The sequence below is a fragment of the Symphalangus syndactylus genome, chromosome X (genome assembly GCF_028878055.3).
Source record: "Symphalangus syndactylus isolate Jambi chromosome X, NHGRI_mSymSyn1-v2.1_pri, whole genome shotgun sequence".
Taxonomy (NCBI): Eukaryota; Metazoa; Chordata; class Mammalia; order Primates; family Hylobatidae; genus Symphalangus; species Symphalangus syndactylus.
Genome location: NC_072447.2, coordinates 113,546,529 through 113,618,617, shown reverse-complemented (window position 1 = coordinate 113,618,617; position 72,089 = coordinate 113,546,529). Strand labels below are relative to the sequence as shown.

At 42.6% G+C, this 72,089-nt stretch overlaps 1 pseudogene; it reads right to left on the bottom strand.

Annotated features, from left to right (window-relative positions):
- Positions 1–18,464: 18,464 nt before the first annotated feature.
- LOC129475373 (small ribosomal subunit protein uS7-like) lies at positions 18,465–36,986 on the bottom strand (annotated as a pseudogene).
- Positions 36,987–72,089: the final 35,103 nt, after the last annotated feature.

Genomic DNA, 72,089 nt, shown 5'->3' with positions numbered 1-72,089 from the left:
CAGTTTGGCTTTGGAACTGAAGGACAGCAAGATAATTTGAATATAACTTTGCATTGTTTCTGTCAAATTTTCATGTTCCAACCAGTTAGGGAGTCAGCTTGCCCTCTTCTTTCTCACCTTTAGTCAGTGATTTTTCAACTGCTACCAAAAATCTAAGAACCTAAGCATTGCCCAAATCTTGGCCAGGTGTGGTGGCTCATGCCTGTAATCTCAGCACTTTGGGAGGCCGAGATGGGCAGATCACGAGGTCAGGAGATCAAGACCGTCTTGGCCAACATGGTGAAACCCCGTCTCTACTAAAAATACTAAAATTAGCTAGGCATGGTGGCACGTGCATGTAATCCCAGCTACTTGGGAGGTTGAGGCAGGAGAATCGCTTGAACCAGGAGTCGGAGGTTGCAGTGAGCCAAGATCACACCACTGCACTCCAGCCTGGCGACAGAGTGAGACTACGTCTCAAAAAAAGAGAAAAAGCATTGCCCAAATCTCACCTTTCATCACCCCAAGCTGGCTGGAGCCCACCCCATAGCCTGTCCAGGTGGGCAGATCTGCTTTTTGAGCAGTTGGCCCAAGGTTTATTTCAGGCCAATATAACAGCTGCATTTCTTTTAGGTTAAATGTGTTATACCACAATGAAGCAAAAAGCTGAAATCTTACAAACAGTTCATGGAGATATTCTTCCAATGAAAAGATACTGAACTCTGAGGTTTGTTTGTTTGTTTATTTATTTATTTATTTTTGAGACAGGATCTCACTCTGTCACTCAGACTGGAGTGCTGTGGTGCAGTCATGCCTCACTGCAGCCTTGACCTCTCAACCTCAATTGATCTGCCCACCTCCAGGCTTGTGCTATTGAGAGGAGACAACGTGCTGGCAGCCCTTGCAGCCCTCACTCGCTCTCGGCGCCTCCTCGGCCTTGGCACCCACTCTGGCCACACTTGAGGAGCCCTCCAGCCTGCCGCTGCACTGTGGGAGCCCCTTTCTGGGCTGCCCAAGGCCGGAGCCAGCTCCCTCAGCTTGCAGGGAGATATGGAGGGAGAGGCGCAGGCGGGAACCCAGGCAGCACGCGGGGCTTGCGGGCCAGCGCGAGTTCCTGGTGGGCTTGGGCTCAGCGGCCCTGCACTCGGAGCGGCCGGCCGCCTGCAAGCCCCAGGCAGTGAGGGGCTTAGCACCTGGGCCAGCAGCTGCTGTGCTCAATTTCTCACCAGACCTTAGCTGCCTCCTGACGGGGCAGGGCTCGCAACCTGCAGCCCACCATGCCTGAGCCTCCCCGCCCTCCATGGGCTCCTGGGTGGCCCGAGCCTCCCTGATGAGAGCCGCCCCCTGCTCCACAGCGCCCAATCCCATCGACCACCCAAGGGCTGAGGAGTGCTGGCACAGGGCGCAGGACTGGCAGGCAGCTCCACCTGCAGCCCTGGTGTGGGATCCACTAGGTGAAGCCAGCTGGGCTGCTGAGTCTGGTGGGGACTTGGAGAACCTTTATGTCTAGCTAAGGGATTGTAAATACACCAGTCGGCACTCTGTATCTAGCTCAAGGTTTGTAAACACACCAATCAGCATCCTGTGTCTAGCTCAGGGTTTGTGAATGCACCAATCAACACTCTGTATCTAGCTACTCTGGTGGGGACTTGGAGAACCTTTGTGTGGACACTCTGTATCTAGCTAATCTAGTGGGGATGTGGAGAACTATTGTGTCTAGCTCAGGGATCGTAAATGCACCAATTAGCACCCTGCCAAAATGGACCAATCAGCTCTCTGTAAAACAGACCAATCGGCTCTCTGTAAAATGGACCAATCAGCAGGATGTGGGTGGGGCCAGATAAGAGAACAAAAGCAGGCTGCCGGAGTCAGCAGCAGTAACCTGCTCAGGTCCACTTCCACAGTGTGGAAGCATTGTTCTTTTGCTCTTTGCAATAAATCTTTCTGCTGCTCACTCTTTGGGTCCACACTGCCTTTATAAGCTGTAACACTCACCGGGAAGGTCTGCGGTTTCACTCCTGATCCAGCGAGACCACGAACCCACCAGAAGGAAGAAACTCTGAACACATCTGAACATCAGAAGGAACAAATTCTGGACACGCGACCTTTAAGAACTGTAACACTCACTGCAAGGGTCTGCGGCTTCATTCTTGAAGTCAGTGAGACCAAGAACCCACGAATTCCAGACACACTACCATGATCATATATTTATATTTATATTTGTATTTATATATTTTTAAGATGGAGTCTCACTATTTTGCCCAGACTGGCCTAGGGTTTAATAGGACTTTCATTTACATTTCTAACTATTTTATCACAAGTTGGCCTGGTGGTTTGTTGATTTGCTTGTTTGTTTGTTTGGAGTTCGTGTAAAAATACAAATTCCTCTGCTAAACACATCTGGCACTCCACAATCTGCCCTCTCTTAATCTCATGGCCTTACCCAGCATGGATCCTTGGCTCTAGTTATACTGATCTTTCCATAGATTTCCTGCAGGATATGTTCAGCCCTGCTTTTCCTGAACCATTCTGCTGGTCCTTAGGGCCCACTCACTCATCGTCTAGCAATCCCTAATCTACAGCTGCTTTTAAGAGTTTTAGTTGTAAGAAAGAACAAGATAATGTCTTTTGTGGGAACATGGATGGAGCTGGAGGCGATTATCCTTAGCAAACTAACGCAGGAACAGAAAACCAAATTCCACGTTTTCACTTATAAGTGGGAGCTAAATGATGAGAACTCATGGACACATAGAGGGGAACAATACACACTGGGGCCTACTTGAGGGTGGAGGGTGGGAGGAAGGAGAAGATCAGAAAAAGTAACTATTGGGTACTAGGCTTAGTACCTGGGTGTCGAAATGATTTGTATACCAAACCCCCGTGACACGAGTTTACCTATGTAACAAACCTTCATGTGTATCCCTGAACCTAAAAGTTTTTTGAAAAAGAGTTTTAGTTGTTAATTCTCTTTGTACTTCTATGAAGCACTTGACTTGCTCCCTACAATGTTGTTCTCGTTTGCATATGCCAGGGTGTGCCACTGATTCAAGAAATGCTGGAATCTTGGGCAAGTATTTGCAAAGTTCCCAAGTATCCAAATGCCGAAGCAGTGCGGCCAGAAGAGCAAACACGTACAGACAGAGACACGGGAATGCCATTAGCTTTAATATATGAACAGGAGGTTGCTAAAGTCATCTAAGCCAGGTAGCAATCAGCCCTGGCATTGATTTGCTGCCAAATCTTCCATTGAGAACATATAGAGCAGCAATGACTTTTAACATTATGATCCTATTTTTTATTTATTTTTTCACCCTAAAATGGAAACTGGTAACTGTTTTATCAGATGGAAAGGAAAAAAAGCTAGGAAAGACAACCAGAGACTGTAAATGGGGAGTAGAAAGCAAAAACAAAAACAAAAAAAGTAGAGAAGGTAAAAAGAACTACTGGATGACTCTTTCACTGACTGGCTCTGTGATCTTGGGCAAGGCATGTCACATTTTTCAGCCTCTAGTTCCTCATTTCAAAAGTCTCTTCTGGGTCAGAACTTGTCAATCAGGAAAAATTGAAATTGGACTAAGTATTAACTAACTTTAGAAAATTGTTGCTGATTTTGTTAGAATGGTATTGTGATTCTGTTTTAAAAAGCAATCTGTTAGAGATACATACAGATCTATTTATGAGTGAAATGACATAATGTCTGGGATTTGCTTTAAAATGCTCATTCCCTCCAAAAGACTTTCTTTTAACTAGGGAGAGAGATGGATAGATGAAACAAGAATGGCAAAATATTGGTGACTGTTAAAACTAGGCAATGAATGCATGGGAGTTCATTACATAAGTCTCTCTAACTTTGTATATGTTTGAAATAATTGTCACTAATGAAATGTTAAATTAAAAAAATAGGTTGTTTATTTCAAAGGAAGAAGAGACAGAACATCAAAATTGTATGAAAGGCCAGGGGAATAAAGTTAGTTGACCTAAGAACTAGGTTCTAGAACATGAACATGAACCTACCTAGAACATGTATTCTATCTATGTTCATTTTTAGCCATCAAATTACCATTATAAATAATATATGACAACGACTATTGCATGGAATATATACACACACACACAAAGATATATATATATATATATATACACACACACACACACACACACACACATACATATTCAGGTGAAGTCTCACTCTGTCACCCAGGCTGGAGTGCAGTGGTGGGACCTTGGCTCACTGCAGCTTCTGCTTCCTGAGTTCAAGCGATTCTTGTGCTTCAGCCTCCTGAGTAGCTGGGATTATAGGCATGCCTGGCTTTTATATATAAATATATATATTTTAGTAGAGATGTGGCTCTCTCTCTCTATATATATATATATATATATATATTTATTTATTTTTTATATTTATATTTATTTTAGTAGAGATGCGGCTTCTCCATGTTGGCCAGGCTCAAACTCCTGACTTCAGACCATCCGCCCACCTCTGCCTCCCGAAGCGCTGGGATTACAGGCATGAGCCACCATGCCCGGCCAATATAGATATATATATATTTTTGCATGCTATTTTATTTAGAGACCTAGGCGTAACTTCCCTTTACCAGATACTAGCACTACTTTATCTCCTGGCCAGGCCTGAGCCTGGAAACAGCTGTTTTCCCCTTATTGAATGACAGTATCCATTTTGGCAGTGTGAGCCCATTGGAATGAAAACTGCCAAACCCCAAAGTTGACTGAAAGTCACCACAGAGATCAAAATATGGGGCCATTATTGACTCAAGGATAGAAATTAAGCAATGAAAGGATAAGATCTGTCCATGAAATTATTGATTACAAAATAAACTCATGACTCAATCTCCCACTCAGGTTTATTCAAAATGTTGCAAGCTTGAAAGATCAATCCCTGCAATGTAAACTTGCAGACTTTGTGGTGAGCAAATATTACATCTTTCTATGCGCGCATCTGGGAATTGCCTTTGCCAGAGAGAGTTGTGTTGTTTTCTTGGCCCTGCACTCACTCTGGCTAAAGGTTAGTTGTTACCACCTGCTGCCTCTGGCCAGGCTTACTTGAGACTGGGCTTCACTAAAGTTGAGGGTTGGGGGTGTGGGGGAGGAGGAGGCAGGGGAAAATGGGCCAACGAGCTGACTCAGTCACACGTTATTTTTCTTGCCATCATGTCCTGCAGCTATTCTAGTAAACCTCTTAATGGTTGCCATTTGTAAGGACATGGAACCCTTTAGCTTTATCTGGCATCCTAATTCTCGTAATCACTGTTGCCTCTTTTGGCTTATGGCACATAAATGTCCCAAATTGTGGAATTTCCTATGGCTTAGCACAAGACGAGAAGGATAGAGCTCTTACATTTGTGAAAGAATGAGGGGAAACACTCATAATTAATAACATTTATAAACTACTGACTGCCAAGAATTGATTCATATTATCCTCACGACAACCCTATGAAGTAGAAACTGTTATTATCCCCATTCTGCAGATGAGCAAATCAAGGCTAATGTAACACAGTCCATAAGCTATAGAGGTGGGATTTGAATCCAGGTATATGTTATGCCTGAGCCCATGCTTTTAATCACCCAGCTATGTACTGCCTTCTGAAAGAGTGTCCATTGAACTCTCATTTGTTGAACTATGCTAGAGTTGCTCCAGGTAAAGAAGTCCTACCAGCATGAATGCACATGAATGCAAACATCAGAAACTCTAGCTTTTTTTTTTTGTATGCTGCCACCATAATATATTGCATAGTTTCTTGTGCATACATGTGTTAGTTCATTAGAAGGAGTTGAGAGGAACAGATTTTCCTCTAAGAAACAGTTGGTTAACTCCTCTTTTCACAGGAACTAAACATTTCTGTGTTTAGGAGCAATGTAGAAGCAAAAGATTTACTTCACTGTGTGGGATCTCAAGTCATGAATCAGGATTAGAAGCTACTCCTGATTTGGGGGGAAATGTTTATAAACCGGAAAAACCAATGTTGGTGAAAGCTGAAATAGACTAGAGATGGAATTCCTCTCCTAAAGACTCACCATTTGCATGGGAGGGGGGTTTCGGAATGGAATACTTTCCAAGGGCGCTGGTAGACAGAACTATTTTACTGGGTACTGTTGTAGAAGCTACAACTACATGGTTGCTGAGGGGAACTTAAGCTGAAAGAGCAAAATTGGGTGATACTCACCGGGAAAGCCTTCCTTGAAGAGGTGACTTGAGATGGATATTGAAGAAAGCAAACAAAAATAAAGGAAATAAATGGGAAATCAGGATAAGGGGAATGGTATATGTGAAGACTTAGAGCTGTGTGTTTGAGATTAGTTTGGCATATTTGACTGGATTGTAGAACAAGAAGGGATTAAACAACAAACATTTATCAAGCACCTACTGTATATCAAGCATTGCACTGAACTCTGAGAATGCAAAGGAGAACCCAACATGGTCCCAGGCAACCTTTGGGGTCCTCCCCATGCAGTAGGAGGGACCGAGGCACACATAAGCCCTCATGGTCCAATGGGTGCTGTGGTAGAGGAACGTATCTGGAGAAGTTGGAGAAGGCTTCATGGATGAAGGAGGCTTGAGGGGCATCTTGGGTGATGACGGGTTTCGTCACAAGGAATAGTGGAGGGAGGGGAAGGATATTCCAGGCAGAGGGAGCAATATTTGTGTGACAGGGCCTACTGCATGTTCCAGAGGGTGGGACAATCATGGCTGGGCGCACCACAGGCAGCAGCAGAAGGCAAGTGGCCGAGTGTTTGGAGTCAGCTATTCACAGCCCTATTGGCCAAGCTGAGAGTTTTGTTCTGTGAGCAAGAGGGAGCCACTGGAGCTTTTTATTAAGGCAGACGAGGGACAGACCAGGAAGACAGTACTTACCGCACCAGGGTGTGGAAGGATTGGAGGGAAGAGAGGCCAGCTGCATGCGGACCAATTGGGAGACCATCTCCAGGGTCTGGGCAAGAAGTGGAACAGGCTCTGAACCACGACTGTGGCAGTGAGAGCCGAGAGGAGGGGATGACTCAGGGCACATGTCAATGGATAGAAACCTCAGGGCTGGCTCTCATGGGGTCAAGGAGAGGGAAAAGGTGACAAGGACCCTGAGGTTCCAGCTTGAGTCCTTGGTGATACTGTCAACTGAGGCAGGGAACACAAGACTGTTAGTAGAGAGGGGGAGTGAGGGGAGACAGGTGACAAGGTCTGTTTGGACTTGTTGGGTTTGGGGTGCTGGATAGCGGACATGTCCAGCAAGAAACTGGGAATCTTGGCTTTGAGCCCAGGCGAGACTTGGGGGCTGGGTCAAGGGGTATTAATTGACCTCATGGGACTGGATGGGGTTTCTCTTGTCCCGTTTTACTCCTCCAGGGCAAAGGCTGGGGACAGAGTCAGGCGAGCCCCAGTATTTGAAGAGTGAGGTGGTAGCAGATGCCAGCCTGGAGTGAGAAGACACCCTTCTTCTGGCCCTTCCCAGAAACGTCATCCCCTTCCCCTCAGGATCATGGTCCTTGTTCCAGGGCTGCACTCAGGCCCGTGACAGAAGGAAGGGAGGGAGGGAGGAAGGAAGGAAGGCAGGAAGGAGGGAGGGAGGGGAGGGAGGGAGAGAGGGAGGGAGAGAAGGAGGAAGGAGCTCTGTGCGCAGAACTCATTCCCACACAGGGGCCATGAAGCAAGGCAAGAACAGTTACTTCAGTTCTTGAGTTCTTTAGTGTGGGAATGTCTTCTAACAAAACCCAATAAATTAATGGTTGGGGATTTGGGGCAGCAAGGACAAAGACCACAGCTCTGCATTGACACCTGGAGCACTCAGTTCCAGCAACTGCGTCTCCACTGCTGCAGAGCTGGGAACACATTCACGGCAGTATTTTTTCAAGCTCCTGTCTGTGCAAACCACAGCTGGTCTCCTAGGAGTCCTAACACTTTAATTAGACCTAGCAGGTCCCAGAACAAAATCCCATAATCCCATAAATCTAATGCAACAAGTTAGGCATGATAGTTTTAGTTACATTCTGAATGCAAGCAGCATTTATCCAGGATGGTAGGAAATGGCTTATATCCATAATCATAGGTGTTACTTTAACTGAGATTTGTTATAAACAGTCACCATTATCTGAGTTAGAGACATAGAAACTAAGAAAGTCTACACACACACACCCAACCTAGGCCATTTTAATGTCTTCTAAATTTTGCTATATTTTCTTTGGACTGAGAGTGAGTGCTGGCACTGGACTACCTAGGGTTTAGCACAGGATACAGCTACCCTGAGGCCTCTTCCTTACCACCTCTTTTTTTGTCCCTTTAGGAGTAAGTCACTTGGCACCCTCTTCTTAGATGCAATCTGAAGACAGCCCAGAAATTCTGGCAATGCTTGGGAAAACTGCCCTGGGAGCAGTAGCTGTTTAACCTCCAGGGACCCAGTTATTCCCCAAGTTCCCACAGACACAAACCTAGGTTGTTTCTTCAGAAATGCTGCCCCTGAGGCATTTCTGTCTTACTTTAGGCCATGAATAACTAGGCAACAAGTGTGAGGAGTGGGAGGAAACCCAGGAGCAGCTACTAAAATTTTGCTCTCAGGCCCAAGAGTGCTAAAAGTTGGCCTTTCTTGCTGCTTAAGTTAATCATCAGAAAGTGAGCTGTATCTTCTCTGAGGTTCCCAAAAGCTCACAAGGAACCTCCAGGAAACTCTAGCTTAGCCTTAGCCCTTGATGTTTAACACTGACGTGTGAACCTTGACCTAACTTTGTTTTCAGAACACTAACCAAGATGGCTTTGGTCTCCCAGTGATTTATTTGTTAAGTCCTTGGAGTTCCAAAGCCAATTGCTTAGAACTTCTTCAGGGAAGTCGGACAGATCCCAGTTAACTCCAAGTTTCAAGAGCCTCTTGCCTTGCATGGGCTTTTATGATATAGTCAGCCAGTCTCCCTGACCCATAGGATTTATTTCTGTTTTCTCTTCTGAATCCACCAAGTGAGTGGTTATGAGTAGGTGCAGTCTCAGCTAATCCCCAGGTCGGGCAAATCTGACCCATTGGATCACGTAAGTCTGAGGAGCCTCTCTTCCAGTCCCTGCTAAAATGATCTTCAATGCCCCCTAGTTGCCAGAGGCTAGGAAATGAGTTATTGTGGACACTCTTGCTCCACAATTACTGGGACCTGAGAACTCCTAGAATCTTCTCTTATGGGCTCTTGGTTCTTCTGGTTCACAGAGGCAGCTATTCCAAGAGGCCCTTGAGTGCTGGCTCAGAAGGGGAGGGTTCTCTCAGCTAGGGAGCACAGCACCAGTTTTGGGGCTCTCACCAGCAGAGAAGGCCCCTTGGGCCAGGTCAGAGCCAAGGTAGGATCCCCAAGCCCAGTGGAGTGATTCCTACTCCAGCTATACATAAGGACACCCAGGACAGGGACACCAGAGTCAGGGTCTTTCCCTGAGAGAGATGAGTTACTTGCCCACTGACACTGTTGAGTAAATTTCTCCTCCTTGCCTTTTATGTCTCCTATGCAATGGCCAGCCATAGCCCCTAGGTTGCTTTCAAAGCTAATTATGAGTGTCAGTTTGACACCAGAACAAAGAGTTAACAAGACAATTAGTTTCTGATTATACTAGAGGCAGCGGCCACTCTACCTGAATGGCCTGGGGTCTCAAGAATGCCAGTGTCTCAGGGAACAGGTCTGGTGATGGATACCCTTGCAACTCCCTAGGAGAGCTTAAAGGATTACTCTGGAGCCTTTCATCCTGTCCCCATAACTAGTCCAGGAGCCAGAATTTATAAGAACAGTTCTTATCTGGAGGATCTTCAGAGCTTACAGCCAGGGCTGGCAACCAGCTGAGATCAACTTGACACCCAACCTGGGAAGCCCTGAAGCTAAAATAAAAGAAACAGTTCCAGTTGTGGCCATTGTTAGGCTAAGTGGTGAACAAACTAGCCAAAGGAAACAAGTGGTATCATCTTACAAATAAAAGAATTTATGCTTATGGTCCCAGCCTCTGGAGTCAAATAGACTTGGGTTTGAGTTCAAGCTCTTCCACTTTCTAGCTTTGTAACTGATGGCAAGCCACACAACCTCTCTGAGCCTTAGTTTCCTCATGAATAAAATGGAGACTACTGATGTACTTCCTTCACAGGGTTAATGTGAGTATTAAATGAGTCCTTGCGTGGACCCATTTAACACAGAACTTGACTGTAACAAGACTCCTAAAATAAGGCATAGTGTTGTTATCACGAATCTCGTTAGCCTGCTCACTGGGATATAGTGGAAAAAGAAAAGGCCAGGGGCCAACTACTAAACAGGTCAAACTGCTTGACGGTCATGCCTCATCAGGCCACCGTGGAGATTTCCAGATACTGTTAGTGATGGAGTCCTTGTTTTCTCTTATAGTCCATGTGACCTGAGTTGCAGGTGCCTCCAGAATTGTAGACTATGTAGAATACTCATTTATGTGCTTTATTCCTACCGTGATATCACTGAATGTTGTCACTTGTAGTCCAAAGGCCTTTCCCCCAAACCCAGGCTCCTGTTTTCTCTCTCAGCCCATGTGACCTGAGGTGTGGGTGGCTGCCTCTAGGACTGATAACATATAAGATAGTATAAGCACTATTTTGCAAGTGAAAGGACAGAATAGGTGGGTGGCACAAGCCAAGAATGATTCAGTGACATTTCCTGACCAGGCCTGGCTTGTCATTAAGGAATTTCTTCAGAAGTAACTAGGCAGCCTTAAAAATACAGATTCCTTGGCTTATCCTCAAAGATTCTGCTTCAACGAGTCTGGAGTAGAATTCAGGATTGAATAAACTCCCAAGAGGAATCTGATGCACAGCCATGCTTGAGAACAGTTAAATTGTATAAATGCCTCTCTGAAAAAAAATAAGTCTCACACTTCAATGAGCATTGGATTTGCTTGGTGGGGTGGGATTTGTTAAGATACAGATTTCTGGACTCATCCACTAGGTCTTCTGATCTGGTAGTTCCAGGTTAGGCCTCAGACATCTGAATTTTTAACCAGTGCCTTCAGGTAACTCAGGTCTAGGGGAAATAATTGCTTCCTTTGTGATCATTCCTGGCTAGTACAACCCAAAGATTTTCCAGAGATTTTTCTCATTCTTGCCATAATAAAAAAAAATGGTAAACAAATGTATTTTATTTTAGATCATTATATTATTGAAGATTGCATTAGCTATCTATTGCTTCAAAGCAAATTACCCCAAAATCAGTAGCTTAAGACAACATTTATTATCTCATGGTATCTGTGGGTCAGCAACTTGAGCATGGTGTAGTTGGATGTCTCTGGCTTAGGGTCTCTCAGAAGGCTGCAATTAAGGTGCAGTGCATGGTCTGTGGTCTCATCTGAAGGCTCAGCTTGGGGAAGTACCTGCTTCCAAACTCACTTCTGTGGTAGCTAGAAGGATTCAGTCCTCTCTGGCTGTTGGCCAGAGACATCAGTTCCTTGCCATGTGGACCTCCCCATAGGGCAGCTCACAGCTCATAAAATGGCAGTTGACTTCCTTCAGAGTGAGCAAAGGAGAGAGAAAAAGAAAGCAAGGGAGAGATCACAACTTAGTCTCAAAAGTGTAGTCCTATTACTTTTGCCATATTCTGTTAGTTAGGAGCAAGTAACTAGATTCAGCCCACACGCATGGGGTTGGGATTACACACGTGCCTAAGTACCAGGAGGTGGGAATCACTGGAGGCAATCTCAGAGGCTTCCTACCACAATGCTAACATTTTAAAAATATATTTTAATGCAATTTTTAATATTATTTAAAATATAGGAAAAATTGATTTATCTTATTTGAGTGATGCACACTGTTTAAAGTATGCAAAATGAACATAATTTTTGACAACTATAGACATAATATTACAGTATGTTTTATTTGGAGACTGAATGTATATTAAAATGTCAAAAGCAGTTATGTATTATGGCATCAAAACTAGACAAAAACTGCTTTCGTGTCATGCTGTTTGAAATTGTTGCATTTTGTATTGTAAAAATAAGTTCACATATTTACATAATTTTAGTATTTTGTTTCTAAATGAAGACATTAGAAGAAAATACTATTTCTCCAGACTTTCTTCACCAATAACATAGCAAATGTGTTAATTCTTTTTTCCCCAAGAAATGTAGAGCCAAATTAGATATAATTGTTACTATACCTTTAGTTTTGCCATTGATGTTTAAAGTATGAGAGATAGCTTAATGTACTATATAATTTTTTAAATCAGATTGTTATCACTTAGGAATCTGATAAACAGCAGTTTCAGGCAATATATTGGTTTGCTAGGGCTTCTATAACAAAGTACCACAGACTGAGTGGCTTAAACAACAGACATTTATTTTCTCACTATTCTGGAGACTAGATGCCAAGGTCAAGGAGTTGGCAGGACTGATTTCTTCTGTGGCCTCTCTCCTTGGCTTGGAGATAGTTGTCTTCTCCCTGTCTCTTCATGGTCTTCTCTCTGTGTGTGTCTGTGTTCAAATTTCCTCCACTTATAAGGACACCAGTCATAGTGGATTAGGGCCTGCCCTAATGACCTCATTTTAACTCAATTATCTCTTAAAAGACCTTATCTCTAAACACAGACACATTCGGAAGTACTTGAAGTTAGGACTTCAACATATGCATTTGTTGTGGGGTAGGGAACACAATTCAGCTCATACAAAAATTAATTTTCAGAATCACTATCATTCTTATCCTTATTCACTTGCATTTCAACAGCAGTCTTGTGTTTCTTGTCTTTAGCCAACAATCCACTGTGGGCATAAATGAAAGAATACATGACTATAAATTTAAAAAATGCATAACTGTATGATTATCAAATCACCAGGCTAGCCTGCAATACCTAAGTGATAAAACAAGCCGAGTAATAGGAGTTTGAACATGGTAGTCCAAGATCCACTAACTGCCAGATGGTCAACTCTTGAGCACCATGAACCTCACTCTGAAATAGGAGAGGAATATTAGCAGTAAAGCAGAATGAGGCACCAGAGTCAGCAAGTGCACAGCTCCTCAAGCAACCCAAAAGCCTCCCAATTTAAATTGCTACGAAAGCCTCCACCTACTTCCACCTTCTTCTACAATTAAACTTGTTTTGCTCCAAACATTAGCATTAGAGAAAAAAATAATTATTCAATTTATTTCTGCTTCATTCAATTATTGGTTTTGCTACAATAATTTTCTGCTATTTTCTTTGGCCAAGATTCAGTATTTCATCAACATTAAAGGTTAGAGAAACTCTTGCAGGTTGGACTTGGAACCTAGTCAACATTTACACTATTGATCCTTGGGGAAATGGAATCTGAGTTCAAAAAACTGACTTACAAACACATTTTTAGAACCAACTCTATTTGTAAGCTTGGAACTACTTATTTCCTGTATGAGAATTCTCAATTTAAAAAGAATAGGAAGACAATAAAACACATTTAACACTAAAATTCTACTAAGCATGGCTGATTCTTTCTTCAAGGGCTCCAAAATCCCTTCAGGGTCTTGCTCTGTAATGAGCAGAAATTAAAGTGGTGCAGAAGTCATAGGAAACTGGGCTAATCTCAGCACTTTCCTCGAAGTGGGTAATCCCTCTGCCTGAAATGGGCCGAACGTGGTCCCAGAATTTCACAACCATTTCAGTAATTGTACTTTTCACTAACCAAGAGACAATCAAGTTCACGTCAATGCTCACTTGAGTTCATTGAGAGCACTTTTCTGGCTTAGGGAGAAGATACAAAAAATTCAGTCAAGACATAGTTTCTGCTCAGTATGACAACTTTTATAAGTAGGGTTAGATTTTACAAGCAAGGTTTATACCTTTGTGTCTTCTAGCTTTTATTCAGTTGTATTTTGGGAGACCTAGGATCTATTTCTTTGTTGATTTTTTTTTTTTTATTGTTTGTTATCATCATGATCCATAGTAGGCAAAGTCAAGTCACATTTTGGTAGTTTGGGGAGGCTCATATCCCAAATGGCAAAAGCAGCTTCCCAGCTCACTAGCTGAAGGTTTTCTCAGATGATCCCCATTGCTAGAATGTTTTCTCTGTGCTCCATTAATTCTCCAATGCATTCTGTGTTCTGCACTGGATGGGTACAGGACACTATTTGCTGGGTACAATACGTTATTTTATTCGATTGCCAAATACGCAGAGATAGAACAAGATTACAATAATTGAGGTCTTAGGCAATGTGGGAGGTGTAGCGAATATGGTGCAGGCTGTATTGTCCAACAGACAAAGAGAAAGCAAAATCGGGCATGTTGGGGAGCATATTTCAGAGCAGAGCCAAGAAAGGCAACTCCCTTCCTAGAAGCTCTAAAACCATGGCAACTTTGGTTATTTAGTCATATTTTCTGGAATACACTATTTAATGATGATGTAAATTCAATGGTTCTGTGGAGGTGGTGTCTCAGGAAACTTGAAATCTGATTCCTAACCCTGTAAGATAAAGCAGAATTGACTTGAGAGAGGCGTAGGGAAAAGGAATGGTAATAGATAGGGTAAAGAACACAAAGAAGGAAAAAATAGAGAAAATCATGAAGCAACATGAGGCATGACAACAAAGAATTTAGTCTTTCTTTTTGATTAAATAAACATTTAATAGATCTTTTACGTCAGAAATTTCTTAAGCCACTGGAATCGGAAATGGCCTTTCCTTTTTCCCCAGGCCGGATGTTGCATGGTGATCCACATTAGAAGGTTTTATGATTGTCTTTTAATTGAAAATGTAGCTCTCTTGATCTCTTTTAAATCTTTCTCAATCATCCAGTTACAAAGAGACAATCTAAGTAATGTAGATTTAAAGTAAAATATGAAAATAATTTGCTGAATAATTAACAGAACTTCAAATGACTTTTCCCAGAAGTTCCTCAGTGCAGGCTATGAAAGATTATTTTCTGCATCAAAGTTATCCGTGCGAACTACCAGTGCCAATCCGTAGTTGGAGTTTTTCAGCTCTTGTGTGGTTCCTATAGATCTGGCCTGGTAATCTCCAAGGTTGTAACTACTGGTGCGTTGTTAGTTCTTCATTAGATCATCTTGTATTTTCATCCCAGTCTAAGTAGAGAATCCAAGTCTAAAACAAGAACTATTTTCTTTCAAAAGTTTGACCTGAATTTGACCCAGGAAATGTGTGTGCACGTGTGCGTGCTTTCAGCAGCCAGAGTTGTAAGGGTAAACACAGATAAAATATGTAACATCTTGATTTGAGTCAAAAAACAAACATCACAGCTGCGGTTTAAAGAATTCTCTCTCAGTTCCAGTTTAGAGCTTAAATATTGGGCCGTATTTTCAAAATGCACCCAGAAACTGGGAGAAAAATTCATGTATTTTACCACTAGTGGGCGCCAGAGACACGATGAGAAACCACAGTTGAATTTTTAAAAATAGCTTTCCTTTTACCATGAAGAAATGAAAAGTATTAATTTTGATAATTTGGGCTACCTCCAACTTTTATACTTTTCCAGTTTGGATGATATATCTAAGGCTCAATTGGGTAACTTTTTTTTGTAATGTAAACATTTATTTTAGATTTCGAGAGTACACGTTTGTTAGGTGGGTTTATTGTATGATGATGAGGTTTGGCGTTTGAATGATCTTGTCACCCAGGTAGTGAGCATAGTACCCAACAGGCAGCTTTTTAGTTCCTGCCCCCATCCTCTCTCTCTGCCTTCTCTAGTAGATCCCAGTGTCTAATGTTGCCATCTTTATATCCATGTGTGCCCAATGTTTAGCTCCCACTTATAAGTGAAACATGACAGTATTTGGTTTTCTGTTCCTGCCTTAGTTTGCTAAGGATAATGGCCTCCAGTTGCATCCATATTGCTGCAAAGGACATGGTTTCATTCTTTTTTAAGCTTGTATAATATTCCATGGTGTATACATACCACATTTTCTTTATCCAATGATTGGGTACATTTTGATTGCCATACCTCAAAGAGAAAGGATTGGTTTCATTTCCTAGAGAGATAAGAGGAATAAGGAAAACTGCTTATCAATTTTCTGGTGCTTACTATGCACCAAGCACTGTGAGAAGTGATTGTCATGCCATATCTCATTTAATCTTTACAAGAATTTTAGAGAGTGGATACTATTACTGTCTCCATTCACCAGATGCGAAAATTGAGGCATAGAAGTAACTTGCTTACGGTGACAGGAAGTGGTAGAATTGAGACTCAAACCCAGGACCATTTGACACCACAGTCCAGAGTTGTATTGGAAACCACACCACCTATATGCTCTCTTTCTTCTACAAATTTTCGACTCATTCGGAGAATAACAAATGTTATCCAAATTGTGTGTGACTAGGCCTGTAATCAAAATCAAACTGTCTCAATGTATAGTTCTAGTTTGCAATTAAATAGAAGGAAAGAAAAAACTCAAACAAATAAACAAAGCAGAATTTAAGATTTTTGGAGGTGGGAAGTCTTGGGAAAAAAAAACTCCCCAGGTACACTTCTAGATGTGCAGAAGATCATAGGAGATCCTTAAGCTGTTTTTTCAGATTTCACTTCCTTAACCTGAGAGTTCAAAGTTTTGGTTGCTCAGCTATCAGGGAAAGTCAGTGTCTTCAGCCTTGCAGATAGAAGTATCAGCACCTTTGCAAAGTTGGAGAAAACTCTATCCAGTCTGAGACATGAAGGTTTCATGTGCTTTACAAAACAAAACCAGGTCATTTATTTGTGTTGTAGCCCATTTCACTTCTGGGCTAAATGTCAGAAGGACAAAGGCACAATTGTCTTTCTTGACTTACAAGAATAAAGGAAGTGATAGTAAAGCTCTCAATTTTTGTGTGTGAATAGAAGATAGGAAGTAGCCCTAATGATCTAAAATGGCTGAAAGCCAAAGACTTACATGATTTCCAACACTATAGAGCCGGTTGACCTTCCTGATTAAATAAACATAGTTTTCTATAGCTAATATTATAACTACTTTCCACTTTACGTTTTTTTAGTACATACTATATAACAGGGAGTTTAAATAATGACATTTGGCTGGGCAAGGTGGCTCATGCCTGTAATCCCAGTACTTTGGGAAGCCAAGGCAGTAGGTTTGCTTGAGCCCAGGAGTTCAAGACCAGCCTCAGCAACATGGTGAGACCCCATTTCCACAAAAAATTGAAAAAAAAAAAAAAAAGCTAGGCATGATGTTGTACACCTGTATTCTCAGGTACTCGGAAGACTGAAGTGGGAGGATCACTTGAGCCCAGGAGATTGAGGCTGCAGTGAGCGGTGTTCATGCCACTGACTCCACCCTGGGCAACAGAGTAAGACTCCGTCTAAATAAATAAATGACACTTATATGCTTCAGGTAGTGTACTAAGAGCTTTATTTGAATTATATTATATAAATTCCACAAGACATTATTCAGCAGTTACTACTCTTACTAAAGTAATAAATGCATGTAGTTGAACAGATAGTACCCCAAAGTCCTATGTTGAAAAAAAAACAAGAGCTACCTCCACACTCCCAATCCCTGTTTCCCACTTCTAAGAGACAACCATTCTTATCTCTCTTGGTTGGTTTATGGTTTTGCTTTGGTATGCAACTCTAAATTCTGGAATTATAGCTTATATTGCTATTTGCTGATATATAAATTTTAAGTGGTTTTTAAAAATTCACCTCTTGTATGGGATATGATGATTTAGCTTCCTTCTAACCCTTTCCCTTCCTCACATACACACAGTTCTCTAGTTTTTCTTAGAATTAATGATGATTTTCTTTTTCACTAGCTTAGTTTTGTGTGCCTATTAGCACTAACCCAACCCCAGACTTTCCAAAAGGACTCTGAAATGCTTCTCAATATGGCCAACATATCAGGTAATTTGTTGGTTCTATCTTTTTTCCTGGATACATCTTTCCAGACCCTTCCATCTACCTATCCCTAACCCACAGCACAGCATTCTTCCTGGGCTTTCCTTTCACCTCCATCCTGGGAATTTTCTTTATCATTCTCTTGTGTTCAACCTTCTACTTCCTGGACCCCATATATTCCTTTGGCCACTCCCTTGTCTTGGTAGAGCACATGTTCTGGTGGCTTCCTGAGAAATGGTTAGTGAGAGGTACATTTTTGGAGACCTTATCCCCAGCATTCTGAAATTTCACAATAATGTGTCTCTATGTGTCATATAGTCATTGTACTAAATACATAGTTGGTCCTTTAGTCTGTAAACTCATTTCCTTCTGTTTGGAGAGAAATTTCTTTTATGACGTCTTTGATTATTTCTTCCCCTCTATTTTTCTGTTGTCTCTCTTGGCATTCCTAATGGATATTGGTTCTCTAATTCTCCTATTCTTTTTCTCTTTTCCCCAACTCTTTGCACTTTTGTTTTACATTCTTAGAGATTAATTAAAAATATACCCGTAGATGCATAATAAATAAACTTTTAATTTTAAAAAACTTCTATTCAAGTAGTTTGAGTTTTTAGGAGCTCATTTTTTTCTTCTTCTTTTTTTTTTTTTTTTTTTTTCTGTGGGCCACCCTGAAAGGCAGACAGGTTTATTGGGCTACAGCCAGGAAATCAGCAGTTGGACTTGGCCATGAGCTCCAGGTTGTTCTTCTCAATGGCATAGGAGTTGGAAGAGTTCTTGGCAGTGCTGATGAGCTTATCGGCCAGGTGTTCATTGATGGTCTTGATATTCTGGAAGGCAGCCTCACTGGCACCTGTGTACAGCAGCTAGATGGCTTGATTCACATGGCACAGTGGGGACATGTCCATGTCCTGCTGTCTCACAGTCTCAGCTTGCTCAATATATGTGGAGTCCTCCCAGGGCCACTTTTGATGATGGCATTCACCAGAACCTGCAGAGGGTTCTTGCCCATAAGCAGGTGGATGATCTTGAAGGCATGCTTGACAAGGCACAGTCATGAGCTTCTTGCTGTTGTGGCCATGCATCATCATTGAGTTAGTGAAGTGCTCCATGATGGCACATCACACTTTGTGGATGTAATTGGCGGCATACAGCCCTATGCTCTGAGGCAGGTACTTGGTATACTTCTCCTTCACTGCAATGTAATCCTGAAGGGAAATGTCACTGATCTGTGCATCATCAGTGCTCCACTTCCCAAAACACTTGATGTCAGGAGTTTCTGCCACCACTGGTGCTTCTGTCTCCCACTTGGTTATCTTGAGGGCACAGCCTGAGCATCTCTGTTTCTCAGTGTGGACCATGCACCACCCTGACACAGACAGAATTCATTCTTATTCTTAGAATGTTTATTTTTATTTTTAGCATCCATGTTTCATGCATCTCTCTGAAAATGTTAATTATAGGGATTTTTTTTTTTTTTTTTTGAGACGGAGTCTCACTCTGTCGCCCAGGCTGGAGTGCAGTGGCGCAATCTCGGCTCACTGCAAGCTCCGCCTCCCGGGTTCACGCCATTCTCCTGCCTCAGCCTCCTGAGTAGCTGGGACTACAGGCACCCGGTGCAGCGCCCGGCTAATTTTTTGTATTTTTAGTAGAGACAGGGTTTCACCGTAGTCTCGATCTCCTGACCTCGTGATCTGCCCACCTCGGCCTCCCAAAGTGCTGGGATTACAGGCTTGAGCCACCGTGCCCAGCCAATTATAGGGATTTTATGGCTTCTTCTCCTCCCTACTTTATTTCTGTTTCTTCCAAGTTCCTTTTTTCAATGTGTGTTTCATATTCTTTTATTCTATTAAAGACTTTTCCCCAATGCTTGACTATTCATGTGGAAACTGAAAATCTGTGTGTGGGGAGATGCGGGGGGGCAATTATTGATTGATTAGCCTTATGTCCTTAGGTGGACCTGGCCACTTCACTGGCAGACCCTACAATTATGGGCCTTTTCTCTTAAGCCAATCAAATTTCCCAGAGAGGAAGCTTCCAATTTCCTGCCTGGGGGATATGATTCTGACTGCCAGAATTAAGGATGTTGATGAGAAAGGTAAGTGGAAAGATATGATAAGTATCATCCATGTCCTCAACTGAGCCTGGAAACTTTACTTAAAAATCCTCCTCTTTATTATCATAATTGTAATAATAACCAGCATTTATTGAGGGCTTATTTCATCAAACACAAGCTTTCTGTACAAGTATGTTCTTTTTTTTTTTTTTTTTGGTACTCTTTACAACCAACCCCCAGTAAGCATGTTCTTTTTTTTTTTTTAGAGATGGAGTCTCGCTCTGTCACCCAGGCTGGAGTGCATGGCCTGATCTCAGCTCACTGCAAGCTCCACCTCCTGGGTTCATGCCATTCTCCTGCCTCAGCCTCCAGAGTAGCTGGGACTACAGGCGCCCACCACCACACCTGGCTAATTTTTGTATTTTTAGTAGAGACGGGGTTTCACCATGTTAGCCAGGATGGTCTCGATCTCCTGACCTCGTGATCCACCCGCCTCAGGCTCCCAAAGTGCTGGGCTTACAGGCGTGAGCCACCGCGCCCAGCCCCAGTAAGTATGTTCTTTACATCATTCTTTAACATAGTAAAAGACTGGAAATAATCTAATGTCCAAAATGAGAGATTGATTCCAAAAGTCATGGTGCATTGATACAATGAAATGGTAGGCAGCCATTAAAAGCAAGCTAATAGCCCCAATTATCAGGGCCAGCCACTTCCCGTAGCTACTTAAAAAGGTCTCATTTCAGCTGAACTGACCCTATCATCACCTCCACCCCAGCTACCCACCAACAGTTGGCCTGAAAAGAAAGTAGAGGTTGCCTTTTGAAAACTGCAATGATGGTGAAGAGAAACCTATTCCTATCCCCACTACTCCTCTTCTTGGTGAAAGAGAGGCAATGGTGTGCTGCTAAATGTTTAACAACTCATTGGAGGTATCTCTGTTGTGTAAACACTCCCACCATGGCCAATTTCAAGCTACCAATGTGACATCCATCAACTGGCTAACACATTTTCAGAAAATTTAACAATTGGCTTTGATGAGCTGGGATGAGCTGGTTCCAGTGCACCACTAGAGAGAGGCCTCAGAGGACAGCAGTGGTTAGACTTCTGCTTAATCACCAATCCTGCTTTGCAGACTAGGCCTAGAGCCACTGGAAATGGGTCAAGAACTCTAGAATAGGGTGATGGAGCTGCCAGGTAAATAGGAAGCAAAAAACATTTTCCTTGAATTTCTGGTGTCCAAGAGGTATGGAAACAAGGGCCCTGGAGGAGATTGGGAGCTATGGGTTTTCCAGCCCTACCCTACTGCCAAGAAAAATACACACAGCAGGGAGTCAAGAGGCACAAGCTTCAGAGAAATGCAGAGAGAGGCCAGCAGCTAGAAGATGCAAGGGACAGCCAGTGCTTATGGGTGCTGCTTAGCACTGATCTCCTCCACAGTGGGCCCAATTGCAGATTTGATGAGAGGAGGTAGCAAATGATAGCCTTCGCAGTGGTGAATTGTTTTCTTTCTTTCTCTGACCCCAACACCAGAAGTACACATGTACCACAAAGGGGGTGGGACAAAAAGCACAGAAAGACGGAGTGAGGAGGAGGAGAACTTTGCATCAAATAAGAGATTAAAGTTGCAAAACAAAAGGAACAAAGTCTTCAGAACCAGAATGGGCCAGTTTTAATAACCAGAAGTTACTGCACTATTATGAATCAGATTGAGATGGTTCTGGGGAGCTTGCCACCCCAAGGGGGAAGAAAGTATGAAAAGGCATAGTTGGAATTTTGGAAAAATTAAAACCATTAAGTGGCACATGGGGATAATCTTGTAGTGGTTGAATGTATGGTTACTTAACATTTTCCTCTTTGTGCTTTTTTTTGTGTTTGCTTATTTTTGCACAACTAACATGTATAAAGTATTAATTTTTTTTAGCTTAAGGATCCATGTTACTGATGGGGACAAAGATGGCATCAGGGACAGACAAGAAGACCTAAAGTTAATAAAAATCCATTTTCAGTGAATATAAAGTTCCTGGTAACACAAGGTGCTGGGAAGGAGGCTGGCTTCAAAAGTCCCAGGGAGCAGGCCAGGCTTGGTGGCTCATGCCTGTAAATCTCAGCACTTTGGGTGGCTGAGGCAGGCGGATCACCTGAGGTCAGGAGTTCGAGACCAGCCTGGCCAACATGGTGAAACCCCATCTCTGCTAAAAATATAAAAATTAGCCGGGCATGGTGGTGGGCACCTGTAATCCTAGCTACTAAAGAGGTTGAGGCAGGAGAATCATTTGAACTCGGGAGGTGAAGGTTGCAGTAAGCAGAGATCGTGCCATTGCACTCCAGCCTGAGCAAAAAGAGCAAGACCATGTCTTTAAAAACAGTCCCAGGGGGCATTTATGAAGAGCAAGGACTCCCTCCTGGAAGGAGAAAGTACCTGGATCACAAGAAGGCAGCTCTTTAATAGCTCTAATCCAAGGATGGAGGTCCCCTCCTCCTAGTCATTCCTTAAGGGCGTCAGAGAGGGTGTTTCTGATAAATAGAGCATTACATCGTTAAAGGGACAATTAGGTCTTCAAAGCAGCTTGAAGTAAGACGCAAAGGCCTCATGGCCTGTTGAATTTATTACATCACTGGAGAGGCAACATTTGATCTGAAAAGTATAAAAAATTTTTCTGTGATTTACACATTACCCAGAAACCTCTTGACTTCCTGGAATTCTTAATATAAATTCTATTTTCTCAGCAACAGTGTTCTGGCATTGCTGCTAGCAGCTTGCTTGGCCAGTTACTGAAGCTGACTGGTTTTGCCCCTAGCAAAAGTAATGTCATTGCCCTTGGCAATGAATCTGAAGAGCAAAGTAAAGTCATGCTTTCAACAGGTCCTTTGCCAGTTCCTTAAAATCACCCAAAACGATCCATCCATTTTTAATGTCTCCCTTGGCAGCAACTTCAAGAGATTAAAAAATGTCCTATCCATTCTAAAGCAGTCCCTAGGGAAATATTTAAATTACTCTGTTACATCTAAAATTTGTTGTAGTGCAGTCAACCCCAAAAGAGCCTCATAAACATCTTGCCTCTGTGTGGGGCCATTCTGAATTTGGATGCCATCCGGTGATTCTTGACTGGCTGACATGTTTCTGGGATTACCTGTGACAAGGTAGAATTCAGCTTCAGTGAATATCTGCTCTGATCACTCTCACAGGCTACGCATTGTGTGTGTGTGTGTGTGTGTGTGTGTGTGGTTTGTTACAAGGTGAGAATAAGTCCCTCCTTCTGTCTTTCCGTTCGCTACTTACCGCCTTGGTGCCTCTAAAAGTGACCCTCATGAAAGCAGCTCATCTTCCGAGTCACCCTTGTTCTCAATTGCCTGTGGAGTTTCCCAAAGTAACCTGTAATTGTCTCAATACTTCCCTTCACTTTAGCAAAACTGAAGTGTGTCGTAGGTTTCCACTTTTATTCTGATCCTTAGGTCTAATTACATTTACAACCTGGGCTAGGATATTTGTGTAACGGTTGTTTATGCCTCCAAATTCAAAATTATTTATAACATGGTAGATTGTAGAAATTTGATTTGCAAAATCTTTAGAAGACATCTAGAAAATATCATTTTTAGTAGGTTGATTCTTCTCTAGGTGGAACATGTAGAGACCAATGGTATTGGAAATGAGAGCAGCTCTTCCCTACATTGCCCAAAAACCTAAAAATGGAAAAAGCTAGGTCAGCCCCCTTCTTCAGCTCAGGATCTATCTTTCGCAGGACCTCCAAGGATGAATTGGCCTCTTGAATGTCAGCTACCATTCCTTTAATACTCCATTGTGGGTTTATTAATAGTAAATTTTTCTGTGCTTTTTTGGGAATGTGACTTATATTGCCAGCTTGTGCTGTTTCTCATGGTAATGGATTCTCTCCACTGAATAAAATCAGACTTCCCTTGATTTGGCTTAAAATCACCTCATAAACTTAGAAGACATTCTTCCTTTTTTTCTTTTGAAATTCATTGTTCACTCCAGGAGGCTCTTTGTGATTCTCTAGGTTTCTAACGTGTCCCCTGCCCCACACACGTCTCTCTGATTGAACAGCAGCTAATCTTTTTAATCATGCTTCCTTTATGCCATATGGCAACCCCTCCCCTTCCTGTGTCCTTAATCTCTTTCTATGCCTTTCTCTAGCTCTTCCTCCAACCCCTCCCCTTCTGTTAGGCAAATCTTTCTGAAAGGGCAGTGACCCAGGCTGTCCCCAGGGTATGGCTAATGGGGTGATTGCCCTGACCCTGCACTCAGAGTTCCCACCCAGCAGTGGAGACCAGAGACCAGGTGGTTGGTGGATGGAGGGGGTGGAGGGGAGCAGGGAAGGACAAAGAAGCTGGAGCCTTTACTCAGAGGAGTTTAAAAAGATCAATGTACTCATGAATACATTAAAATAAGTGGCTAAGTTGAGGTGGGCTGCTTAGATATGGCACCATCTCCTTCCTTTAAATCCTCCCTATTCTTGCTCTATGAGACTCCGTGAGAGCCCCTCACCTTCTTTGGTCTCCAAGTCTCTCCTCCATGCTTATTTACCACATTCAATTTAAATAAACATACTTCTTTTTGGGGCGATGCACGTGGGGCCCACAGTTCACTGGGGGTGGTATACCAATGAAGAATATCCTGGCACAGACGCTAGTTGTTTCAGATAAAGAGGAGGCTGGTTTCTGGACCCTGATGGATAAAGAAGATGAACAATCCCTTGACTACCTTTGTGCCCAGACAGTCCCATGGGCCTGAGCTTCTGTCTCTGGGCCTTGAGTATTATTATCCGCTCAAGAGCTACACAGAAAAATGTGAGTCAAAAAACCTAGCAAAGTGTTCTAAATCAGTCATGATTCCAGGGATAATGGACTAATTGGTCTGAGCCACAGATTGCATTAAAGATTCCCTTAAAGGACTGCTTTCCAAGTGACTCAGGGTTTGATTTTCTAAATGATTGTCTGGTTTAGGCTTAGAGGTGAAGATGGGGGTAAGTAAAAGTGGAGAAAGTAAGGAGGAAAGTGAGGTGCTCCATACATACACATAGAATACACCTTTCAAGGACATCTCTTTCTCTCTGCTCCTCTGTCCTCACACCAAGGAGTGTCTCTCTCTCTGTCTTTCACAGACACACATACACACACACACACTCACACAGTCAGAGCAAAAGTGATCCTACAGGATTCCCTGCAGTAGCATCTAGTCCTCACTGTTTCATGACTCATTTTTTTCTCTGAATCTGAAGTCTAGGCTTACATGTTAAAGGAATTCCTTTCACTAAAGGCATCTTTCCTTCCTGGAATTTGGGCTGGGTATACTAAGTAGAACTCCCCCTGACACATACTTACACACACTTAGTAAGGCCCCATGACATTTCTCCAACAGCCGCCTCTCCTGAATTATGGAATTGCACAATGAGCTTACGAAAGCAAAGAATGAACTCCTACAGGAACCTTACCCAGATGTCATTTGAACTTTCCCCTAGTTTTCCAAGGAGATCCTTGTCTTGGCAAAATAGTAGGATTAAGTAAGCTGGGCAACTTCCTATCTTACTATGGTCTACTTAAAAGACACTCTGGTCTCTGGCATATCCAGAATCCCTGATTTCCTCACTTTCAACTCTAAGTTCTGTTTGCCAACTGAGTAAATGATGTGAATTGAAACTTTAAGGTTCATATTTCCTAGTGAAACATCTCCCGGGTCTTTGGTAAATACATATCAATGTTAGATTCATATTTAAGAATTGTTACATACACTTAGCATTTAGATATGCAATTATCTGAGGAAAAAATTCACTATTCTGGCATTTGATGGGTGAAAGATAATGTTATTAGAGCCATAGATAAAAGTACTCTCATATACATATCTGGGTTTGGAAAATCTCGGCTTTTCAAGCGAAAAATGCTTGTTTCACTTACTGTACGATTCAGCTAAAAAGCTTCCTGTAAACTAGACCAAGTACCACCTCTTCCACGAGGCCTGGGTAAGTTCCATTGAATGTTCTCGGAGTCACATGCTGAGCAGAAAGTTGAGCTGGGTTTTCCCTGCACATCCTGGATATTATCCCATTTATCTATTCTAGCCTGATCATGAGAAATAGCAGTAAAGGAAGACAGACTACCAAAAAATGTGAGAACAAATATGTTTGTAGACCTTTATTCAGCAGACAATGTCTTGTACCCAGAAGACACACAATGAGTGTGTATGGAGTTGAAGAATGATGTTTAGACAATGAACTTGGTTCTATTTACCTACCATTCAAATCTTTAGGAGGCTGCTGGGATGAAATGCAATACTCCCGTTACTACTAAGTCAAGTCCCTCAGAGATGCTGAAGAAATCTCCAGAAGATTCAAGGTATCATATCTTAATCCCACCCCCACCACATCCCCTACTGTCTCCGCAGTAAACATAGCTCTGGAGAAGTATAGACTGACCTTGGGTTTCATCTTTCCTTAAAGTTGTTCAAACACCTTTTTATTATTATTATTATTTTTAAAAGATGTTTATTTAGCTCAAGTTTCTGCAGGCTGGAAAGTACAAGAAGCATGGTGCCAGCATTTGCTCAGCTTCTGATGAGGGCCGCGTGGTAGGTCAAACCATCTCAGGGAAAAGTCAAAGGGGAAGTGGACTCATGCAAAGAGATAAAACTAAAGGAATGTCCTGGCATTATTACAACCCATGCTCCTGGGAACTAATTCATTTCCATGAGAACTAATGAAGTCTTATTGGAGTGAAAACTCACTCACTATCAAGAGAACACCACCAAGTTATTCATAAAAGATATTCCCTGGTGACGAAAACACCTCCCACTAGGCCCCACCTTCTGACACGGGCACATTGGAGGTCACAGTTCATATGAGTTTTGGAAACAATTTTAAAAGCAAGGGCCTGGTCAAATGATATGTATATGAATTTGTCAACCAGCTACTTTGAGCAATGATCATAACCACGAGGGCTGAGGTAGAGGAGGTTGGAATTTGTAATCACTGGAAAAGCAAAAGCCCTGACTACATCCAGAGTGTGACTTTCTGGTACAATATGCTTCTGGAAATAGATGAATCTGGGTTTTTCAAGGTTGTCATCTTAGCAAGCGATGAACTTGGGTTGTTCAGGTTTCTAAGGAAGCCTGAAATATACCCAATGGTTCTGTGAATATAGTGATGATTCTGAGAAATCTTAGAGTCTAAAAGTTTATGGTAGAGTAGGTAGGGTATTCTTATGGTGACGTAATGAAATTATAACTGGCCAAAATTCCAGAAAGTGCCAGTGATGTCCTCAGCCCAGGAAATGTCTAACTCCTGCCTCTTTCGTTCCATGTGATTTAGAACTCTCCTGAAGCCCAAGGTTATTCTTCTGGAGGTAAAGGGTCCTAGGCAGACTATCTGTAGGTCTTGTTCAACAACTCCCACCAGTTTCATTTCATATTAAGAAGTGAAAAAGCAAGAGTTCTTTTCTCATTCTCCCGAAATTTTGTTTGGATAACTGAAGTAGAAGACTCTAGGGAACTGCACAAACAGAGAACTAGCACTGGGCAGATTAGGAGTGCCATTGTATGTATGGGACAGAAAAGCATTGGTGCTCCCGCTGTTACCATGGGTATGGTAGAAGTGTGGATGTGGGTGTGGCCATGTGACTCCGACCCTAAGAGGATGTGATGTCATGTCAGGTCTTTCATCATTAGCCTCTAGAAGTTGGGGGCTAACACTTCTGTCTGATCTCTGAAGCAACATACATTTCACATATTCTCAGGGAAAGCCTGAAGCATTTGCCCTTATTTTCTTTTCATGAACAATCTTGGAACATCGTGCTACTCATTAGAGCTTTGATCTCAAGGCCTATAACCTTTAATAGATCTAGTGTGAGTAGGAATGACTTGGACCAAAAGCAGCCTTAATTTAAGAAACTAACATTAAACACTGACTAAGGTTTCTACGGGGCAGCTAAAGTGGAGAGAATGATCAATTACAAACCAGTAATAGCTAATCAAAAGTCAGACTTCTCAGTCACAACCTGGGGGTAGGCCAAAATGTGAAGTCGAACAATAATGTCACAAATAGCTGACTTTTTTTTTGGCATTTGTTCTGTTAGGAAAGTCTGTCTTGGAAGATTCAGTAAGGCAGCTGGCTGGTTGGAGGAGCCATTTGTCACTTTAGCCAGAGAAGCCTGTAATCTAATAGTTTCAGTTCCCCTGGAAACAAGCGCATAGAGGCATGTCTGCTCTGGAAAAGGCAATCTGAGCAGTGCCAGGGTGCTTGGAAGAGCCTCAAATACAGGCTGTGAGTGCTGGCTCCTCAGAAGGTCTTACCCAGAGAACAGAAGCCTGGGGCAGCCCAAGGTACTTCCCACCACCTTGTTACTTGTGACTTTGTGTCACCTATTTTGCTTCCCCAGGCCTCAGTCCTTTTACTTGTAAAATGGGGTTAAGGATAGTAATGCATGCTTTGAGTCAGGCAAGGCCAAAGTTCAAAACTCCATTCTAACATTTCCTGTTTGAACTTTGGCAATTAATTACTCTCACTCTGAACCTCTCTGAATGTTCATTTCTTCATCCCTAAAATGTGGGAAATAATACTGATTGTTTGGATCTTAGAAAACATAATAATGTATGTAAACATAGTAGACATTCAATAAACACTTGTTGAATTAATAGATGAATGATAGTGCCCAGCACATAGTAGGTGATTTTTTAGGTGTGGGTTCATCTTCTTTCTTCCCTAACTAGATATGATACGGAATCATACAGTGAGACAAATTATTCTTACTGAGCCACAGGATCCAGGTATCAGCCTAATATTCTAGAGAGTGTTAAGTTTACATCTTCTATGTTTTTTAAATTGTTTTTACAGGCACTATTCTGGCGAGAAACATATATCTTAATTGCACTGATGGAAAATATGTCATAGCTAAAGGCAAAAATAAGAAGTAGTGTCATGATAACCCAGCTAATATCAAAAAGGTGAACAATTCCTCTCTATAGAAAAATGCGCACACATGCATCAACACAAAGTAACCCCCCCAGCGTTCTGCGTGTAACCTCAAGGATCCGCCAAAGCCCCAGGTTAAGAACCTCTGGTGCACAAGACTGGACAGGTAGGGCAGCTGGTCAGGTAGTCGCCATAACCACCTTGTAAAACTTTTTGCCAAAAATTTTAGGCAGATGCAGATTTTAAAGAATAACATTAGCTTTTCCCTTCAAACTTTCATTCTAGTAGAACCCTCCTTCACCATTCTTAGCACCTATCTTTTCTTCTTACCTCCTTCCATTCCTTTTAAAGCTGGTCACAAGTCTTTCTTTAAAAAATGAAAATTAGCCAGGCATGGTGGCTCACGCCTGTAATCCCCACACTTTGGGAGGCCGAGGCAGGCGGATCACAAGGTCAGGAGATCGAGATCATCCTGGCTAACATGGTGAAACTCCGTCTCCATTAAAAATAAAAATAAAAAAAGATGAGCTAGGCGTGGTGGCAAGTGCCTGTAGTCCTAGCTACTCAGGAGGCTGAGGCAGGAGAATCGCTCGAACCCGGGAGGTGGAGGTTGCAGTGAGCCGCCAAGACTGCGCCACTGCACTCCAGCCTGGGTTACAGAGCGAGACTCTGTCTCAAAAAAAAAAAAAAAAAAGAAAAGAAAATTATAGCTGGTTTATAACATTTCCATCTGTCTCTGCTATGTTGAAGTTAGGAAGATCTATAGTTGGTGGTCATTAGCATTTCAATTTAATTGTATTGCTCTATGTGTTAAATGTTAATGTTCTTTATGGTAATTGCTGATTGGTCTTGAGTTGCAACATATATCTGTATATAATTATATACGTAGATCTCTGCCCATGACCATTAATATCATCCATTCTCCATATATAAAGGTTGTCCTTTGATCTATAGTTTCAGCTGAAAGCTCTTTGAGAGTATCCAGGCCTTTTAATGCTCTTTCTTAGAATGAGCAGCCCTAGTCCTTGTATTCTTTCTGTCTGTTGTATGGCACACCTTGTATTCTTTCTGTCTGTTGCAATTTTTCCCAGCAACTGCAGTCTGTGTTTTGAAGTCATGACTCAACACATATATAGAATTTTTCTGGCCAGTGCGGTGGGTCACATCTGTAATCTCAGAACTTTGGGAGGCCCAGGCAGGAGGATCAAGAGGTCAGGAGTTCAAGACCAGCCTGGCCAACACAGTGAAACCCCATCTCCAATAAAAATACAAAAATTCGCCGGGCATGGTGGCCTGTGCCTGTAGTCCCAGCTACTCCGGAGGCTGAGGCACGAGAATTGCTTGAACCCGGGAGTTGGAGGTTGCAGTGAGCCGAGATTGTGCCACTGCACTCCAGCTTGTGCAACAGAGTGACACTCAAAAAAAAAAAAATATTTCTGTTCATCCAGCTTGTGGTTAGCCGACTTTAATCTATCATATTATAGCTGTTTGAATATGGGACAGTTATCCATTTTCCATCCTTGAGAGGCTGTGTTTGAATGATTATTGTTTCATTGCAAGTAGACTGGCTATGTTCCAAGAACTGTCCTGTCACTGCATATTGAGTACAGTTCCTGTATTATGCTGGTAAAGCAAAGGTCCTTCATTATAGCCTAAATCTACAATGTGATTCTGGGCACACATGGCTGCAATTTTGTCCAGTAGCCAATACCAGAAAATTTCTGTTGGTGAACTTTATTTCAGTGGAAAGCTTGATAGCTACCCCAGGCAGCTTTTGATTTTGAAGATGGGGATGATAGCAGACTCTTTCCATACCATATCATTGGTCAAATGCATCAGACAGAATGTTCTGACTGGTTGAAAATTTCCGTTTGTGAGTCACTGCTTCCTTCACTGTCTCTTACCAAAAGCTTTTCTTTTAAGTTCAAAATTTGTATACTGTCCCTTAAGAGTAGGAATGGTCCTATAATATCCTACTATGTGAGAAAGAATGGTGGGAGGCAAGGAGCCTGTGAGCAGCAAATCCCTGATACAGACACAAAGGATCACAGAGGGCTTGAAGCTTTCACTTGAAGACCTTTTTTTCATTTTTATCCTTTAAAATCCAAGCCACAGATAGCATTTTTTTTTCCCAAGGAGCTTTTGAAAGCTATAGTACCAACCTCCAAGAATTTTGCCAGACTGAACTCTGCCAATCCCAGCCAATGCTAAGTACAAGCCTAAATGTAAGGAATAGGGCAAGGGACAGGTGGAAATGAACAACATCTCATATTTTTACTTCCTTCTATCTTTCCCCACTTCCACTGAGAGCTACATGTCAGAATATCTGCTGTGGAAGGAAAAGATTGATCAAACGATTCTCTCAGATCTAAAGTCATAACGGCCACTAATGTTTAAGCACTAATTCTTTTCTGAGTGGCAGTATAGTGACTAAGGGCATGGGCTCCAGTGCCACATCCTTAGACTCAAATTCTGACTCTCTGTCTTAGTAACCTAGAGACTTTGGGGCAATTGCTTTACCTGAGAGCTCTTGGGTTTCTCATCTTTGATGTGGCATTAATATCACTACCTACCTCATTGTATTGTTGTGAGGTTTATATTAAACACCTTATATATGTGTATATATACATGCATGTGTCTCAAAACAGTGTTTTAATAATAATTTACTAATATTATTATTATTACCAGGGTTAAGGGCTCTTCCACTCTGCCCTGTTCTCTTACTGTCATGAATTCCCTACATTGTCCTTGGATCTCAATGCCTGTTTATTGTTCCAACAGTATCTTCAACTTTGTAGGATCAGACCACACCTATGTCCATGAGAATGTTCACCAGGCTCCTGCCCTAAATCCCCTTTGTGATGGCTCTGGGGGTCCCCTTGGGGCCCTAACACCATAGCCAAAAATAAACTCCTTAATCTACAAGGGAACAAATAGAACATAAAGAGCAAGGGAGACAAAAGTCAGTAGCAAATGGAAGGCTGCCTAACACATCAAAAGCCCCTCCATGCCAGTAGGAAGTAGAAGACCAGAGCTATCCCTTTGGTTTGTGGTTTGCTCACTTTGTTCCGTTCCCCACTTCTTCTCTCCCTCCTATTTCCCCATCCATTTAAAAAAAAAAAAACAGCATGTTGAGGTTGCTGACGCAGTAATCTGGCTTGTGGTAGCTCTTACTGTGTAGTGACTCACACTGAGGAGCAGGAATAATTTGCCTGATGGGGGAGGGAAAGAGAATTTTGTCCGTGTGGGGGTGTACAGGGCAATTGCTGGGGAGGTAAGCAGACAGCTAAAAGAGCACACCAATCAGCTCTCCTGGGAAAAACCCTCACAGGCCCAGGGCATGGCATCCCCTTGGCGGAGGAAAGGAGTTTGGAGAGGGTGGAAATCCCAATCATCTAGTTTTGAGTTTAGGGCAGTCACAGAGGACTTTGAAGCCATGGGACTTTATAGATCTTGGCGACTGCAAACCTAAATCTGGAGGACTTGTACAAAGGAGAACAAAGAGCAGAATAGTGAATTAAGTTCTACTTTCCCCTTCCCCTGTCGTCCAGGGACACAGGGCTTTCATGATGCTCGGTGCTTCTCCAAACAACTTTCAACTCAGCACCCCCTCTCAGGTGGGCAGCTTCCCAGCCCAAGTATTGCCAAGCATTTCCAAAGTTCATCACAGTGGAAACCATGAATGGGAAGACTGACCCACTCCATAGCAGGGCCTTAGGCCTCTACTGGGCTGCCTTCTCTGTAACTCCCAGGCAATTTCAGCGTCAACCCGTTGGAGGAGATATGGGCAGGAAGCTGCTGATTTCTTTTCCCATGGAGGCAGACCTCCTCCCACCCGCTGTTCTTCATAATGTTGATTCACCAGGTTCCTCATAAATACCACAGTCCCCTTTCCCTAGCCTCTCCTCATGACTTCAAAGTGTAGGACAACTTAAATGTAGCTCTTCTCCCCAGAGGTGGTCAGGGATACTTGCTTTAGGCCTGCCTTTCTGTCTTTCCCTTATAAAATTTCTCTTGATCTATACTATTTTTCTCAATCCTCTTTTGAATGACTAAAACAGGTCAAATAATCAAATCCAGGTTTGAGTGATGATGGCAGATAGATAATAGCTCGCTTTGCTACTTTTCTCAGGCAATTTATGCATTTTCAAAGGATCCTACAATATGTTAGCCCATGTATTGGCACACTTTTTCTGTAAAAGGCCAAATAGTAAATATTTTAGGCTTTGCAGGCCATACAGTCTTTGTTGCAACTATTTAACTCAGCTGTTGCAGTCTGACACCAGCAATAGACAATTCATAAACAAATTGGAGTAGCTCTGTTTCAATAAAGAAATAAACCGAATATCATGTTTTCATGTCACAAAATACTATTCATCTCTTGGTTTTTTTTCAACCATGTAAAAATGTAAAAAAAATTCTTAGCTTGGACATACAAACAAAACAAAACAACACAAAAAAACAGGAGGCGGTCTAGATTTGGTCCGTGGGCTGTAGTTTCCCAACTGATGCCTTATGAAAGGATTGATTCAAATGAGGGTTTCACACAGTGCTGTAAGTTGAATGGGATGGGGAGAGAGAGCTTTTTAGAATGAGATTAGGGACAACCTCGCCATCCTCTTCAAATCACACCAACTAGCACACTGCTGTGTGCTTGCTATTTCATTCAAGACATATTTCTAAGGAATTATATATGCCAAGCACTGTGCTAGGTACTGTGTAATACAATTATCATTGATAGAATAAAATAGATGTTGTCTATGCCCCTATAGAGTTTAAAGTACAATGGGGGAGACAGATAATCAAGAAGCCAATAGCCGATAAACATATCTTTTCAAGTTATGATAGATGTATGAAGAAAACACAGGAGAGAAGTTGCATAGGATGACAGAGGAGCATACTTAAAAATTGCAGTCAGGGAAGGAAGTTTAGCATATGGAGAGGTTTTTGCTAAAAAATTAGTCTGGTGAAGAGAAGCAAGGAGTAGGGGAAATAAAGTAAATTCCAGGCAGCATGCAGAAAAATCAGCATGTGTAAGGAGCCTGAGACAGGAAAGAGCTTACCTTGCTCACAGACCTGAAAGTAGACATATAACTAGTAGGATTGGAGGAAAGTGGCTACAGAGGAGGTGGGAGAAGTAGACAAAGTCCAGGTTATTTAGAGCTTTGTAGTCCACAGAAAGGAGCATGGGCTTCATTTAAAATTTGAGGGCAACTCTTTTAAAAGCTTACTCTGGCTAATATGTGCAGAAGAGACTGTAGGGAAGGGGAGAGCATAAACTGGGTAATCAGTTAAGCATTCATTACAGTAGTATAGGCAAGAAGTGATGGTGGCTTACAGTAGGGTATTGGCAGTGAAAATTAAAAAGAGTGGACATGTATGAGATTTTTGGCAGAGGAGCTAGAAACTATGGAACTTGCTGATTAGATGTTGGAGGTGAGAGAGGTAGCAGAATCAAAAACGATTTGCTGTTTCTGGCTTCAATAGCCTGGTAGATGGTTGTTCTTTTTGATGAGGAAAGACTGGGAAAGGAAATTATATTTGGGGAATGGGAGGTAGGGGAGATGGTACTAATAAAGAGTTCTATTTTGGGGCAGGTTAAGTCTAAGATGCCTTTGAGATATCCAAGTAGATGTCTAGCTAGTTGGTTATGTGAGCCTACCATATAAAGGAGAGTTTGGAGTTGGGGATATAAATATGGACGAAGTCAACATATAGATGATATTTAATCCCATGAGAATAGAGGAGATCACTCAGTGAGAGTGCAGATAGGAAAGAGAGGAAGCCCTAGAAACTAGTGCTGGGCCACTCAAAAATTTAGATATTGGATAGAGGAGGAGTCCATTGGATAGAGAAGGGGTCTTCAAAATGGACTGAAGAGGAGTAGTCAAAGATACTGGAGAATTAAGAAAAATATGTATTGTCACAGAAGCTGAGAGAAGAGACTGCTGGAGGAGAGAGTAGTCAACTGTGTTGAATACTGGTGGAAGGTCAAGTTACATGAGGACAAAAGGAACACTATTGGTTTTGGTAACATGGAAAACTTAAGTGACCTTGGCAAGAAGTTTGGGTGGGGTGGTAGCAATGGCTGAGGTTAACAGAGATGTAAGACCTGATAGGATTAGCCTTGTAAGGTCAGTTCCAGAGCTGTGATCCAGAATGCATACTTGGTGGTTTGGCAGTTTCCAAGGCAGCTACTCCCTCGGGCAGCATTAAGTGGTATGGCCCTGATGGCGTAGCACGGCTTTCTATTCTTTCACGGTGTTTTGTTTTTTTTTTTTTTGAGACAGAGTCTCGCTCTGTCACCGAGGCTGGAGTGCAGTGGAATGATATTGGCTCACTGCAACCTCTGCCTCCCGGGTTCAAGCGATTCTTGTTCCTCAGCCTCCCGAGTGGCTGGTATTACAGGCGTGAGCCACTATGCCCGGCTAACTTTTGTATTTTTAGTAGAGACCAGGTTTCACCACATTGGCCAGGTTGGTCTCGAACTCCTGACCTCAGATGATCTGCCCACCTTGGCCTCCCAAAGTGCTGGGATTACAGGCGTGAGCCACCACGCCCGGACTCACGGTGGGTTTTAAAAGGAATTAAATGCTCATGCCTTTATTTGTTCAGTAAATATTAATTGAGCCATTAATAAGTGCCAGGTACTCTAGATGCTGGAGGTAAAGTAGGGAACAAACCCCTAAAACTTCCTGCCCTGGTGGAGCCTATATTCAAGTGACTAGTAAAGCCAAACAAACAGGCAAATATAGTCAGTCTCATTAAGTACTATGACATAGGAAGATACATTAGTCAAGGTAGTTCATTCTGACTTCTGTAACAAACAACTCTCACATCTCACTAATTCAACACAATAGAAGTTTATCATTTATGTCACATGCCAATGCAGGTCAAGCAGCTCTCCTGGGATGCTCTCTTCCAAGCAGTGACTCAGGAACTAGGCCATTTTTGTCTCATGGCTCCACCATCATAGACCTCCTCAGAGTCCTCAAATGGAGCCTCTGTATTCTGTAGGTCAACAAGGAAAGATAGCTCACAGAGTATCATGCAGCATGATTTATGGCCAGACTTAAAATGGAAAGTGACCAGAAGCCAATCTAATGGCAAGGGATGCTGGGAAGTATAATCTTCCTCTTTGTCCAGGAAAGAAATGGGATCAGTGAGAAATTAGTCTCCACCAGTGAAGTGTAGGTCAGAAGAAGAGCTTTTTTCTTTTCTTTCCTTCCTTCTTTCCTCCTTTCTTTTTCTTTTCCTTTTTTTTTTTTTTTTTTTAACGGAGTCTTGCTCTGTCACCAGGCTGGAGTGCAATGGTGTGATCTTGGCTCACTGCAACCTCCGACTCCCGGGTTCAAGCGATTCTCCTTTCTCAGCTTCCCAAGGAGCTGGGACTACAGGGGTGTGCCACCACACCCAGCTAATTTTTGTATTTTTAGTAGGGGTTTCACTATGTTGGTCAGGATGGTCTCGATCTCTTGACCTCGTGATCCGCCCATCTCAGCCTCCCAAAGTGCTGAGATTAGAGGGGTGAGCCACTGCACCCAGCCGGAAGAGCTTTTAATATTTATTTAAAGTGTCAGGAAAAGGTTCCTAGATGAAGTGACATCTAAGTCACCTGAAAGATGATGAAGAATCAGCCTAGTGGAGTGAGGTTAAGAATATTTCAACCTGAGGGAACAGCAGGTGCTAATGACAGAAGGTAAGAGAGAACATGGTTTATCTGAAGGACTGAATGAAGTCTGGCAAGGCCAAAGCATACAGCATGAGCTCAGAAATGGCCAGAGATGAGAATGAAAAGGAAGGGTCAATGCAAAGATGAGTGCAGGCCTTTGGAGTGATGATTTCAAGTAGAAGAGTCAAGAGATCCTACAGGGTAGCTGGTCCCTGATGAAGGCTCTGGGTAGAGGTACTAGGGCAGAGGTCTCAAACATAAAGGCCTTCAGGGGCTAAGCAGAAAAGCTGAGCACTGAAAACAGAAGAGAGCAATGGTGCCTACAGTAGGTGGAGTGTGTATTCCATGCCTAAATATATTAAATTCAAAAACAAAAACCAACCAAAAATCCACTGCACAGAGCAGACAAACTGCATCTGCTATGGATACCGTTGCTGGTCTTAAGTTTGTGAGACCTGGTAGAAGGTTTCAAGAGAGTCTTTACAGTCACCAAGGAGTTCAGGTCAAAAATAGGAGATGGGGATACACCAGACATGTCAGGAACAAGTCTATAGTTGTCAATGTGCTGATTTGCAAAAGCTTTCATATTTCCTCCTGCTATTTTCAGTTAACCGGCTGGTAAGATTGCACATTTTTGGACAGTAATGGGATTGTATTATTTCATTCCAATAATAATAATAACAACAACTAAAAGGCCAGGCACTTCTTTAAGTGATTTGTTAACCCACTAAGTCCTCAAAACAACCCATGTAGTAGTTACAATGATTATAGCCATTTTTAGATGAGAAAGTTGAAAGAGTATCACAGTAACTTGCCTAAGCTCACACAGTTAGAAAGTGACAAAGTAAAGATTTGAACCAAAGCAAACTGCTTCTAGAGTCCATGCTCTTGCTAAAGTCTGGCTCTTTACAAACATTATTCTACGCTGTCTTTCAGGAAATATTTGCTGGATGCCAACTATGGGCACTGGGGCTAAATCCTGAAGAAAGTGATGAATAAGACAAACCTCAACCTTCAAGGAATTATCAGTCTATAGCAGGGGCCCACTGACCATGCTGCTTGTTTCTCTATGGCCCGTGAGTTAAACATGGTTATTAGGGGGGTGCAGCCAAGATTGCCGAATAGGAACAGCTCTGGTCTACAGCTCCCAGCGTGAGTGACACAGAAGATGGGTGATTTCTGCATTTCCATCTGAGGTACAGGGTTCATCTCACTAGGGAGTGCCAGACAGTGGGTGCAGGACAGTGGGTGCAGTGCACCGTGCACGAGCCAAGGCAGGGCGAGGCATTGCCTCACTCGGGAAGCACAAGGGGTCAGGGAGTTCCCTTTCCTAGTCAAAGAAAGGGGTGACAGACGGCACCTGGAAAATCAGGTCACTCCCACCCTAATACTGCGCTATTCCGACAGGCTTAAAAAAACGGCAAACCAGGAGATTATATCCCGCATCTGGCTCAGAGGGTCCTACGCCCACGGAGTCTCACTGATTGCTAGCACAGCAGTCTGAGATTAAACTGCAAGGCAGCAGAGAGGCTGGGGGATGGGCGCCCGCCATTGCCCAGGCTTGATTAGGTAAACAAAGCAGCCAGGAAGCTCGAACTGGGTGGAGCCCACCACAGCTCAAGGAGGCCTGCCTGCCTCTGTAGGCTCTACCTCTGGGGGCAGGGCACAGACAAACAAAAAGACAGCAGTAACCTCTGCAGACTTAAATGTCCCTGTCTGACAGCTTTGAAGAGAGTAGTGGTTCTCCCAGCACGCAGCTGGAGATCTGAGAAAAGGCAGACTGCCTCCTCAAGTGGGTCCCTGACCCCCGAGCAGCCTAACTGGGAGGCACCCCTCAGTAGGGGCAGACTGACACCTCATATGGCTGGGTACTCCTGTGAGACAAAACTTCCAGAGGAACGATCAGGCAGCAGCATTCACAGTTCACGAAAATCCGCTGTTCTGCAGCCACTGCGCTGACACCCAGGCAAACAGGGTCTGGAGTGGACCTCTAGCAAACTCCAACAGATCTGCAGCTGAGGGTCCTGTCTGTTAGAAAGAAAACTAACAAACAGAAAGGACATCCACACCAAAAACCCATCTGTACATCACCATCATCAAAGACCAAAAGTAGATAAAACCACAAAGATGGGGAAAAAACAGAGCAGAAAAACTGGAAACTCTAAAAAGCAGAGCGCTCCTCCTCCTCCAAAGGAACGTAGTTCCTCACCAGCAACAGAACAAAGCTGGACAGAGAATGACTTTGACGAGTTGAGAGAAGAAGGCTTCAGACAATCAAACTACTCCGAGCTACAGGAGGAAATTCAAGCCAAAGGCAAAGAAGTTAAAAACTTTGAAAAAGAATTAGATGAATGTATAACTCGAATAACCAATACAGGGAAGTGCTTAAAGGAGCTGATGGAGCTGAAAGCCAAGGACTCGAGAACTACGTGAAGAATGCAGAAGCCTCAGGAGCCGATGTGATCAACTCGAAAAAAGGGTATCAGCGATGGAAGATGAAATGAATGAAATGAAGTGAGAAGGGAAGTCTGGAGAAAAAAGAATAAAAAGAAACGAACAAAGCATCCAAGAAATATGGGACTATGTGAAAAGACCAAATCTACGTCTGATTGGTGTACCTGAAAGTGACAGGGAGAATGGAACCAAGCTGGAAAACACTCTGCAGGATATTATCCAGGAGAACTTCCCCAATCTAGCAAGGCAGGCCAACATTCAGATTCAGGAAATACAGATAATGCCACAAAGACACTCCTCAAGAAGAGCAACTCCAAGACACATAATTGTCAGATTCACCAAAGTTGAAATGAAGGAAAAAATGTTAAGAGCAGCCAGAAAGAAAGGTCGGGTTACCCACAAAGGGAAGCCCATCAGACTAACAGTGGATCTCCCGGCAGAAACTCTACAAGCCAGAAGAGAGTGGTGGCCAATATTCAACATTCTTAAAGAAAAGAATTTTCAACCCAGAATTTCATATCCAGCCAAACTAAGCTTCATAAGTGAAGGAGAAATAAAATACTTTACAGACAAGCAAATGCTGAGAGATTTTGTCACCACCAGGCCTGCCCTAAAAGAGCTCCTGAAGGAAGAACTAAACATGGAAAGGAACAACCAGTACCAGCCACTGCAAAAACATGCCAAATTGTAAAGACCATCGAGGCTAGGAAGAAACTGCATCAACTAACGAGCAAAATAACCAGCTAACATCATAATGACAGGATCAAATTCACACATAACAATATTAACGTTAAATGTAAATGGGCTAAATGCTCCAATTAAAAGACACAGACTGGCAAACTGGATAAGGAGTCAGGACCCATCAGTGTGCTGTATTCAGGAAACCCATCTCACGTGCAGAGACACACATAGGCTCAAAATAAAAGGATGGAGGAAGATCTACCAAGCAAATGGAAAACAAAAAAAGGCAGGGGTTGCAGTCCTAGTCTCTGATAAAATAGAATTTAAACCAACAAAGATCAAAAGAGACAAAGAAGGCCATTACATAATGGTAAAGGGATCAATTCAACAAGAAGAGCTAACTATCCTAAATATATATGCACCCAATACAGGAGCACCCAGATTCATAAAGCAAGTCCTGAGTGACCTACAAAGAGACTTAGACTCCCACACAATAATAATGAGAGACTTTAACACCCCACTGTCAACATTAGACAGATCAATGAGACAGAAAGTTAACAAGGACACCCAGGAATTGAACTCAGCTCTGCACCAAGCAGACCTAATAGACATCTATAGAACTCTCCACCCCAAATCAACAGAATATACATTTTTTCAGCACCACATCACACCTATTATAAAATTGACCACATAGTTGGAAGTAAAGCTCTCCTCAGCAAATGTAAAAGAACAGAAATTATAACAAACTGTCTCTCAGACCACAGTGCAATCAAACTAGAACTCAGAATTAAGAAACTCACTAAAAACTGCTCAACTACATGGAAACTGAACAGCCTGCTCCTGAATGACTACTGGGTACATAACAAAATGAAGGCAGAAATAAAGATGTTCTTTGAAACCAATGAGAACAAAGACACAACATACCAGAATCTCTGGGACACATTCAAAGCAGTGTGTAGAGGGAAATTTATAGCACTAAATGCCCACAAGAGAAAGCAGGAAAGACCCAAAATTGACATCCTAACATCACAATTAAAAGAACTAGAAAAGCAAGAGCAAACACATTCAAAAGCTAGCAGAAGGCAAGAAATAACTAGAATCAGAGCAGAACTGAAGGAAATAGAGACACAAAAAACCCTTCAAAAAATTAATGAATCCAGGAGCTGGTTTTTTGAAAAGATCAACAAAATTGATAGACTGCTAGCAAGACTAATAAAAAGAAAAGAGAGAAGAATCAAATAGACGCAATAAAAAGTGATAAAGGGGATATCACCACCGATCCCACAGAAATACAATCTACCATCAGAGAATACTACAAACACCTCTACGCAAATAAACTAGAAAATCTAGAAGAAATGGATAAATTCCTCAATACATACAACCTCCCAAGACTAAACCAGGAAGAAGTTGAATCTCTGAATAGACCAATAACAGGCTCTGAAATTGTGGCAATAATCAATAGCTTACCAACCAAAAAGAGTCCAGGACCTGATGGATTCACAGCTGAATTCTACCAGAGGTACAAGGAGGAACTGGGACCATTCCTTCTGAAACTATTCCAATTGATAGAAAAAGAGGGAATCCTCCCTAACACATTTTATGAGGCCAGCATCGTCCTGATACCAAACCCTGGCAGAGACACAACCAAAAAAGAGAATTTTAGACCAATATCCTTGATGAACATTGATGCAAAAATCCTCAGTAAAATACTGGCAAACCGAATCCAACAGCACATCAAAAAGCTTATCCACCATGATCAAGTGGGCTTCATTCCTGGGATGCAAGGCTGGTTCAACATATGCAAATCAATAAACATAATCCAGCATATAAACAGAACCAAAGACAAAAACCACATGATTATCTCAACAGATGCAGAAAAGGCCTTTGACAAAATTCAGCAGCCCTTCATGCTAAAAACTCTCAATAAATTAGGTATTGATGGGACTTATCTCAAAATAATAAGAGCTATCTATGACAAACCCACAGCCAATATCATACTGAATGGGCAAAAACTGGAAGCATTCCGTTTGAAAACTAGCACAAGACAGGGATGCCCTCTCTCACCACTCCTATTCAACATAGTGTTGGAAGTTCCGGCCAGGGCAATTAGGCAGGAGAAGGAAATAAAGGGTATTCAATTAGGAAAAGAGGAAGTCAAATTCTCCCTGTTTGCAGATGACATGATTGTATATCTAGAAAACCCCATTGTCTCAGCCCAAAATCTCCTTAAGCTGATAAGCAACTTCAGCAAAGTCTCAGGATACAAAATCAATGTACAAAAATCACAAGCATTCTTATACACCAATAACAGACAGACAGAGAGCCAAATCATGAGTGAACTCCCATTCACAATTGCTTCAAAGAGAATAAAATACCTAGGAATCCAACTTACAAGGGACGTGAAGGACCTCTTCAAGGAGAACTACGAACCACTGCTCAATGAAATAAAAGAGGATACAAAATGGAAGAACATTCCATGCTCATGTGTAGGAAGAATCAATATCGTGAAAATGGCCATACTGCCCAAGGTAATTTATAGATTCAATGCCATCCCCATCAAGCTACCAATGACTTTCTTCACAGAATTGGAAAAAACTACTTTAAAGTTCATATGGAACCAAAAAAGAGCCCGCATCGCCAAGTCAATCCTAACCCAAAAGAACAAAGCTGAAGGCATCACGCTACCTGACTTCAAACTATACTACAAGGCTACAGTAACCAAAACAGCATGGTGCTGGTACCAAAACAGAGACATAGATCAATGGAATAGAACAGAGCCCTCAGAAATAACGCTGCATATCTACAACTATCTGATCTTTGACAAATCTGACAAAAACAAGCAATGGGGAAAGGATTGCCTATTTAATAAATGGTGCTGCCAAAACTGGCTAGCCATATGTAGAAAGCTGAAACTGGACCCCTTCCATACACCTTATACAAAAATTAATTCAAGATGGATTAAAGACTTACAGGTTAGACCTAAAACCATAAAAACCCTAGAAGAAAACCTAGACAATACCATTCAGGACATAGGCATGGGCAAGGACTTCATGTCTAAAACATCAAAAGCAATTGCAACAAAAGCCAAAATTGACGAATGGAATCTAATTAAACTAAAGAGCTTCTGCACAGCAAAAGAAACTACCATCAGAGTGAACAGGCAACCTACAAAATGGGAGAAAATTTTTGCAACCTACTCATCTGACAAAGGGCTAATATCCAGAATCTACAATGAACTCAAACAAATTTACAAGAAAAAAACAAACAACCCCATCAAAAAGTGGGCGAAGGACATGAACAGACACTTCTCAAAAGAAGACATTTATGCAGCCAAAAAACACATGCAAAAATGCTCATCATCACTGGCCATCAGAGAAATGCAAATCAAAACCACAATGAGATACCATCTCACACCAGTTAGAATGGCCATCATTAAAAAGTCAAGAAACAACAGGAGCCGGAGAGGATGTGGAGAAATAGGGACACTTTTACACTGTTGGTGGGACTGTAAACTAGTTCAACCATTGTGGAAGTCAGTGTGGCAATTCCTCAGGGATCTAGAACCAGAAATACCATTTGACCCAGCCATCCCATTACTGGGTATATACCCAAAGGACTATAAATCATGCTGCTATAAAGACACATGCACACGTATGTTTACTGCAGCACTATTCACAATAGCAAAGACTTGGAACCAACCCAAATGCCCAACAATGATAGACTGGATTAAGAAAATGTGGCACATATACACCATGGAATACTATGCAGCCATAAAAAATGATGAGTTCATGTCCTTCGTAGGGACATGGATGAAACTGGAAATCATCATTCTCAGTAAACTACCACAAGGACAAAAAACCAAACACCGCATGTTCTCACTCATAGGTGGGAATTGAACAATGAGAACACATGGACACAGGAAGGGGAACATCACACTCCGGGGACTGTTGTGGGGTGGGGGGAGGGGGGAGGGAATAGCATTAGGAGATACATCTAATGCTAAATGACGAGTTAATGGGTGCAGCACACCAACATGGCACATGTATACATATGTAACAAACCTGCACATTGTGCACATGTACCCTAAAACTTAAAGTACAATAATAAAAGAAAGGTTATTAAATTTTTAAATGGTTGAAAAGATAATTAAAATAACAATATATATGTATGTACAGACATATGAAATATATATATATATCATGACATATGAAAATTATATGAAATTCAAATTCACTATCCCTAAATAAAGGTTTATTGGAACACTGCCACATTCATTTATGGATTATCTATGGCTGTTTTCATGTTACCACCAGCAGAGTGGAATAGTTGGAGCAGAGATCCTACCGTCCACAAAGAATCAAATATTTACATCTGGCCCTTTACCAAAAATATATGCTGACTTCTGATTTATTGAGTCAGATGGATACATAAACATAATTTCAACACAAAATGAAGGAAGACAGTGTTGTTTGGTGTGAAAAGTATGAGCTTTGATTCAATGGAGACTGACAGACTTGTATTTGAATCCCAGCACAATCTCTACTAGCGGTGTCGTTTTGGGTAAGTTATTTAACTTCTCTGAACCTGTTTCCCAGATAACAAGGCTAATAATGTATTTTTGCATACTTTTGTGAGGACTAGAGCTAATATATGTATAGTGTTTGCACGAACACTCAAAACATGACAATACTAGTAGCAATAATACAAGGGGACTTCAAAAAGTTCATGGAAAATGTGTATTATGAAAAAACCACATATGGACTTCATTTGTTTTGCATCGAAATAAATTTGTACTAACTTGTTATAATGTGTCTGAATGGGATCTAGTGTGAGGCACTAAGAAGAATAAGACATCGGTTTGAAAAGAGCCCCTATCAGAGCAACAGGACGGGTATTCTGCTAAAAGTGAAGCAAGAACAAACATGAAATTTATTGTGAAGTTTGGGTGGACGAATGGTGAAATCATTGATGTTTCATGAAAAGTTTATGGGGACAATGTTCCAAAGAAATCGATAGTTTCCAAATGGACAACTCATTTTAAGAAGGGATAAAAAGATGTTGAAGATGAAGTCCACAGTGGCAAACCATCCACATGAACTTGAAAAGGAAAAATTCAGCTTGTTCATGTCCTAATTGAAGAGAACTGAAAATTAACAGCAGAAACAATCCCCACACCACAGACATCTCAGTTGGTTCAGCTAACACAATTCTGACTGTAAAATTAAAGCTGAGCAAACTTTCCACTCCATGGGTCCCAAAACCATTGCATGCAAATCAGCTGCAGACAAGAGTAGAGCTTTCAGTAGAAATTTTAAACAAGCAGGATCAAGATCCTGATGCATGTCTTCAAAGAATTGTAACCAGAAATAGAACATGCACAATCCTGAAGACAAAGCACAATCAAAGCAATAGTTACCAAGAAGTAGAAGTGGTCAAGTCAAAAGCAAAGGTTATGGCAACAGGTTTTGGAGGATGCTCAAGGCATTTGCTTGTTGATTTTCTGGAGGGCCAAAGGATGATAACATCTTCATATTATGAAAGTGTTTTGAGAAAGTTAGCCAAAGCTTTAGCAGAAAAATACCAGGGAAAGCTTCACTGAAGTCCTTCTCTATCACAACAATGCTCCTCCCCATTCCTCTTACAGAACAAGGGCATTTTTGTGAGAGTTTTGGTGAGAAATCATTAGGCATCCTCCTTAAAGTCCTTATTTGGCTCCTTCTGACTTTTCTTTGGGTCCTAATATTAAAAAATCTTTAGAGGGCACCAATTTTCTTCAGTTAATAATGTGAAAAATATTGCATAACATAGTTAAATTCCCAGAACCGTCAATTATTTAGGGATGGATGAAGTGACTGGTATTATAGCTTACAAAAGTGTCTTCACCTTGATGGAACTCATGTTGAGAAATAAAGTTTATATTTTTTTTTACTTTTATCTTTAATTCCATTTTTCACAAACTTTTTGAAATCCCCTTGTAATGTTAATAACATGTTTGATAGAGGAGGCAAGGTGCAATGTGAACCTTGTGCATGGACACCTAAAACAGTGTAAAGGGTTTACAGAAAGCTTCCTGGAGGAGGTGACCCTTTGAGTTGGCCTCTGGTGTCAGATGGAGCTATTTTGAATTGCAGTTCTTTCATTTACCACCTGTGTGTCCCTGGGCAGATTACTTTACCTTTTGGAGTCTCATTTTCCTCATATGTAAAATAGGGCTAATAACACTAATAGTGATGAACTCATAGAGTCATTATAAGGATGAAATGAGACGATGCATACACAACACTATGTGTTTGTTTGGCACACATTGAGCACCCAATAAAAGTCAGTTGTCATTGTTGTGGTTGTTGTTATTATAGTTTAGGACACAGATTTTGAAAGCAGAGAGACCTGGCTTGAACTCTGACCCCGAGCAAGTTACTTAATGTCTCCAACTCTCGTTTCCTTATCTGTAAAATGAAGGTAGTAATTCTATTCAAGTATGAAGGTTATCAGGATAAAATGATATAATTTACTTAACCCAATGTCTGGCAGATGATAAATGCTCCATAAATAGTAGCTGTTGTTATTAGGCACAGTGATGGCAAAAGTGAGTGCCCAGTAAATGTTGTTGAATGACCAACTAACTAGTGGGTACCAAGTATTCATATTCAGTAGTTGAGAGAGGAAACTCCATCAACTTCAGCTTTACTATTACAAATTGGACATGAAGCCATCTCTACCTGAAAAGCCTTGATACCTTACAGTTACTAAAACATTTTCAGAATTTCCTGTTATTTAGTAACTGCTAGTCCTCAGCTGATATGTAAATAAGACTTCCGAGTATGTGTAAAGTTACTAAACAGTATGGGGAAACGGTCCTTCTGGTTAGTTTTTTCCATCAATAAATAACCTATCAGTGGATGAAGCAACAAGCTCATTTCCCTAAAAAAAAAATAGCAGAAACAACATGACTCAGAGCTTTAAAAAGCCCTGTTTGGTTTTTGTTAAATATATATTTAGATAATGATAAACCAAGACCTTAGGCCAGATTCACAATCTCCTCCTCTGCTTCTGTGGCTATGGTTATGCAAGGAAATGGAAAAAAATGTTCAAAGAGACCAGAGGCCCTGGTCCAACATTTGGACTGATTGAATTTCCTAACCCCACTTCCTTCTGTGGTTCTTTCCCAGCCAGGCTAATGACCTCTATACAAAATTGACCCTCAGAAAAGTTACATGCAGGTCAACTTTGTCTTTGCTTCCTCCTTGTCTCCCTTTCCACTCCTCTATGCTCTGTGTCTCCAGTATCTTCATGCTCTTCTCCAGCCCCCCAAATCCCTTTCTGCTATGTCTTTTATGAAGTAGCTTTCCAGGGCATAGATAGCCCATGCCCTCCCTCCCATCGAATTGACCTGCCCTGTAGGTCACTCACCCAGGGTTCTGGCTATTGGTTCCTAAGGTGACAGGTGATCAAATTGTAATAGTATAACTGCTTCTACTGCCCCAACTCTGGCATATTAACATGCTCAGTTCTTTGCTCCAAAGAAGAGGTTCAGGAGCTCCTCTAGGCAACACTGCTAGGAGTCCCAGGTTTCCTAGTGTCAGGGTGGGGTTGCTGCATGAAACTCATGTTAGCCACCAACTGCGCATTCTGCCCACAGTGGTGAGTTGGCTTGTGGCATGCTTTGTCGGAGCTCCTGCTTGGTAAAGTCAACTGGGGCAAGCATAGGGTGCCAGTGAGATGAAGTTACATGGAGATAAGGATAATATCAACCCCCCCCCACCCCCGCCCAGGGATATTGTGATGATTAAATTAAGTAATATATGTAAAACTTTCAGAAGAATGCCTGGCACCATGTAAGTGTCCAAATAAATGTTAGCTGTTGTTGTTACTCTCACCCACTGAAGACTGGGTGGCTAGCCAGCAAGGATTCTGATCCAACACGGCTCATGACTACAAACAGTGCTTCTCTCAGTATGCCTCTTTTGGAGCCCACTCCCACTCACCAAGCCCCTCCTGAGCAGGGATGACTCCCACTCAAGGACCACATTTGGGGCTCCGGCTCCCTGCTTTTCCCCACCTCCTAGTCTGTCCTTCCTGTCTGCCTGCTGCTAACCTCATTTACCATTGGCACTGAAAGCCCTAGTGTCTTCTTTTCCCTCATAACAACCCAGAAATCATACACCAGCAGCAAATAGGTACTGAGGAAATTTTGTTTGACTGACATGGTATTTTTTAAAAATTTCAGTTGGTTGACAACGTTTAAAAATCAAGAGGTTTCCTGTAAAAAAAAAGCTGAGATTTTGACTTCTTTCTTTTTCCTTTTTTTTTTTTTTTTTTTTTTTTGAGACAGTCGGCTGGAGTGTACTGGCGAAATCTCGGCTCACTGCAACCTCCATCTCCTGGCTTCAAGCGATTCTCCTGCCTCAGCCTCCTGAGTAGCTGGGACTACAGGCACGTGCCACCATGCCTGGCTAATCTTTTGTATTTTTAGTAGAGACGGGGTTTCACCGTGTTAGCCAGGATGGTCTCGATCTCCTGACCTCGTGATCCACCTGCCTTGGTCTCCCAAAGTGCTGGGATTACAGGCGTGAGCCACCATGCCCGGCCTCTTTTCTTTTCTTTTTTAGATTTTAAGATCTAACAACAGGGGCTCAAATCCCAGTTGGCAAATATCCATTGCCTCTGAGTGGTGCCTGCCCCCTTTAAACCAGCCTTGTACTCTCTGGTTTGCCACTGTCCCCACTGGCCCACTTCTCTCTTTCACTAACACTAGCAATAGCCCTTAGGGCTCACCAGGAAGAGCCTTAATGGCTTATTAAAGCTGGAGCTCTTGGTCTCTCCCCTTCCCTTTCCTGCTCCTTCCCCTCTCCTCAAAAAACAAAACAAAACAAAAAAACAAAAACAAAAAAAAAAACAAAAAAACTGGAGCCTAAATCAGTAGCAACAGAAAACAAGTTTCTCTTACCTGGAGGTCAGGGAAGGTACCTGGCATTCGCAAAACTCAATTGCCTATCTCTACTTCCTGGAGGGAAGAAGAGATATTCCTTTTATCCTGCAGAAGGTTGCCCTTTACTGGAGATGAGCTAAATGACCTTCCTAAATGCAGAAAAGAAAAAAATACAAAACAAGCTGAAGCTCACGCCTGTAATCCCAGCACTTTGGGAGGCCGAGGTGGGTGGATCACGAGGTCAGGAGATCGAGACCATCCTGGCCAACATGGTGAAAACCCATCTCTAGTAAAAATACAAAAATTAGCTGGGCGTGGTGGCGCATGCCTGTAATCCCAGCTACTTGGGAGGCTGAGGCAGGAGAATTGCTTGAACCAGGGAGTTGGAGGTTGCAGTGAGCTGAGATAGTGCCACTACACTCCAGCCAGGCGACAGAGCGAGACTCTATCAAAAGAAACAAACAAACAAAGCAACAACAACAACAACAAGCTGAAGATGAGCATGGTGGCACGTGCCTGTAGTCTCAGTTACTCAGAAGGCTGAGGCAGGAGGATTACTTGAGACCAGGAGTTCAAGGCTGTAGTGCTCCATGATCGTGCCTGGGAATAGCCACTAAATTCTGGCCTGGGCAACATAGCAAGACCCCGTCTCTAAAAAAAGTAGTCATTATAATAAAACAAGCTGAATGTGTGGGTGTATAATACTGTATGTTTGCATCCTGCTACAAACTCATCTCTCCTCAGACATGCGTCTATTTCAACTAAGCTCTTTCTTCCCCCAACAACTAAGGCTTTATCTATGCTGTTTAGAGGGCCATGTGTTATTCAAATACTTTGGGCTGCTTTGTGTATACACTGATGTGCATTCTCCTGGAAAACTTTCTGGAAGCTCTCTAAGAGCCTGCAGGGTAGGATAGAGAGGATACTGAATGTTGACTCATCCAAACTTCTCCAGAGGGCAAGTCAGCCTCTAGGGGAATGCAGGGCAGCTGCAACCTCTGCCCAGTAGTCAGGCATTACAGGAATGCTTGTAGGAGTGCATCTGCCCTGAATGTTTACAGCTTGCTCTAAGTCTAAAGAAGGAAAATAGCAGATCAAGTCTCCTGAGCATGAGGGTAATAATAATAAACATGCAGCTTACTATCGTCTAGGCACGGTTTCATTGCCTCACAACAATCCTAGGAGAGAAGTTCCATTACTACCTCCACTTTTATCAATGGGGAAACTGAAGCCCAAGAGGGCAAGTAACTAGCTTAAGACTGTGAAGCTAATTAATACCAGAGAAAGGATTGTAACCCAGGCAGCGTGACTGCAGAGTTTGTGTTCCTAACCTCTACACAATGGGTCACACTATGGTCACAGGACCAGCAGCAGCAGCAGCACCACCTGTGAATCATTAGAAATGCAAATTCCTGGGCCCCACCACATACCACATGAATGAAAGCTCTGGAGGTGGAGTGAAGCAACCTGTGTTTTTAACCAGCCCTCCAAGTGAAGCTGATGTTAGCTTAAATTTGAGAACTGACGTCCTAGGGGATAAGGACCCCCAATAACTGTAATAGAGCACTGCAGATTGTCTGCTAGAAAGAATTGGGATGGCAGAACATACATTCAATTCGATGAGAAGTGAGAGGGGTATGGCAGTGGGGAGAAAGGTGGGATTGACCCATTAATCCAGAAATAGCTTTCCCGCCAACTTGTCTCAGTGTCTGGGAATCCCACAATTAGGCATTCATTCCTTTAAACTGCAAAGGCTTCATGATTTTTTTTTTTAACAGAGTCTCGCTCTGTCACCAGGCTGGAGTGCAGTGGCACAATCTTGGCTCACTGCAACCTCCGTCTCCCGGATTCAAGCAATTCTCCTGCCTCAGGCTCTGAGTAGCTGGGATTACAGGCATGCGCCACCATGCCCAGCTAAATTTTTTTTGTATTTTTAGCAGAGACGGGTTTTCACCATGTTGGCCAGGATGGTCTTGATTTCCCGACCTCGTGATCCACCCGCCTCGGCCTCCCAAAGTGCTGGGATTACAGGCATGAGCCACTGCACTTGGCCGACTTCATGATTCAGAAAGCATCTTTATTAATAAGTAAATGCCTCTGGCAGAAGGAATGCCATAAGTCACTTATCAGCCATGGAATCTTATGGAGAGTGACCAACCATTTCTGTCTGTTGGGGCTGAAAGATTTCTGGGGGTGCAAGACTTTCTGCAATTAAAGCAGGACAGTCCCGTCATCATTCAAATCTACCCAAGATTAAGGTGGTTCCTTGGAGACAGGACTTTTGGTGTTAAAACCAGGGAAGTCCTACACAAACCGGGGTGAGCTGGTCATCGTATACCATGGAGAATAGAGCTGCATGTTAGAAGCATGGAATGGACTACAGTAGGCATTGTCGTGTAGGTGGCTTTAGAAGCCATGCAGCTAAAGGTGCCCCAACTTTAAACAAGAGGTTGAGAGGCCAGGCGCGGTGGCTCATGCCTGTAATCCCAGCACTTTGGGAGGCTGAGGTGGGCAGATCACTTGAGGTCAGGAGTTTGAGACCAGCCTGGCCAACATGGTGAAACCCCGTCTCTACTAAAAATACAAAAATTAGCCAGGTGTGGTAGCATGCGCCTGTAATCCCAGCTACTTGGGAGGCTGAGGCAAGAGGATCACTTGAACCCAGGAGGCAGAGGTTATAGTGAGCTGAGATGGTGCCACTGCACTCCAGCCTCGGCGACAGAGTGAGAGACCGTCTCAATTAAAATAAATAAATAAATAAACATGGGGTTGACAGGAAATTTTTTTAGAGCCAGGTTGTGCCAACTGCAGCAAATGAATGAAGGTAACCTTTTGCATACAACGAAGACCCAGTGGGTTATTAGGACATGTAATACCACAGTACAAGACTCTTCCATGAAATTTAGTGCAGAATGATAAAAGATTAAGAATTACTATCCAAAAAAAGTTATACAAATGTCAGTGCATGCATAAGACGGAATATGATGCCTCCATTTAAATTATGGTAACAAAGATTCCTAAAGGCACGGAAAATGCTTGTGGATAAAATGCTTAAGGAGAAAAACAACAGGCAATAAAATGGCAGCTACAATTTTCAGGTAGTAGGATCTCAACCATGTCAAGAAAACTTGGAACAATAAAGGCCAGGAAAGACATACCTTACTATGTTAATATGAGTTACTGCTGGACGATGAGATTATGCATGGCTGATGGGTTTTTCTGCTTCTTGACCCTTTTGTGGAACTTTGTCTAAATTTCTACATGACCACGTATCACTTTCTAATCAGCAAAGAATCTAAAATAACGAGGGAACCAAGAAGAAGAAGACTTCTCCATGGTGGACTTATTGGAGGACAGTCACCCAACGTTGGAGGTGTGGAGGGGATGGGGCCTTTCTGGGTGAAGACTCCCCCTGGCCCAGCAGCAGCTGCTGAAAATGAGGTCCAGGCACCTTTGGCTGGGGCCAAACAGCATACAGACAATTATGCTGGAAAGGAGGGGAGGGACTTCCAGTTTTCACAAACAACCTGTGGTAACAAATGAGGGGAGATGGCTTTTACTGTGCTAGAAAAAACCATTGCCTGATTCTGCAGGGACGGCGCTGCTCTGGCTATTGCTGTTGCCATCTGTGAGGTTTGTTGAAAGCTTATCTGGGAAGCTTGGCTGCACAAGGTAGTTGGGCATAGTTTGAGATTAAGAAGTACATTTTTTTCTTCAGTATGTTATATTTAATTTTCACAATAACTCTGAGTTTGAATGGATTTTCTTATCCATACTAATAAAGGTTTTTTTTTTTTTACTAAGAATTATATTTGTCTTTTGGCCTTTTGTATATCCTGGCTTGGAGGTCAGTTCAGTTAAAGTGAAGCCATGATGGCAACATTGAAGGGGTAGACAGATATTCATGGAAGGCTCCGAGGGGCTCAAGTGCCCCATGTATATGTCCCAGATGTTCTAGCAGGGGCTTTGGGAGATTTTGGAGAAGTACCTACTTAAAGGTGCAGGCAGGACTTTTCTGATGCCCATTCATCTTCCTGTCCTGAGGGGTTCTGCCACACTTTGATCTCCCTCAAAGCGGACAGTAATAATCTTAGTTGGCCACATGCCTTGCTGTTAAAACCAGGGCCTTAACCAGAACAGGGACTGGGCATATGTGGGAATTGGAGAGTGGCCATATAGCCTCACTAAACCACACTCTAAACTCAGTGAGGGGCACTCTGATATGCATCAAGCTTAGAATATGGGGAATGAAAGACTTCCAGTGGAGTGGGGCTTTGTAGGGATAGGAATAATGAATGGAGTCCACGCTTCCTTTCTCCCTGGTGAGTTCTCTCCTCCACTATCTCCCACATTCATTGTAAACCTGGTGCAAGAGAGCTAAGCAGAGCAAGGAGAAGGTCCAGGGAAAGGAGACAAAAACACACTCTTCCTATTTCAAATCTAACCCTTTTCTTGTTTAGAAAAAAAGAAGTGCAGCTCACTGCCAGCACTCCTTTAATTTTACATAAACACGCTCTTTGAGGCTGAAGCAAATCAGACTGATTTTCAATGAGAAAATAAAATATAAAAACTGTTATTGGAGTTATTTCTAAACAGAACTAACATCAGAATCATCTGAATCATCAGAATCGTCTATTTCAGAAAATTCAGTTCATGAAATGAATCTTCGGCCAACAACTGTTCGAGAATGATGTTAACATCACACGTAGGAATGCTATGTTTTCTAGGATTTGACATTTTCGGTGATTTAGAATTACTATACTTTGTAAATGGAAATACCACTACTAAAAACAGAATGCTATTAATAGAATGATGTCTTTTGTTTCCAAAGTTGATATACTAGAGCAATGTGAAAATAATAATAAAAGTGAGAGATTTCCTGGCAAAGTTTTCTTAGGGTAAACGCTGCAGCCACAAGCACCGAGGCAAATAGGAAAAGGGCTAAATCCTTCTGCCTGCCTTTCTCCCCTAAGAATATTTTACATTTCCAGACCTATCTACAATTGCTCCCCAAGAGAAACCATTTGCTTCCACCAACCTGCTTACCTTAGTGTCCCCCAAATATGTCATGAAGATCCCCAATTTCAGGGCTGTTCGCACATTCTCCCCTATGCCTAGCCTTTCTCTTTTGATCTATTCTCCCATTCCTGAACGCAAAGCCCCACCAGGCCTTCCCTTTAGCCCAGTGATGCATTTTCATTGCTTTATCTGGGTCTTTCTTTTTCACCTGAACCAAAGCTGTTTATTGCTTCAGGGGCTCAGTGAAATTTTGTGACAGGAAGTATTCCTGCAGGATATATATTGTTCTAAAACTGAGTCAGCTACTTGGGGGGGCACTTCCTGTACACACGAAGTGGGTTGGGAGCCCAAGGGACTGTGCTTTAATCTCACAGCGAGGTAAAGAAATTGCTGAACATCAATTTATTTCCTATGGTAAAATAAACAGGCCCTCTGCAGTGGTGGTGGTGTGGGGCTTTGAAATACAATGGCTCTTTCATGGGACCTGCCTTAAATAACAATCCTGCAGTACCCAGAGTTTACATAGTCCTCAGCTTCTCAGAAGTTCACGTGTCCCTTCATATCAAAACATGCTGTCCTTAGTGTATGAACATGACATCAAGGACCCATTAGCAATAGGAATTAGAGTAGGCAGTAGACTTGGAGTTGTTTTGCCAACCGCAGGGATGAGGCAGCTCTCAATCTTTCAGGTTCCTTGCGACCAAGGGCAGCCATTTTCCAGCACGGGTTAGGCCATGAAAACGAGCAAAGCTAATTGATCCTTACAAAGTTCACTCATCTGGCCCTGTGCTCTAATCACCTCAACTAACCAGCCATACATGCTTTGCTGTCTAAAGGCTTTTATGTTCTTTAATTCATCACATGACTCCAGGAGTGCAGACAGACTCTGGAGTCTGACTATCTGAATTCAAAACCTGACTTTTTTCTTAATTACTTAACCTTTTTATGCCTCAGTTTCTTCATCTATAAAATGAAAATAATAGCATCTATCTCTTAAGATTAGTTTGAGGATTAAAAGAGATAATATGTGTCAAGTGCCTAGAGCAGTGCCTGGCAGGTATTTACTCACTTAATGTTGGTTCTTACTATTATTCATTCTTCCCCAATGAGAATGCCAAGAGTGGAAATATCTTGCCCTGTGGACTTTGGTTTGCCAACCAAGTGAGTGCCAACTTCTTCCCCATCTATATTTATCAACCTAGATTCCTTGACAATCATGTAAGGCCTACCCATAGCCCTCACCCCCTGCCCATCTTGACAACATTGCTCAAGTGCGTTGTATGTGTGTGTGGAACAGACACTGCCATTGGTACTGTGAAGAAACACCAAAGAAATTTTATCTGTCCTCAATAAGCTTAACATTCATCTGGGGAGATTGGCCAAAAGGAAGGCAACTTCAACAGCATACAAACCTATCACAGTACACACAGCCCAAACCCACTGGGCCTACAAAGATGCAGGCCCAGCCCCAGAATGTGCTTTTAACCCAAATCTGGGAAAGTTACCACAAAATGTCCAGGAGATATCTTATAAGACATTCCTGGTTTGTAAAAGAAATTTTTTTGGTTGGTTTCCTGACAACGTAAGAAAAATTTACATCCATTAATCACCCAGAATTGTGCTGGGTACATGAGAATAGATTATCTATCTATCTACTATCTATCTATCTTATTTAAGATGGGTACTGAGCCCTCGAAGGGTTTCCAATCTAGCAGAATCTTTGAAATATTTTTTAGAATAATGCAATAAAAGGACAAACATTATATGATTCCACTTATATAAGGTACCTACTGAGAGGTGACAGCATGCTGGCAGTCCTCACGGCCCTCGCTTGCTCTCGGCACCTCCTCTGCCTGGGCTCCCACTTTGGTGGCACTTGAGGAGCCCTTCAGCCCGCCACTGCACTGTGGGAGCCCCTTTCTGGGCTGGCCAAGGCGGGAGCCAGCTCCCTCAGCTTGCACGGAGGTGTGGAGGGAGAGGCGCCAGCGGGAACTGAGGCTGCGCGCGGCGCTTGCGGGCCAGCTGGAGTTCCGGGTGGGCGTGGGCTTGGCGGGCCCCTCACTCAGAGCAGCCGGCAGGCCCTGCTGGCCCCGGGCAATGAGGGGCTTAGCACCCGGGCCAGCGGCTGCGGAGGGTGTACTGGGTCCCCCAGCAGTGCCAGCTCACCGGCGCTGCGCTCGATTTCTCACCGGGCCTTGGCTGCCTTCCCAGGGGGCAGGGCTCAGGACCTGCAGCCCGCCATGCCTGAGCCTCCCACTCCCTCCATGGGCTCCTGTGCGGCCCCAGCCTCCCCGACGAGCGCCACCCCCTGCTCCACGGCGCCCAGTCCCATTTACCACCCAAGGGCTGAGGAGTGCGAGCGCACGGTGCGGGACTGGCAGGCAGCTCCACCTGCGGCCCTGGTGCGGGATCCACTGGGTGAAGCCAGCTGGGCTCCTGAGTCTGGTGGAGATGTGGAGAACCTTTATGTCTAGCTCAGGGATTGTAAACACACCAATCAGCACCCTGTGTCTAGCTCAGGGTCTGTGAATGCACCAATCGACACTCTGTGTCTAGCTGCTCGGGTGGGGTCTTGGAGAACCTTTATGTCTAGCTCAAGGACTGTAAATACACCAATCAGCACCCTGTGTCTAGCTCAGGGTCTGTGAGTGCACCAATTGACACTCTGTATCTAGTTGCTCTGGTGGGGCCTTGGAGAACCTTTATGTCTAGCTGAAGGATTGTAAATACACCAATCGGCACTCTGTATCTAGCTCAAGGTTTGCAGACACACCAATCAGCACCCTGTGTCTAGCTCAGGGTTTGTGAGTGCACCAATCAACACTCTGTATCTAGCTGCTCGGGTGGGGCCTTGGAGAACCTTTGTGTGGATACTCTGTATCTAACTGATCTGATGGGGAGGTGGAGAACTTTTATGTCTAGCTCAGGGATGGTAAACGCACCAATCAACACCCTGTCAGAACAGACCACTTGGCTCTACCAATCAGCAGGACGTGAGTGGGGCCAGATAAGAGAATAAAAGCAGGCTGCCCGAGCCAGCAGCGGTAACCTGCTCGGGTCACCTTCCACATTGTGGAAGCTTTGTTTTTTTTGCTCTTTGCAATAAATCTTGCTACTGCTCACTCTTTGGGTCCACACTGCTTTTATGAGCTGTAACACTCACCGCGAAGGTCTGCAGCCTCACTCCTGAAGCCAGCGAGACCACGAGCCCACCGGGAGGAACAAACAACTCCAGACGCGCCGCCTTAAGAACTGTAACACTCACCGTGAAGGTCTGTAGCTTCACTCCTGAGCCAGCGAAACCATGAACCCACCAGAAGGAAGAAACTCCGAACACATCCGAACATCGGAAGGAACGAACAACTCCAGACGCGCCACCTTAAGAGCTGTAACACTCACCGCGAGGGTCCGCGGCTTCATTCTTGAAGTCAGTGAGACCAAGAACCCACCAATTCCGGACACACTACAATAGTTAAATTCACAGAGACAGAAAGTAGAATAGGTTACCAGCGATTAGGGGAGGAGGCCTGGGGAGTTATTCTTTTTTTTTTTTTAGATGGAGTTTCGCTCTCTCACCCAGGCTGGAGTGAAGTGGCGTGATCTCTGCTCACTGCACCCTCTGCCCCCCAGGTTCAAGCAATTCTCCTGCCCCAGCCTCCTGAGTAGCTGAGATTACAGGCACCTGCCACCACGCCCGGCTAATTTTTGTGTTTATAGTAGAGACAGGGCTTCACCATGTTGACCAGGCTGGTCCTGAACTCTTGACCTCTGGTGATCCACCCACCTCGGCCTCCCAAAGTGCTAGGATTACAGGTGTGAGCCACCGCACCCGGCTGGGAGTTATTCTTTAACAGGTACAGAGTTTCTGTTTGAGATGATGAAAAAGTTCTGGAGATAGACAGTGGTGATGGTTGTAAAACATGAATGTGTTTAATGCCATTGAATTGTACACCTAAAAATGGTTAAGTTGGTAAATGTTATGCTATGCGTATTTTACTACAATCTAAAAAAAAATGCACAACTGTTTAAAAAAATCTTCATGTGCTAAATTACACAGCCCATGCTGAAAGTGACTTGTAGCTGTAATGAACTCACAATTTTAAAAAAGCTCAAGGAGGGCTGGAGTAACTAAGGAATGTTTTATAGAGAAGGCAAGTTATGGCCAGTGCTGTAATTCCAGCACTTTGGGAAGCTGAGGTAAGAATTCTAGCTGCTTGGGTGGGGTGGGGCCTTATTACAGATGGACCTGAGCAGCAGGCAGACACTTGAATTGGAAAGCTTGGGCACTAGGGGTTCATTGTAGTGTTTTTTTGTTAGTTTTTTTTTTTTTTTTTTTTTTTTTTTCCAGACAGTTTCACTCTTGTTTCCCAGGCTGGAGTACAATGGCACAATCTTGGCTCACTGCAACCTCCGCCTCCGAGGTTCAAGTGATTCTCCTGCCTCAGCCTCCCAAGTAGCTGGGACTACAGGCGCCTGCCACCACGCTGGGCTGATTTTTGTATTTTTAGTAGAGATGGGGTTTCACCATGTTGGCTAAGCTGGTCTTGAACTCCTGACCTCAGGTGATCCACCCTTCTGGGCCTCCCAAAGTGCTGGGATTACAGGCGTGAGCCACCGCGCCTGGCCCATTGTAGTGTTTTAAAATTTAGTTTTTTTTACTGCTGATATCTGAGCAACATCTGTATACTTAATTCTAATAAGCCAATGAGTCTGGTTTTGATAATATACAATAATTATGTAAGATGCCACCATTGGGGAAATCTGGGCAATGGGTACAAGGGACATCCCTGCATTATTTTTGCAACTTCTTAGGAGTCTAGAATTATTTCAAAATTTAAAAGGTATAAAAGTAATTGTTGAAAGATTAATCTGCTGTGTGCATGATAGTTTGAAAGAAGAAATTGAGAGAAAGTCATTCCGAGTATGTATTTCCTTGCTGAAACACTTAACCATGGTTCATTCAGAAAAGAGAATAGTCCCGGGTAAACAAAACTCTCATTCCCACCATTTAGCTAAGGAAAAGATCTTTAGTTTATTCATTTTTTGAGCCAAATGCCGTGTTACTGGATGAGAATGTTTGGTCTTGGGAGTCTGGAATTGAGAGTGACTTTATAGGCAGTCATCTAGAGGTAGTCAGGCTCTGACCTGTTTATAAAGAGACTGAGCAGTTCCATCTGCTCAGCCATTGGACCAGCTAAAATAGAGCTTATTCTCTAGGAAAACACAACGGAAGTACCTCTCAAGGTCTGTAGCCTACAAAGAGGGTATTGGGTTTGGTAGAATCTTCTGCAGCTAGTGAGTGGGCATCTGGCTGAACGATATGCCCATCCTGAGTGATGGAGACTCAGAAGTCAGTCATCCAAACATCATCTTCTTGCCCAACCAAGCCTATTCAGCATCCACAATCCACAAAGGAAAAAGCTGAACAATAAGTAAATGTTCTCCTGTTTCCCTTCCTTGGGCTGTTGTTTTGTTTTGTTTTGTTTTCAGAGAACAGATATTGGTTGGGGTAAACAGTGAGCGAAGGGACAGGAGTTAGAGGTCATCCTTCCAATTCATCTCGCTTATCAGGTAGCTAGTCCATCTTCCCTGTGCTCCCTCAGGATGATTGGGACCCGTTAATGAGCCACTTGGAGTAAATTCCGCCAGCTTGCTGCAGCTGGGTGCCAGGATATGGGCCAAAAGAGGAGGTGGCAGGGTGTCCAGAAGGAATTGGAAACACTTTTCCCTGTTTTTGTCTTTCACTAGCTCTTCTTAAAGTTTATACCCTTCATCCCAACCTGTCCCTTTCTCCAGCATTTCTTTCTTGGGGGACAGGGCTCCTGCTGCCCGGTGAGTTTGTTTTCTGCTTTGGATAGCAGCTGGCTCCCCTAATTCTTCTGAGACAGCTCAATTATCTTGATTGTTGCAGTTTGGGCTGCAGAATTAAACCAGCCGGTCATGAATACACAGAGGATTTATCACTTAATAGCTGAATTGCTTGGGTCATTAAGGAGTAGGAGAGAAACAGCCAAGTAATTGTTAGTCCTGCAGAAATGTAACAAGAAGATGGCTGTTAGCTTCCTGTTGCATCCTTTAAGGGTCCCCTCTGTGGAAGGATGTCTTGTATTTTGCTTTTGTGGTCTTTGGGGTGGGAAGCACAGTTTGGCTAGAGGTAAGGGGCATGGCAAGGTGACGGGAAAGCAGTTTTGGACTTCTGCAAGCAAGCTGTGTACTTTGGGTTTTTGCATATCCTGTCACACTAGTGTCCTCCTAAGGTTTATTCCAAAGGTATTTGCATACCCTCCTTATAATGGTATTTGCATTCAGCTGGGCAGGTAGCTGGGTTCCAATCTTTCCCACTGCTCCTGTGTGGACTCAGTGGGAGGACAGAGTGAGTTTGCCAAGAGGACTCAAAACTTTAATGCTTGCCTTAAAAATTCAGTTCCCATCCAGCTGGTGGCTGATGAGAGACCTTGACCCTGAACTATATCAGTGTTCCTACAAAGCAGAACATTTACTCCAGAGATAAGCCATACACCAGGCAAAAAAAAAAAAGAAAAGAAAAAAAGAAAATCAGCTACTCTCAAACTTCGTGCTGGAGGGCAGGGATGGAACAAAGAAGCTTTTGAAAAAGGGGAATTCCCTGAGCACCTCCTAGCAGTGTGACTGTGCCCTCCTCTCAGCCTGTGCCCTTTCTTCTGTGTGAGCCAGGTTTGAAAGCATCCCCTTGGAGCAGGAGATGAGCGGGCATCAGAAAAGTCCTGTCTGTACCTTTGTGTAGGTACTTCTTGAAATTTCGCCAAAGGAACATATAAAAGGGGTTCTTGAGCCCTCACCCCCTGACACACACAAAGAGAGCCTTCCATGAATATCTACACTTTTAATGTTGCCATCATAGCTTCATTTTAACTAAAATGACCCCAAAGCCAGGCTCTACATAAGGTCGATACAAAAATACTTCTTAATCTCAAACTATGCCCAACTACCTTGTCCAGCCAAGCTTCTCAGATAAGATTTCAACAAACTTCACAGATGGCAGCAACAATAGCCAGAGCAGAGCCATCCCTGCAGAATCAGGCAATGGTTGTTTCTAACACAAGAAAAGCCATCTCCCCTCATTTGCCCCACAAGTTGTTTGCGAAAACTGGAAGTCCCTCCTCTCCTTCCCAGCATAGTAACTGACTGTGTGCTATTTGGCCCCAGTCAAAGGTGCTTGGATCTCTTTTTCAGACTACCCCTGGGCTAGGGGGTAGTCTTCACCCAGAAAGGCCTTGTCCCCTCTGCACCTCCAACGTTGGGTGACTGTCCTCCAATAAGTCCACCTTGGAGAAGTCTTCTTCTTGGTTCCCTCATTAATTTATCTTAGATTATTTGCTGATTAGAAAGTGGTATGTGGTCATGTAGAAATTTGGACCAGTTACACAAAAGGGCCAAGAAGCAGAAAAACCTAGCAGCCATGCACGATATCCCCGTCCAGCAGTAACCAATATTAACATAATAAGGTATGTCTCTCCTGGCCTTTATTGTTCCATGTTTTCTTTACAGAGTTGAGATCCTACTACCTGGAAAAGGTAGCAACCATTTTATTGCCTGCTTTTTTTCTCCTGAAGTATTTCATCCACAAGCATTTTCCGTGCCTTTAGGAATCTTTGTTACCATAATTTAAATGGAGGCATCATATTCCGTCTTATGCATGCAGTGACATTTGTTTTTTAGAACATATGATACCACAGTGCCATACCTTTCATGAACTGTAATGCTGAAAGGTCAAATAACAATAAGTGATATTGTTAGAGAGCTTCTATGCAAAGTACTCTTCTAAGTACCTCACATGTCTTAACTCATTTAATCCTCACACAACTCTTTGAGGCAGGTTCTATTAGTATCCCCATGTGAGAGAGGGGGAACCTAAGAAGAGATGAGTGACTTACTTAGAGAAACACAGGTAGTAAGCAGCAAAGTGGGCTTTGAACTCAGGCATTGTGGCTCTAGAGTCTGTGCTCTTAACAACTGCAAGCTGGCCAGTATCAGAACTAAATGCAATCATTAAGGCAGCTTACAATCTAATATACAATATACGATAACATTTTCCAGTCAAGAGAAGGGTTTTCAGGATTCAATACGCATTCTTTCATTGGTTTACAATCCAGACTCATAATACTGTTTATCAGCCATAAACAACAGACCTTTCCCAATGCTGTTAGAGAACAAATGGGAAAGAGGATACACAGAGAAAAAAGGTGATTTTGCTTTTCTGAAGTATTACCCTGTATCTGCCAATCAACTTAAAAACTTAATTACAAAGAGAAATCATCCCTCAAGAGAGTAAGTGTGATATTACTGTATAATAGGGAGAAATTGACCATTTATGTAGTGAGCTTCCCTTTCCTCAGGGTAGCATTTCAAACACCTCTCTCCCCAGCAAATGTAGACAATTGCACTTACAGGATCCTGAATGCTCCTTAACTCCCTTTCTTTTCTCTTCTGTACCTTAAAAACCTTCCCATGTCCCCATCCAGATATTCAACCATTTCCTTCTCTCTTCCCTGCATTTCCATCACTGAAGTACTGATGTGGGTATGGGCATTTACCGAAGTCAAAGCCTCCATCCTCTCTTGTGTGCAGAACTCCCCACAACAACAGTCGTCTTGCCTAGCAAAATTCATCACAGTACATTTCCACAAGTTTTGGTCCTCTGGGTATCTCTCTGAATTTCTCCGACCCTGATAGAATTTCAGGGTCTGCTCTACGCTGTTCTGCATTTGTTTCTCATCTCCCCTCTTAGGCACCCTTGTGAATTTGTTCAGCTTGGAATATATGTCTCCCAGAAATGGAGCCCCCTCAAATGAAGTCTGCAAAGGAGCTGTTGCTGACAAAGGGGCACCAACTTGTGCCCTCACATACCAAGGAAGAACAGCCTTTGTTTCTTCCTCACTGTCCTCCAGGTGAATTCTCCAAATTTTCTGCCCCACATTCACCCTTGAACTTTCAGCAGGAGACTCTCTCTGAAAAAAAGTCTGGACTGGATCTGCTACTGTGAGTGATGCCCAAACTTGTACTGTCAGAGGCCAGGGATGAGCCAGAACACTTTTGTTCTTTCTATTCCTCCTTTCATGTCTTCTTTTCTTCCCTATCTTTTCCTCACTGTTAGCAGCAGGGAACGTCCCCTCCAGAGCTGCAGCTGAGCATGGGACACCATCCTGTGCACTCTGACACAAAGTGGGAGTTGAGATTTTATCCATCTCATCCTTGCTTTTGTTCCCCACACTGACCCCATCATTAGCAACTGGAGAAGCCTGTGCAAAAATGGTCTGTACCTGAGCTGGGACTGTGAAAGATGCCCTAGCCTGTACTCTCAGAGGCCAGGGACTAGCCACAATCTTTTTGTTCTTTTTATGTCTCCCTTTGTGGCGGCTTTTCTGCCCTCTTTTAATCTCCCCATTGGCTGCCAGAGAGGCCCCCTCAAGGGAGGACTGAACTGGACTTGCTGCTGGCAGCAGGGTGCCAGCCAGTGTCTTCCAAGGCTGCAAGAGAACTGTCTTCTCCTCCTTATTATTTCCTCTTTGCTCCCTGCTTTCTTGCCCCGCATTGACATTGATATTGGCAACTGGCAAAGCCCCCATAACATAAGTCTGACTCAGAACTGGGGCTGCAGAAGATGCCCGAAGCTGTAGCATCAGAGGCCAAGAAAGATACACAACCTTACTTTCCTTTCTATTCCTCCTTTTATGGCTATTTTTTTTTCCTTACATTTCCCCCATCATTAGCAGCAGAGGATGCCCCCTCCGATACTGGGTGAACCGGAGCCACATTTGGGCCTGAAGAACCAGCCACTGTACTTGGACACAAAGTAGAATGAGACATTTCTTCCATCTCATCATTCTCTTTTTGACCCGTGCTTTTCTGCCCATTTACCCCTTGACTGGTGATGGGCGGAGCATCTTCAAGTGGAATCTGAACTGGAGGTGCCACCCCTGAGGGTACTGCTGCTGTGGCTGGATCTGTGTCACTTGCCTTGGTGGTCAGAGCCTCCATATGAGCTAAAATGTCTTTTTTCATGTTTCTCTTCCTTCTAACTTTGCTTTATTTCTGTTTCTGGATCAGGTGGAGTGTTTACCTGGAGTGGAGAGAGCAGAAAGTAATCCGAGAGATAAATATGAGTTGTAGTCAACACAAGCAAAATGTCCTTTCTGGAAGAACAGTTATAATTAAGTATTAGATCTGAGGGCTGAAATCAGGATTAGTCTCTAAGGATACCTGAAATGAGTTAGTAAAAATAGGAACTCAGTGCAGGTTGAGGAGGCCATAAACAAGATGAGGATGTCAGAAGCCTGTCCTCACTGGCTGCTGAATCTTTGATGTGGTGCTAAACCCTCCATAACCTTCCACAAAATTTTCCTTTCCCAGTACAGTGGATCAACTGTGGACCCTGGATGCCCTCAATATACCAATGCATGGTGCAGTTTCAATCTTCATCAGCTTTTGAAATCCGCAGTGTCTTCTTTGAAAGCAGACAACAACAATGAAACAAACAAACAACAAAAATCCCACAAAGGTATTTGGATGAATATTCCCATTTTCACCTAAGGGGGATAGACACATCCCTTAATGGTCAGGTAAAGGCTTTGGCACTGTTGTTACCTTTTCATACTTCAGACTTCAGCCTCAGGAGACCAAATCACACTTGAGAAAGCTATGGGTGAGCCTGTAAAATCAGAGAAAGAAAGCATCATCAAAATGAGCCTGAGAAGGTGTCCGGGATGCCACTCTGAGCAGAATCTTACCTGGCTATCCTAGAAATCTCGTGTCCACGTTTCTTCTCAAGCTGTGTCTCTTTTTGGTCCCATGTGGAGGAATTGGTCTACATACAGATGGCCCAGACACTACATAATTCTGTACCGCAATAGCTTTAGCAATTGATGGAGAGATTCCATTTGGTTCAGTATGTTATTAACATTTAGGTCGCCTTCACTGATTTCTGATTATTTGCAAGTTGAGAATCCTGGTGTGGGCTTGTGGGGGAGGGCTCATTCCATTAACCAGCCCAATTCTTCCTTCAGGCATTCAGATAAGCAGACCTATAGACAGTTTCTATTTCCCAAATCCATAAACTGTCTGCCCCCCCCGTGAATTCCAGTCCTTTTGTAAGTTTTCCACTGTACTATATATATGCAACATAATCTTGGAATGGGCTAATTATTTATATAATCTCCTTTCTCTCTGAGCAAACATTTTTGTTGTTGTTGTTGACCTTTTGACCAAAAAAAAAAAGAGAGAGAGAGAGAATAAATCAAGATAGAATCAAACTTTCTTTCTGTAATTATGACTGACACAGAGAGCTTGATGAGGCCCCTGTGTTTTCCTTTGATAAGAAAGTGTAACCACACATCAGAGCAAAGCAAGGCCTGGCATTGACCTGGCAAGTTTAGAAGTGGAAAACTTGTTTTCGTTTTTTAATCTGGAAAATGTTTGTATCTAGAGCAAGAGATGCATCAGTGCCTATGTGAATATGGTGTCCTCCTCAATGGATATCGGGGAGGGCTCTCTAGACCTTCTCTTGGTGTCATAAACAGCCTAGGGCTGTTTTTGCCCAGGCAATATTCTCACTCAATCCTTATTCAAGTGCTCCCAATATATGATTGTAGAAAGAGGAATCACACAGCAAAAATTACATACACTTATTATCTGGCACGATTTCTACTTTTTTCTTTTTCTTTCTTTTTTTTTTTTGAGATAGTCTCTCTCTGTTGCCAGGCTGGAGTGCAATGATCTGGGCTCACTGCAACCTCCGCCTCCCGGGTTCAAGCGATTCTCCTGCCTCAGCCTCCCAGGTAGCTGAGATTACAGGCACCCGCCACTACGCCTGCCTAATTTTTGTATTTTAGTAGAGATGGAGTTTCACCATGTTGGTCAGGCTGGTCTCGAACTCCTGACCTCAGGCGATCTGCCCACCTCAGCCTCCCAAAATGCTGAGATTACAGGTGTAAGCCACCGCGCCCGGCACACGATTTCTACTTTTTAAAAAATTTAAAAATTTTTTAAATTCTACTTTAAGTTCTGGGATACATGTGCAGAATTTGCAGGTTTGTTACACACGTATACATGTGCCATGGTGGTTTGCTGCACCTATCAACCTGTCATCTAGGTTTTAAGCCCTGCGTGCATGAGATATTTGTCCTAATGCTCTCCCTCCCCTTACCCCGATTTCTACTTTTTCAGTGTCTTTCCTGATGCTATGGTTGTTTTTTCATTGCTCCATGTGTAGGTTAAGGTACTTGCAGTGCTAAGGCTAGCTTAGCTCATGACAAATGCAGAGGTTATCACTAGATGAAATCCAGCTGGCTGGCTACCAAGAGGCCACAGCCTCTGAAATTTACCTGGTTCAGTGCAATAGGGTTCAAGGTCTGACTCCCTCACTGAGAGTGGGCGTCTGGTGGTAGATGTGTATTAACCAATCACACAGAGCCAGGTCTGTCTCTACCATCTATCCATATCCACGTCCATGTTTGTAACTATGTCTATATCTATGTGAGACACCCTGTCCCCTGGATTACACATGGAGGATGCCTGCTTCAAGCTCCTTAGATTTTCCCTGCTGTGTTGACCCTTTTATTCATGCAGATTCATTCATTCACTCATTCAACAAATATTTACTGACACTGCTTTGTACCAAACATGCAGCTAGGTGCAAGAGAACATATAATTAGTTTTCAGGTTACTTAATTACAGTCGCATTCCATTTGGGTTTCTTGGAGATGAATACTTTAATTGGAGTTTTAAATGTTTCCAAACCTCAAGTCACACATTTAATAGGCACTCTCTTCATTGGCTGTCATAGATGGCTATGACCATTCCTTGTGTAGGGTTTCTACTAGTTTAATTCTCAGAGGCCAACTTAAGTTACCCTTTATGGAGGTTATTGAGGCCTTCATGCACTTTTTCTCCCTGGTACTGGCAATCAACCTCTCTGGCTTTTGTGTAAGAAGAGAATAACTCCTGATTCTGGTATCATTCTCTTGCTTTGTGCCATCACCAATTCCTTTCCAACTTTCCAGTAAAGGGGTAGCAACTATTTAATGTTCATTTATGTGTGTGTTACATAAGAGTCTAATTTACATGTGCTGTAGTATAGGGATTATTTGACGTCCCTCCTTTGATAGGCAGGAACCACTGAGTGTAGGCCTGATAGGCAGGGTCCTATAGGGGGCAAAGATTTGAAATCATGTCCTAAAGAGGGTTGCGCACCAGGAAAAGTAGTCTCATCATTTAGGATTCTTTCATTGCAAGGGACCAAAAAATAATAAACTACCCAAACTGGCTTAAGCAAAACAGGCCATTTATGGCTCACTATAAGCATAAATGACTGGGGCAGATCCAACTTCCTGTGTGGCTTAATTCAGTGTGCAAATTATTTCACTAGGAACCATCAGAAATACTTGTGTTGGTTTTCATTTTCAGGCTCTTACTAGAGATCCCTGGTACCTTCAATATCACAATGCTTCATCCAGCAGTAGAAGTTGCTTCCCTGGTGGAGCAACTGGAAGTGCCTAAATTGAGTATTGTTGGTACTAATTGGTATTCCATGGGTCACATGTCCATCACTAGATCAATTATTGTGGTCAAATAGATGGAATGTTCATACACTGAGTCTTTTCGAATTCAAGAGGGAATACCAGCAACTTGAGAGGCTGAGGTGGGAGGATCACTTCAGACCAGGGGTTTGTAACCAGTCTGGGCAACATAGCAAGACCTCCTCTCATTAAAAAAAAAGAAGAAGCTAGATATGGTGATGGACACCTGTAGTCCCAGCTACTCAGGAGACTGAGGTGGGAGGATCGCTTGAGCCCAGGAGTTTGAGGCTGCAGTGAGCCATGATCATACCATGGACAGCAGAGCAAGACTTTGTCTCTAAAAAAATTATTTTAATTGAAAAAATTTAAAAATTTAAGAGGGAAGCTGGAAAATGAGAATGAAAATACATAGTCAGAGATGTTTGAGAAGACAGAGAAGGTGAGAAAAGTGTCACATAGAAGTGAAGAAAGCCTAGAGCAATTCCTGAATAGTAATGTAGGCACCCACACTGATTCATCTTTTTTTTTTTGAGACGGAGTCTCGTGCTGTCACCCAGGCTGGAGTGCAGTGGCACTATCTCGGCTCACTGCAACCTCCACCTCCTGGGTTCAAGTGATTTTCCTGCCTCAGCCTCCTGAGTAGCTGGGACTACAGGCACATGCCACCACGCCCAGCTAATTTTTGTATTTTTAGTAGAGACAGAGTTTCACCATGTTGGCCAGGATGGTCTTGATCTCCTGACCTCATGATCCACCCGCCTCGACCTCCCAAAGTGTTGGGATTACAGGCATAAGCCACCACGCCCAACTGACTCATCTTTTAAAATAAAGAGATAGGATTCACATACGTAAAGTTCATTCTTTAAAAGTTGTTTTTAGTATATTCACAGAGTTGTGCATCGATCACCACTACCCAATTCCAGAGCATTTTCATCATCCCAAATAGAAACTCCTCATTTGCTCTCCTCCTCCCAGCTTCTGGTAACCACTAATCTACTTTCTGTCTATATAGATTTGCCTATTCTGGATATTTCATATTGGAACCATATAATCACATATAATTATACAATATGTGACATTTTGTATCTGGTTTCCTTCACTTTGGCATACTGTTTGCAAAGTTCATCCATATTATAACACGTGTCAGTACTTCATTTCTTTTTTTTTTTTTTTTTTTGAGACGGAGTCTCGCTCTGTTGCCCAGGCTGGAGTGCAGTGGCGCGATCTCGGCTCACTGCAAGCTCCACCTCCCGGGTTCATGCCATTCTCCTGCCTCAGCCTCCTGAGTAGCTGCGACTACAGGCGCCCGCCAACACGCCCGGCTAATTTTTTTGTATTTTTAGTAGAGACGGGGTTTCACCGTGTTAGCCAGGATGGTCTCGATCTCCTGACCTCGTGATCCGCCCGCCTCGGCCTCCCAAAGTGCTGGGATTACAGGCTTGAGCCACCGCGCCCGGCCAGTACTTCATTTCTTTTTATGGCCAATAAATATTCCATTGTATGGATATATCACATTGTGCTTATCATTCATCAGGTGATAGATATTTGCATTGTTCTGCCTTTTGACTGTTTTGAATGATGGGGCTATAAACATTTGTGTACAGGTTTTTGAGTGGGTATATGTTTTCAATTCTTCTGAATACGTACCTAGGAGTAGAGTTGCTGGATTATATGGTAACTTAATGTTTCACCATTTGAGTAATTGCTAGGGTCTTCTGCAGGGAATACACCATTTTACATTTTACATTCCCACCAGTAAGGTGTAATTTCTCTACATCCTTGCCAACATTGTTGCTGTCTTTTTTTTATTAATGCCATCTTAGTGGGTGTGAAGTGGTACCATACTGTAGTTTTGATGTGCATTTCCCTAATGACTAATGATGTTGAGTATTTTTTCACGTGTTATTGGTCTCTTCTGTGTCTTTTTTTTTTTTTTTTGAGATGGAGTTTCACTTTTGTTGCCCAGGCTGGAGTGCAATGGCGCCATCTCGGCTCACCGCAACTTTTGCCTCCTAGGTTCAAGCGATTCTCCTGCCTCAGCCTCCTGAGTAGCTGGGATTCCAGGCGTGCGCAACCACGCCCAGCTAATTTTCTAGTAGATATGGGGTTTCTCCATGTTGGCAGGCTGGTCTCGAACTCCTGACCTCAGGTGACCTGACTGCCTTGGCCTCCCAAAGTGCTGGGATTACAGGCATGAGCCACTGCGCCTGGCTTCTGTGTCTTCTTATAAGAAATGTCTATTCAAATTCTTTGCCCATTTAAAAAATTGGGCATTTTGAAATTTTTTAAATTATATTTTTATTATTTAGTTGTAAGAGTTTATTATATGCTTTGAATCCAAGTCATTTATGATATATGTGAGTTGCAAATATTTTCTCCCATTTTGTTGGTTGGCTTTTCACCTTCTTGATAGTGTCTTTTGAAGCACAAATATTTTTAATTTTGATGATGTTCCATTTACCTGTTTTGCTTTTGTTGTTTGTATTTTCTAAGGACATAGAAAGTTGTCATATTTAAAGTTGTGCTTTCTAAGGGTATAGAAAATTGTCATAACTAAGGAATGATGGCCTTTAAAAAAGCAAGATTTAAGCCTATGTTTTCTTCTAAGAATTTTATAGTTTAAGCTTTTACATTTAGGTCCTTGATCTATTTTGAGTTAATTGTTGTGTATGGTATGAGGTAGGATGTCCCACTTCATTTTTTTTTTGCACATGGCTATTCCATTATATCAGCACCACACTATTGAAAAGACTATTATTTCTCCATTGATTATTTTTACCACACATTGGCTTTTTTTTTGAGACGGAGTTTCAATCTTGTTGTACAGGCTGGAGTGCAGTGGTGCAATCTTGGCTCACTGCAACCTCTGCGTCCCAGGTTCAAGTGATTCTCCTGCTTCAGCCTCCCAAGTAGCTGGGACTACAGGCATGCACCACCATGCTGGGCTAATTTTGTATTTTTAGAAGAGATGGGGTTTCTCCATGTTGTTCAGACTGGTCTCGAACTCCTGACCTCATGTGATCTGCCTGCCTCAGCCTTCCAAAGTTGTTGGGATTATAGGCATGAGCCACTGTACCTGGCCCACACATTGCCTTTAAAAGCAATTATTGTGCTTGGCCGGGCATGGTGGCTCACCCCTATAATCTCAGCACTTTGGGAGGCTGAGGTGGGTGGATCACTTGAGGCCTGGAGTTCGAGACCAGCCTGGGCAACATGGCAAAACCCTGTTTCTACTAAAAATACAAAAATTAACCAGGCGTGGTGGTGCAAACCTGTAGTCCCAGCTACTCGGGAGGCTGAGGCAGGAGAATCGCTTGAACCCAGGAGGTGGAGGTTGCAGTGAGCCGAGATTGTGCCACTTCACTCCAGCCTGGGCCACGGAGTGAGACTCCAACTCAGAACTAATAATAATAGTAGTAAATAAAAATTTAAATAAAAAATTAAAAGTTAAAGCAATTATTGTAATTAATGTGTTCAAAAAGGCTGAAGGAGATTAAACAAAGACACCTGTACAGTCATGGGACAGCTTTTAAAATAGACATAGCATACTTCATGCATTCCCTTCAAAATCATCATTTTGGGAATACCCCTGAGTTATGAGGAATAAACAAATCAGGGCGAACTTGAGTATGTGAGTAGCAAACTGATCTTAGCTGGTATTTCCATAGACAGAACTTGAGGCAGCAAGAGCATCAATTGATTATGCATATATCCCTTCAAGATAAGTACTTTTAAAGAAAGCACTGATTTAGATGCATACATCCTGTTCTTAAAAAAAAAATTACACTAATTTGAGGCAATATGCCCTAATAATTGAAAGGATGGACTTTGAGATCAGACAACCTGGGTTTGTATCCAAACTCGACCACTTATTAATTGTGTAAATTACATATATATATATATATATATATATGTATATATATATATATATATACACATCTCACATTTATGTATGCGTCAATATATTTATGTATGTGTGGGTGTATCTATATATGTGCGCGTGTATATATATATATACACGCACACATACATATACATTTATATATGTATGACACATACACATACATTTATATATATGTATGACACATACACATACATTTATATATATGTATGACACATACACATACATTTATATATATGTATGACACATACACATACATTTATATATATGTATGACACATACACATACATTTATATATATGTATGACACATATACATTTATATATATGACACATACACATTTATATATGTATGACACATACACATACATTTATATATATGTATGACACATACACATACATTTATATATTTGTAAAAGTATATTTATATATTTGCTTCCTGAATCATTTGGAAGCAAGTTGGAGACATCATACACCTTTATTCCAAAATACTTCAGTGTATATTTTCTAAGAACAAGAACATTATCTTATATAACTACAGTACATTTATCTAAATCAGGAAATTTGAAATCTATACAATACTGTTATCTAATCTGTAGTATACATTCAAATCTTTCATTTTTCTGAATATTATCCTTTATAGCTATTTTTCCCAGTTTAGAGTCCAAAACAGGATAATGCATTGAATTCAGTTGTCATCACTCTTTAATCTCCTCTAATCTATAATGATTCCTGAGTCTTTGTGTTTCATGACTTTGACATGTTTGAAAAGTACATGTCAGTTATTTTCCAGGATGTCTCTGAATTTGGATTTCTCTGATGTTTTATCATGATTAAATTGAGATTATTTATTTTTGGCAAAAATGCCACAGGAGCTATGTCGTGTCTTTCCCAGTACATCATATTAGGAGAGAAATCATGTCAGATTGTTCCGATATTGTTAGTATTAACTTTATCACTTGATTAGAGTGATGTATTTCAGGTTTCTCCACTGTAAATTACTGTTTTTCTTTTGTAATTAATAAGTAATTTATAGGGAGTTATCAGTTGGTTCCCTAGGATCAAATAAGATGACATACATGAAATATTGAGCACAAAAGTCCAGGTGCAGTGGCAGACGCCTGTAATCCCAGCACTTTGGGAGGCCGAGGCAG